Below are 71031 nucleotides of genomic sequence, written 5' to 3' on the forward strand. Positions count from 1 at the left end.
TAAAAATTAAATTTGTGTTTTCAAAATTTTATTTTTAAAAATCAAAAATGTGTTTAATAACTACTTTTATTTTTTAGTTTTAAAAACAGAAAACAAAAGAATATTCTATAATTTTTATTTTTATTTTTATTTTTTGATTTTATTTAAGTCGGGTCCAAGTTTAGATTTGGAGTTGGGACTGTGGTCTGAGCCCGAGAATGGGGTCGGGGCTAGAATTCGAGTCCCAAAATTTAGGTTGGGGTCGAAGTCCAAAATATTGATTAAGAAAAAAAAATTGTTTAAAAAAATTTTGAAAGTGATTTTTTTTTTATTTTCAAAATTTTTTTAAAAAAAATAATTCTCAATTAAAAAATTAAAAAGTGCAAACAATTTTATAAAACATATTTTTAAAAAATATTTTTACTTTTCTAATTAAAAAAATAGAAAACTGATTCAAAAATTGTTACCAAACACACCCTTAGCTTTTTCACCCTATATTTTATAAAAAAGGAAAAATAAAGTAGGTTTTTGGAATTTCAGTTAAGAATAATTTGCGATATAAATACCTAAGTTTATCTTGCAGCTGCAATTTAACACCTAAGTAAAAAAATTGACAGTAAAAATACCTTCCGTTAGGATTTTAGAACTTCCGTAGGTACCTCGATGTTAAGTGACAAATCATTATACACATGGCAATATCTTATTGGTCCACATCATTAATTTTTTTTATTATTTTTTAAAATTTCATATAAAATTATTAAAAAAAATACTAAGAATTTGAAATTAATAAAAACAAAATTTTTAAACAGATAAAAAAAACATTAATTAATAAAATAAAAGATTAAAAACTAAATCAAAATTTGAAAAGTAAATGAAACTAAACCTAAATGACCAAACCCTATCGCTAACCCAAATTCACTAACCCACCCCTGTTTTTCTTCCTTGTTCTTCTTTTCTTCTTCTATAGCCCAGATCAAACCAAAACAAATAAACTAAACCATTCGTCCTTTTCATTCTGTGATGTTGGGCACGAGACTTTCTGAGTTATGTGAGATGGGTTTCTGTTTCGTCTTCAGCGTTGATAGCAAGATCTATTGTTGGTATGGATGACATCGGCGGCGACACCAACAATGCCAGAGGAACCAATTTACTACCTACCTATAATAATGAACTAATTTTCAAGTAAAGTTCATGGCAAAAGTCTAAAACAAAAACAATCCCAATACAAGTAAAACAAATTTGATTCTTACACATAGAACATCAAATTCTTCACATTATCATGGATCGCAGGAAGGCTGCCATCCCTATCAATGCAGTGTTGGGTGCGAAATGCAGCCAAATGAGCATAGTAAGCCGGAGGAGCTTCATCACATGAAGAAAAAACACATACTGGTTTTGCAACTAATAAAGAAAATGAACAAAGATTTATTCAAAAATATATAAGATAAGACACTGATCTGTCGCACCTTGCATACCTGAAAAAGGAAAAAGAAAAAAGAAAAATAAATAAATTCAGGTCAAGAACTAGAACAAGAGTATAACAACAAAAGTGGTTCATAAAAAGATGTATATTGTATACATGTAGCAGAGATTGTTTGTGAGACTTTGTAAGTCATCAACATTGAATTTGTTCTCATCAGTACATGGTAGTGAGTTGGCCTGCTTGTTCCCTATGAAAGTATACAAGAATGAAAGTTCATGATTTGATATTTTTATGTTAAGTAACTCACACCCATAGGCAGCCCTTATGGGGTGCAAGATGTGCTATTGCACAGGGCCCAAAAAAATGAAGGACTTAGGTACCGTTTGGTAACACTTTTTTAATCAGTTTTCTGTTTTTAAAATTGAAAAAGTGAAAATATTTTTCAAAAACATGTTCTATAAAACTGTTTTTACTTTTCAATTTTATAATTAGAAATCAAAATTTTAAAAACAAAAAAAAAATCACTTTCAATATTTTTTTAAACAGTTTTTTTTCATAATCAATCTTTTGGATTACAACCACACCCGGACCCAAATCCCCTTCTCACGGCCTTGGTGATGAACCCGACTTCTGACTCGAACCCGAATCCAACCCCGGATCTTGACCCGATTTAAATCAAATCAAAAAATGAAAATGAAAATGAACTTTACAGAACACACTTTTGTTTTCTGTTTTTAAAATTGAAAAACAAAAGTGGTTACATAACGCATTTTTGTTTTTTAAAAATAAATTTTTTAAAAATAAAAATTTTACTTTCATTTTGTGATTAAAAAATTAAAAAACAAAAATGTTACCAAACGACACCTTAATATATATATTTTTTAATGGCCTTCAATTCTCTTTAATGAAGTAAACCAAATAAAGAAAACTTTCAAAATGTACACAATAATAGATAATCATCAATAGTTGTAAACCTCCATTTCCATCATGTTTTTCTCTACTCTTGTGGCCACTTTTTTTACATTGACTAAAAATATCAGCATTTACCCATTTACTACCTACCTATAAAAAAAAACCCCAAGTAATAATGAACCAATTTTCAAGTAAAGTTCATAGCAACAGTTTAAAACAAAAACAATCCTAATAGAAGTAAAACATGTCTGATTCTTACACATAGACATCAAATTCTTCACATTGTCGTGGATCGCCGGAATATTTCCGTCCCTATCAATGTAGTCTCAAGCGCGAAATGCAACCAAATGAGCATAGTAAGCTAGAGGAACTTCATCACATGAAGAAAAAACACATATTGGTTTTGCAACTAATACAGAAAATGAACAAAGATTTATTCAACGATATATAAGATACTAGGCATACCAATTGACACTGATCTGTCACACCTTGCATACCTAAAAAAGAAAAAAGAAGAAAGAAATAAAAACAAATTCAGGTCAAGAACTAGAACAAGAGTAATAACAACTAAAGTAGTTCATAAAAAGATGTATATTGTATACGTGTAGCAGAGATTGTTTGTGAGAATTTGTAAGTTATCAGCATTGAATTTGTTCTCATCATACAGTACATGGTAGTGAGTTGGTCTGCTTGTTCCCTGTGAAAGTATACAAGAATGAAAGTTCATAATTTGATATTTTTCTGTTAAGTAACTCACACCCATAGGCGACCCTTATGGGGTGCAAGATGTGCTATTGCACAGGGCCCCAAAAAATAAAGGGCCTAATATATATTTCTTTTAATGCCCTTCAATTTTTTTCAATGAACCCAACTTTTTAAAGGGCTAACAACTTATCATTGATCATTTCTATGTCAATTTCTAAAATCTATTTTCAATTCTATAATTGCTTTTAAGCAAAAAAAAAAATAAAAATTCATTGTTGCTATTTATTATTTTTTTTGTCCTATCATTTTTTTGTTGTATTGCAATCAATAACAATTTTTATAAATTAATGAGAGTTTTTTGGTGTTTTGTAAAATATATACCGTATATAATAATATTTAAAAATATTATTTATAAATTGTATTTTTTTTTTGTAGGGGCCCAATTTTCAAAATTAGAACAGGGCCTCCAAAATGTTTAAGACGGACTCATGCTTAGTGAACACGTCTGCGGTCTGCCAAGTCTTTAAATATTTCTAGAGGCAGGAAAGATTGCCCTGGCCAGAGGAGCTGGAGCTAGGTGTGTATTGTTGAAGAACGAATTCCTACAAAACAAAAATAAAAGTTGAGGTCAACAAGTCACCAAAGAAAATCTAATAACAATAATAATAAACACTAACCCATGTGCTATAGTTGAGGGTCGCCTCATGGAGTTCCTCCGTTGAATACTGGAAAACCCAAGACCAATCATGGGGGTGTATTCTCCCAAGTGTTCATTGTATTCACCAAAACTTTTGCCCATCTGGGACTAAGACCAAGATAACTTGTCTGGAACAAAGGATGGTTGAGAAACTTAACATCAGGACCATAGGAGGGTTGAAAGAGGTGTTGGGAGTTAAAAGACTCAAAAGATACATTAGAGGCATAACTTGAGCCTCTTGATCCATCTTGTCTCGAGGTTAACCCCTGGTCATGAGAATAAACACCCTGGAACAGAACATGATCTCCTAGGCCCTACAACTCGACGCCTTCCATTGGATCATTTGGAATGACTAACTCTAGTTCCTCCACATGGATCTCTTCCTTAGGATGGGTGATGAGGGAAATTGGAGGAGAGATGTCTTTAAAAGAGAATCTAGTGGGAATATGAAGGGTAGATGGCCAGACAACTCCAGGTGAGTTGTAACCTCTTTATGCTTACACTTGTAGCTTTCAAATAGCATACATGCCTTAGACAATGCTTTCTTAGATCTAGCAACCAATGACAAGCATGCTCCCTGGTTTTGGTCAATAAGAGAAGAAGAAACGCTCTTCCATGCCTCAGTAGAATGGCTCCAGCTTGAACTGGCTGTGTGAACGGTACCCTCACACAAAACTTCAACAATCGTAGTAGGAGTCACTGCCTCAACCTCATCATCATCCTAAACTTGGCCCTCAGAAAGCCCACTAAATTTTGGGTCAGATGTCAGGGTGTAGGTTGGGTCCCTATCAGCCTAGGATAATGTATTTAGGATTACGGTAAGAGCAGTTTTTAAAAGTAAGACGTTGCTTAGCCCATAATTCTTCAAGCTACTCGATGTAATAAGTCTCGAAGCAGACCTTGCCACATCAAGAAGGTTGTCGAATCTCTACAAGGTAGCCACAGAGTCCCTGCTAAGTACAAGAATATCTTTGGTCGTTGAAAGAAAAAGATCAAGTATGAGACCACGTCAAAAGTAATGGAACACGGCGAGAAGGGTAAATGAAATAATAATCATACTAGGAGCATTGGATTTGCAAAGGATGTCAGCGAGCATCTTTCTCAACCATGAAAATTTTATAATCTTGGAAGCGGAGTTTAGTAGACATCCTAGAGACACCCTTAACTTTGTTTGAGCCACACTTATTTAGGTTATAGGTCCCAAGTACCACAATGTTATGGCTAATATTGTAAACAATGTGGAATTCCTTAGCTATAGGAAAACGGGTGTTCACCTCCTTAAAGGCAATGGCAAAACACGTTAGGATGGCATAGCTAGTTGGGGGAACTGAAGTGGAGCGATTCTGAAATAGGCAAGGACTTTGACGAAGAATGGATGAAGAGGCAAGGTGGAACTGGCCCTCATGATATGCTCGTTAAAGGCTACTCTGCCCTTGCGAGGCTGAGTGGCCCACTAATCCGACTTAGCCAGGAACACCCGCAATTTCCCATCAAAAGGAATGTTGTAGGTTTCTAACACACTACAAATCTTCTCAATGGTCATGGAACTCGCAATGTCCCCATACGCAAACGAAGTCTCAGTGCTAGGAAAAGGCAGAATAATTCTTTGAGGAAGAGCCATACCTACAGACACGCAAAAGTGATGATAAGCACAAGTCTCACATACTTTTTGTTTTTTCCAAGATTCCTACATGCCTGAGCTTTGATCCTAGGAAGTCCAGGAAGAAGTAAAGGAAAAGTGGGTACAACTTTGGGCCTTTCATCAAAAGCAGGGTCATAAACCTCAAGAGATGAAGGAAGAGTAGGTTCTAGAGGAAAAGTGCTCTCCATGTACAATAGCTAACTCTGAATTTGGTCAAGTGATATCCTAAGCCAAAAAAAGTATAGGTAAGAATCGACAATCATGTCATCTTGTTATCCACTCAAGACTGAATGGATCTAAGTTTGAATCCTCTACCAGCACTCTTTGCAGTTAATAATGTGCTCTAGGTAAGCCCTCCTCTCAGACAACAACGTAACGTACTTCTCACGGGGATTCTCTTGAGGACCCCTAGAGTTTGAAGATGATATGCCAATAATTTCGACCTTAAAAGGTGCTTTGGCAGGCTCTCCCATAGAAATAAAGTAGAGTAGACAATGTCAATGAGACACAACGATACAACACCCTCACCTATGAGGAAAAAGAGATGTACTAAGTTCACTAAATAAGATGCATGGTGAAGCATGTCCTAAGGAGAATACAGACAACTCACCAATGATAAGGAAAATAGAGGCGACATTCAAGGAATCACACCAAAAGAATTTGTAAGCACAATGCAGGAACATCGATAACAAAGGAAAAGATGGCAAACTCCTTACCTCAAAGTGATGATGAAATCTTTCGTAAAACGATGAATTCTGCTAATGGCGAGTAAGGTGCATGTCATAAGAAACAAATAACGCACATGAAGAAATAGTTATGGATGTGGTCATAGCCAAACGGCACCACAAAGTGACCCACTTAGCACCCACAAGTGAGCCACTACACACCCGCGAGTGAGCCACTCAACACCCACGAGTAACCCACTCAGCAAAGGCCACTCGATACGCACCCCAAAAACAGGGAATTGACAAAACAAAGGAGAATAAATTAAAATTGAAAGATGACTTTGCCAAGAATCGAACTCGCCATCTCTTGATGGAATCAGGTAAAGTTCTCCACTAAGCTAGAAAGGTTTATGTGAAATGGATGGAAAGCTCATGAGGACCTCCTTATATACTAGGCACTTTTTTAAAGTGTGTGCCAAGGGTTGGGTTTATAACTCAACAAGATGCAACAAGGTGAGACACCAACTCTTTCAGTCAACAAGAACACTTAAAAGAATTCTCATGGACTAGGGGCAAGTGTTAATCCCAATAATTAACAAGGCTAACCCTCGAGATTAGTCAACATTAATTCAAAAGATTAGAGGGATTACCTTTCAAAGTTAGTCATAAGCGACCCACTCAATGTGTGTGCCATCAGGCTACTCAGTATGCATGATTAAGGAGCCACTCATCATGCATGCCCAAGCAGCCTCTCGATAACCAGGTTGTGTGCAGCCTCTTGGCAGTCTGGTTCTGTGCAGCCTCTCGACATGCACACTCACGTCCCTCTCAGCATGCGCACTCGCATGCCTCTCGACATGCATGCTCGGGTACGTCTCAGCATGCGCCTCAAGACGTGCTCACGAAAAACTCAACATTGTGACACATTTGGTCATTGCAACAAGTCGACGCATCTCTTAGTGAGACAATCACCACTTAGTGAATTGTAAGGAAAGGAATCAAAAGGACAACGCATGTGGGTACAACCATGCTACCTGCAAAGCCTGGACATGGAGAGACGACCAGTAGTGGAAGCGCCTCACCTGCAAGGCCTAACATCCCGACAAAGAGTACGTTGCAGCCACTACTCCTACCCCTGGGGACCACCTGACACGTGACATCAATACATAGCGCAAAACCACCTCCTGCAACTTGTACTTGTAAGGGCAAGACGTCCTTCCTCTGTCACTTGGGGACCACTAGCGAATCATCTTGTAAACGAGCCAATAGAGCCCACTAATAAATAGCCCCATTCTCATATTTGAGGGGAATTGGAAAATTATGTAACTCTACACTTATTCAAGTAATATAAAAACACATTTTTGAAGCTCTGAGATTCATGTATAGATAGTTTGCCTTTATGTTCATTATGTTTGATTTCATCTTGAATATTTTTTAGTTGACAAGCTCTCTGTTCCCAAATTGGTACATTAGTTTGTAAGAAAGTCACGTGCCTATCTCGTGAGAGAGGTCTCGAAGACATGTCACGAAAACAAACTTAGTGAATTATCTAATCCAAATTTCTTCGAACGAAAAACATACATAACATATCCAAGTCCAACTATGACTGACACTAAAGCCAAACTCCAATCTTCCCAATTCTGAAATCCACCATATATTCATATTCCTACTGTAATCATCAAATCAACTCAACCATGGCAGTTTCATCACTCTCATTGACCTGGGTCTCCACTCCTCTCTATAACAAGGTACATAGATTATTCACCCTATTTCTTTATCATTACCACACCATCAACTCAAGTATGTATTCTCAAAACTTATCAATATCAATTTAACGCTGCTTGTAGTTGAATTCCGCCCATTACAACGAGTTACCACGGCCTAATTCTTCATTATTTTCGTGTAACAACATTTCATGCTCAAAAGACCCAACTTCCAATGAAGAAGGTAACAAGAAAGTAACTTAATTTCCTTGCAGATTTTCTAGGTTTATTAAAATAAAACCAATATGGCATAAACCCAGACCAGATTCTTGAGAATTCGGTTCTAGAATCACCCATTATGTTAGAAATGGGTTTTGTCTCAAAATGCAATTATTAATGGCAAATTTATAGGTGCATAAGCATGCTTGCTTTAAATTCATGGGTTTTGTAATGTTTCTAATGCTTATGACTTGAATCAAATTTAGACCGTACCAAGAGGAGGACTCTACTGTTGGGAGTAGGAGCACTAACCTCAAGTCTTTTTCAAGCAAGTCCACTCTTTGCCCAAGGTATTGATCATTGTTGATATAGCTATCATTAAGGGAAAACAATCTACTTGCTTATGTTAAAAACATCTTAGATAGCATTTTTTATAAAACAAAATTTTCAAAAGTCTAAACATTGGTTTATTCTTTTGCAGAGATACCAGCAAATTATCGAGCTTTTGTTGACTCTTCAGATGGGTATTCTTATTATTACCCTTCGGATTGGAGGGTAAGACAATAAATTCAAAATGGTAAAAATTTGGATTAAATGGATTTTATAATACATTTTCTATCATAAGATGATAACCATCTCTAGTTTCTTGATTGTTCAGGACTTTGACTTCATGGCACATGATTCTGCTTTTAAGGACAGATATCTACAGCTCCAGAATGTTAGAGTAAGATTCCTACCAACAGATAAGAAAGATATCCATGACATGGGTCCAATGGAAGAGGTAAGTAGTTACTAATTCTCTAGTTGGGGGAAAATGGAATTTCAAAGAACTTTAGTATCTTAATGTCTAGAACAACTATAAATTTATTCATAAAGATGAGACATTAAAAAAAACATTATTTCTTTTGTTAAGCGATCTGCAAACAAGGCCGCACACTGTGTTGCGAGAAAGTCTTGTTTTCTGTCAGGTTGTATCTTTAGTCAGGTTGTATCTTTAGTGAGCTTAATGCTCCTTCAGATTTATTATTTATTGTATGGATAAACGTTCTTTTTAAATAAAATCTTTCTCCATTCAAAAAAAAAAAACAAACATGATCTAGAATTTTAAGAAAATGCTTTCCTTCATCTTTTTTACACAAAATTTTTGTTTTATAAAATCTAAAATCCAAACAAAGATTAATAATATGGCTTGTTCAATGTTTTTCTCAAACAAGTATAGTTATGTCACTGACTAGCTTTCTTTCTCTCCATTGAATCAAGTAGATCATTCCTGATTTGGTGAAACATAGATATGCTGCACCTAGTCAAGTAGCCACAATATTTGACATGCAGGAGGTAATTTATCAATTTTCATTATTTTCAAATGGAAATATTTCACCTTTCGGTTTTATTTTTGGTTACAAAATATTGAAAACTCTTTACAAACTGAGCCTAAATTTTATACATGCAGAAAAGCGTAGACGGGAAGAACTACTACACCGTTGAGTTTCAACTTACATCTCGAATCTTTGCAACAACTTCATTTGCTACCATAGCCATAGGAAATGGTGATTAACAAACATACCCTATAAAGTGTAGTCCACAGACTTTTTAACTGTTATATTACAAAAGAATCACTTCATAATAGGCCTTTTCTTTTCTTCAGAGAGTAAGATAGGTTGAAACTTTAGTTGTCTAGTTTCATAGGATTATCATAACTTGGGTTGTAATTATTTTGACAGGAAGATACTACACACTAATTGTTGGAGCCAATGAAAGACGCTGGAAAAGAGTCCGAAACAAGCTCAAAGTGGTTGCAGACTCATTCAGGGTGTTGGATATTTAAGACCATAATTCTCCATCTGTGTTATCATTTATTCTTCATGCTAATTAATCACCATTCATGTATATAACATATGTAATTGTACTGATCGTCTTTTTATGATTGCATTAATCAAATGCAAAAATTCAGACAAAGGAGTAATAATAATTAAAATCACCCATGAAAATTATTGTCACTTCTGTATAAAAACGGCCAAGAAGGTTGAACAAATCTTTTTCCCCTACTAAAGGGCATTTTACTTTCAATTAATGAAAAGATTAATGTTACTAAACATGTGTCTAACATAACAGTGATGTGAAATTTTATAGTACACAATTAGAATTAAAATCAGATCCAACATATTATAATTTAATAAATGGAAGTACCTTATAGCAACACATTCTAAAAAAAGAATAGAGAATAGGCATTAAATTATCTGTATATTTACAAAGTTACAAGAGTTCTATTTTCCTCCTAACTTTTAACAGTTTTCACAAATGGAAGAAAATTTTACACAAAATAATAAATTCATCCAAACTGTAGAGGAGCCATGTCAAAAACGTTCACTAGAAATTTAAGGGAAAGAAACCCACACCTCACCAAAAACTATAACTAGCTCCATCCACCTCATTTTCTGATTGAAAAACAAATCAAATATACCACAGGAGACAGCACAACCGATCCGATGATGCCTGCCTCCAAAAGAATAAGAATCCAGCCCTGAGTAGAGAACCCCGGACTGAACCAAACTCCAAAACCCTATCTCTAAAGCCTACATTTCATCAACACTATAACTATGCTGCCGCTTCTGTGCATTCTGCCCACTCATCCTGCCATATAAACATCGCTACACGTGTCATTGTTCTCCTTCTCCCTCTACCCCGTTGCAGGAAATCACCACCAGAGCCAGCAGGTTAAGGCATTTCCACCATTTCAAAATAAGAACGAGGAGAGCACAGATAAAACTGAACATTAGTTCCGTGGATCACAAAATCCTAAATAAGTCGATGAGGACGCAACTTCCCAAAGTGAGGTTGCGTCAATTGTACATATAGGCCATTCTTCGCGATCAATGTATCACGGGTCCCTTCTTCTACAATTCGACCTCCATTAAGAACTACAATATTGTCGACATGCCTCATCATTGCAGCTCTATGAGCTATCAAAATGGTTGTTTTGTTCCCCATGATCAGCGTATCAAGAGCCTCTTGCACGACACGGCTAGATTCAGATTCAATGGACGAGCTTGCTTCATCCAACAATAAGATGGGTGCATTCTTAAGCACAACCCGAGCAATAGCAATTCTCTGTTTCTGTCCAGGAGTCAAGTCTACTCCTCTCATCCCCACATGTGTGTCATAACCATGAGGCAAGCTACTGATGAAATGGTGGGCATTAGCTATTCTTGCAGCCTCCTTCATCTCAGCTTCACTAGCATTATGTCTTGCATAAATGATATTTTCCCTTATGGTTGTTGAGAAAATAATGGGTTCCTGCTGGACAAGACCAAGGTGATTCCGTAACCATCTCAAATTATATTGTTTCAAATCTCTCCCATCTAGTAACACCTGGCCAGCAACTGGATCATAAAATCTCTCAATCAAATTTATTATAGTGCTTTTTCCGGATCCTGAAACACCTACTACAGCTATAGTTTGCCCACCATTGACTTTGAGACTGAAATTGCTAAGCACCAACACCTCTGGGCGAGTTGGATAACAAAAATCAATATTTTTCAGTTCAATGCTTCCATAAACATTAGGTGGCTTCAATGCTAAATTATCATCTGGGTCAATTTTAGGCACTCGATCAATGATTTCAAACACTGAAATCAGAGATTTACGTCTCTTAAGTATGTATGGAGCCAGTCCAAACGGCTCCACCAGCGCAAATGTTGCAAAGGAGAAAACCATGTACTCCTTGAGAGCAGTAGATAGATCCATATATTGTCTTTTCACAGAAAAGGCAGTATACCAGAGGAGAAGTGCATTACTAGCGAAAAGAAGAAACTGTGAAAAGCCGAATGCAAAGCCAATAGCCATTCCTTTGAGGAAACTCTGTGTAAATATTTTTTTTAACTGCAGTCTGTAGAGCTCCATTACCTTGTTACCAGCACAGAATGCTACAACAGTGTATATGTTTCTAACAGCATCCTCAAGAACCAAAGATGCCTTCCGATGCATTTCCTGGATGCCCCTAGAAAATCCAGCAAGCCATAATTTCTGCAATAATTTATATTGGAAAATGTTAAATAATGAAAAAGAAACAACAAAGCAAATGATGGTTGTTCATATAAACAACAGCAACAACAAAGGGTTACCGCAGAACATGTCTTTTTCTTTTTTAATCTCTCTTTTTTCTTTCCAGAAGTTGATAAAAGCACTTTACAATTAGACTAATGATAAGAAAAATAAAACTGTCATAGTTCATCTAACAACAAAAATAGCAATTTTATTTTTATTTTCTTCGATATATATAAAGTACACGTGATAAACCTGTGCAATTGCAGAAATGGTGAGAAATGGAAGAGTAGCCAAAGCCACCAGAGCATATCGCCACTCTAGCAGCATCCCAATTAGAACAGCCACAATAACAGCAGCACTGTCCTGTATAAAAATGGAAAGCCGGTTACTAAAAGCAGCTCGCACAAATGTAGCATCATTTGCCAGGCGCATGGATAAGGTATCAGCACTGTTTTCCTCTTCATCAAACCATCCAACTTCATTGCGAAGCATCGCTGTGACAAGATTAAAACAGATAAGGTAAAGTGCATACAAGTAATCTCAAGAACATTGAAACAAAGTTTAAGAAAAAGAGAATGAAAGAAAGAGACGCACACCTGAGAACATCATTCTTCTAACACGTTCGGTCATTTTCTCACCCATAATTCCAAAATAGAAATGCTGCAAGAAGTTGGCAACAACTGTTACTACACCCATGCAAGCAATGATCAAACACCATTTGTCTACTTCATGCCGCAAGTGATGGCCTTCATTTTTATAGTATGCTGTCACAATCAATGCGATAACATAAGCTAGAAGCGGATTAAAAGAACCAAAGATAGCAGCACCAATGCTTCCCAACACAGCATAAAGCCATTCTGCGAAACTAAGCTCAGCCAGCCTCCAAAATGATGGTGGCTCCTTTTCGGTATCCTTTGCTTCACTTGCTTTTGTTGGAATATCACCTGAGTGACTATGAGGTCGGCTAAAAGTTTGTGAATGGGATCGTTCATTTTTGGGATCAGATGTTAATAGAGGTGAAACTGGGGATTCAGGATCTGAACCATTTGATATTGGCCGTTGTGCAGAGTGAACATCAATTTTGGGCAATTCTGGTAGCCTCATTTCAAAACTATCCTGCCTTATTATTGATGGTTCCTTGTCGGATGCATCCAAGGGCTGGCCATTTTCCATCATTTTCTCTGGCGGTGGACTCCGAATATTTGGTGATTCATGTGAGTTAAAGGCCCCATCAGTGGGCCGGAATACGCCAGGTACTCTCTGAAGTGAGGGTGATTTCATCATTTTTGGAGAAGATGGTTCATGGTAGCTATGACTTGCTGAAGAATCCTTTTCAATTTGGAAGGCTGCCGTCTCCTTGTAGTTTCTCACTGGCATCCTGCATGAAGAACATAGCCAGTATGATGAACTTGCTAACAGCTAGGGAAATTAGTTATTAAAGAAACATTCTTAATCCACAACCCCAAATAGAATAACTAATTTTTGTCAGATAATTATAAACCTTTGATGATGTAAGCAAAAGCATAGTGATAGTATTCTCTTGAATCATACCTCCGAGGAAGTTTTGCAGCTTCTTCACATTTAAGGAGCTCAGCATATAGACCATCAAGGGTTAATAATTCATCATGCGTGCCCATTTCAACAAGTTGTCCCTCTTCCATCACGGCTATGTAATCAGCATTCTTTATAAGACTGAGCCGACGGGCTATTATTATAGTTGAGCGCCCAAGCATGAGGAGATCCAAAGCCTCCTGAACAGACCTTTCAGCTTCAAAATCGAGTCCACCAGTGACCTCATCAAGCAAAAGAATTGAAGGATTTAAAAGCACAGCCCTAGCAATCGAAAGCTTAATCTTCTGTTCTTCTGTCAGAGGTAAACCAGCTCTCCCAACCTGATAATAAACAGAACCTCAAAACATACAAAACAAATGCCAAAAACCAGAAGAAAAAGGGAAAACACAATTTTTCAAAACAAAGTTACTATGACATTTATCTGTCCTCCAGATTATACCTGTGTTTCGTATCCTTTCTCAAGTGAGCTAATAAATGTATGTGCATGTGCTATCTTAGCAGCCTCTTCAATTTGATCACATGTAGCATCCCGCCCATATGCAATATTATCTCTTATGCTCAAACTTAGCAAAGCAGGCTCCTGAGTGACTAGTCCTATCTGGCTTCTAAGCCATTCTAATTTCAAGTTTTTTATATTTTCTCCATCCAAAAGAACTTCCCCTGCACCAACAAACAAAAAGAAGATTGACATGTGCAACAAGAAATTTATCGCTAATGGTCTTGGCAAAACCTTAAATAATTTAAGCCCAAAGTAACAACATACCTAATGTAGGATCATAAAATCGCTCCATAAGTGGGATAATACTGCTTTTTCCAGATCCATTTCTGCCAACAAGTGCCACTGCTTTCTTAGCAGGTACAGTGAGGTAAAAACCACTCAAAATAGGGATCTCGGGACGAGAAAGATAACTGAAATATACATTCCGAAACTCAATGTTTCCTTGAACAGGTGGAAGAGTAGTTCCTTCTTGATTAACAGTAGAAGATGACCGACTAATCATCTCATAAAGTCTATAAGCAGCAATTCTCCCTTGATCAAATGAATAGAAGTTTGTCGCTGCTTGATTCAACCCGCTACAGATAATCAGAAGAGAGTGCATAAAATAACATCAGAGACAGTGGTTGTGCTCGCAAGAAGAAAAATAAAAGTAGGAAAAGAATTAAGAGGCTTACAGGCCACTTAAAATTACAGCAAACAAGGCTGTTACAATTTCACCACCATGAGCTTGTCCTTTCACAACAAGGAACCTCCCAACCCACAGTTGTAGAGCACACGAACAAATTGCAAGCCCATACGTAAATCCAAGTCCAAGTCCTTGGACAAGACTTATAAGTATACCATATCTCAGAGTTGCTTGTAGTGATGTCGCATAAGAATACTTAGCCAGTGTTTCATTTGTAAATGCGTACAATGTCCTAATATACGAGACAGCCTAAATAATGGACAAATCATTCACATTTCAGCAACATAGGATTTCACTACTTTGTCAATTTATCACAGCTAAAATAATAACTCTCTCAATAATTTTGTCCACCGGAATAAAATCTTTATTTCTAAGTAAACATTTATCTGCAAAAGATATAATGCACAAAAACAAACCTGTTCAGCAATGCTAGCTGCTTCAGCATATGCATCTTGAATATTCTCAGCAAGCCTGTGGAGAAATATGTTTGATATTCCTCCGGCCGCAACAATAAATGGACCAGTGGCCAATGTTATGAGTGCAATCTGCCAACAGTTGACAAATCCAATAACAAGACCAGCGAAAAATGTAGCCATGTTGTGAACATAATTTCCAACCTGTAATCAAAGAGAAACACAGACTTTAGACAAGAAATTTGAATCAACAAATCATATAGAAAGCTGAAATTTTTCATAACAAATAAAAATTCCCAAAAGGGAACATGAGCTAGCTAATATAAATTAGCATAAAATTACCTTTTCACTTAAAGCGGACTGAATGAGCAGCACATCACTCAAAACTTGGCTCACAATATCTCCATTGTTGCCATAGGTATCAAAAAAGCTCATATCCTGGTTGAGTAATACTTGCACATATTTTGACCTGATGACAGCAGTCTGTCGTTCTCCAGTCAAAATCCAGCAAGAGACCTCTATAACACAGAAGAAATTAGTACATGTGGATAACGCAAAAATCAACTATGATACACTAGCACAAAGGCAGTAACACAACTGGTCTTTTGACAAAGTTTAAACCTTACCAATCCAACCGGCACAAAAAACAGCCACAGCAATGTGAACAATGGTTAACGCAAGCTGCAAACGAAACAAAATTGAGTTGCGGATATAAGATTCGTACCTTGCAATTCCAGTTCACTCATAAAAAAAAACATTGACTAATAACTAAAATTCCAATAGGACAGAAAGAAAAACATATAAAGAAGGAGAATCTAAAGCTCATGTAAAATTGAAAACACCCATTTCTATTAGTAAACCTATCAGAATCTAAATGATTCTACACGTAATCCTTTATTAATTGCTAGACATCCACTTGCTTTCGTCATAAATTTCTACAAACATACTATTGCAGACTGACATTTTCACAGATTAATAAAGGCCAGCTTTCACAAGCATGAGTTATATGCTTTCTCCCTGCAGCCACCATTACCCTAGCTCCACCCATGAATAATCAACCTAGAAAAGACTAAATAACAAGATAATTACTAAGCTTTAATAATTACAGGGCCCGGACATTACTAAACAAAATGCTTAATAGTTCATACTGATTTCCTGCCCTCCCAGGCTCCCACCCTTAAAAATGCTATTATGTAGAAACAATTTTCTTTTCTAGATATTTGTGGGTATATTCAAACTCCACCGCGATTTCACCACCGAAACGAACACTATTTCGAAATAAGTAATAAAATGTGTATTACACAGTGGCGAGACATTTTTCTCAACCAGTTATGTTTAATTGTTTATTTGAGATGGACCCGTTATTTCAAAAAGAGTAATGATATGTGCACACACAAATTACACAAACTTGACACTCACTTATGAGCAAATTATTTTAACCAATCATATTCATTTTATCAATCGAACCCCCTACATAGCTTAAGTGTGTTTTTAAAGAATAAACTTTCAATTCTTCCAGAGAATATGACAAGCAGAACCATAGAATTCTCTATGCTAACTACTAATGTAAGAAGTTCTAGTCTGAACAAGATCAATATACATTCTTAAAAAGGAAAAAAAAAAATTAATAGAAAGGATGCTTACACAAATGCCACTGTCGCCCAAGCAACATTGCATTTCATTTAATAAAACAATACACGGCATTACCACCAGCAGTAAATGTAATCATCAGAGGGTACCACAATATAAGTTTTTAACTTCAACAACTAACCAAAAAACTCATTTTTGAGCACACAATACTAATTTCTGATGATGCTTCTAGCTAAGTTGAAAAGGGTGAAGTTTCTAATCTGCCAAACAACAAGAACCTAGAAACGTCAAAGTCTTAAAATATATTTCCACTTCATACATTTCCCAGAAATCAAACAAAATAATTATGCAAAACTAATAACTGGAACGGCTAAACAAACTCCATTTAGAATACGATACAGAAATTGAGGATACTAGTAGCTTAGTTAATAAACTTTGAAGTATTTCACGTCTAAGTCCAAAATTATTTCTGCTTAATATACTTTACACGAAAACAATAGAAACCCAAATGCAAAAGCCCAAAAGGATTAAATCCATAAGGTTTCAGCTAAAAAAAAGAAAAAAGAAAAAGAAAAATATGAGCTTACGTCGATGAACTTATCATGCTGTAGTGCAGCGATTTGCTTCTCCGTCAAGTTGGGGTCATCGTGGCCGATCCAAAGGACCTGAATGATCTTAGCGAAGTAGTGCAAGTAAACAACTAAAGCGGCACCATGAGCAGCAGCTGCTAATGATCCAACGAACATAAGCACCCAATCTAGCCGGTCGGCACAGGCAAACAAACGCGAGAAAGGTACAGCAGCTGGCGGAGGCTCCATCTCTTCTGGCTCCTCCATCTCTTCCTCCGGCTCCATCGGCTGACCCGACGTCTCGGCACTTACGTCCAAGTACGGCGACGGAGATTCCGGCGGTTCCGATACCTCCGAGACTGGCGTCAACGGCTGTATATGAGGAGGGGACCATCCAAACAGCCCCCTCGAGATCATCATCTTGCTTGACCAAATAACGAAATTCTCACTCGCTCTTCTTCTTCTTCTTCAAGCTCGGAATCAAAATTCGTACGAATCCCGCCCAAAAGCCCTAATTATAATCCTCTCTGTCTCTATATTTAGCGGATCTGCTACTAAATTTTAGAGGCACACAGAAATCGGAACCCTAAAAAAATTTGAAAAAAAAAAATAAATAAAAAAAAACGCTTTTTGTTCAATGAGTGTATTTTGTGCGCTGCTTTTTTATTTTTCTTTTCATTATTTTTAATTTAATTTTATATTTTAGAGAACAAAAGGTTCGTTTCGTTGCAGGTGGGTGGGGACTGAGTCAAAGAAGGCAGAGAGAGAGAGAGAAAGCTCAAACAGAACAATTGACTCACCTCAGCTCCAGCCACACATAAACAAAAATCACGACCAAATTAAAATAAATAAATAAATGTAATTCTTTAGGAATTCTTGTTCTTCCTTCTACTATTCTATTATTAATTCTCTTTGCTTATTTTATTACAATAACACCTTACTATGTCAATATAAATTATTTGAGAAATGATATGGCCGATCACTATATCTATTCAATTCTTTTTTGTTTCCTTTTTTTATCACATTTATTTAGTAAAATTATTGTTGTTAGAAAAAAAAAAGAGGATTTTTTTTAGTTTTAATCAAAAAAAAAAAAATTACGAAAATACTTTTAGCTGGCCAATTAAACAAATATACCGCCAAAATAAAAAAAAAATTACGCAAATACCACTTAGGCTTCAATCCAGGATCCATGCTTTCTGGGCAAATATCGGCAACCACGCAGTAATCAAACGCAACCGAAACGAAAAATTCAACCAGAAAGAGAATCACCATTAATTCCGACGACTTTACCTGAGAACACGACCAGAATCAATCAAAATAGGAGTTCTTTCGAATTCATGAAAAAAAAAGTGTAGAAAAACTACTACGAAACTAAAACTCAACTGGAAGTCTAGTTTAATTTGCATAAAACTAATGTTGTGACTTTAATTTTCACATCCATGAAATGCAGATCTCAAAAAGTTAGCTAGAGTTCCCAAACAATCCAACTCAAGTATAATAAAAAAAAATTACATCAATACTATAGTAAAATATTTATCCTGGTGTATTTTCGTTGTTTTCCAAATTTCTAATGGTGAATTTGTTCATATTTAATCATGAAGAGACATGTAGATAGAGTTACGTATGTGGGAACACTGTTCTGATTTTTAATATTTCATAACAGTTGCATTAGAGTTGCATGAACATTTTGCTAACAGTTATTTCGTCTAATTGAAACCTTCGTCTAGTGCAACCTTCAGCCAACCACCCAAAAACCTTCGTCTGATTGAAATCTACTTCTAATGCAACATTCGGCCAACCATCCAACAACCTTCCTCTGATTGAAACTTCATTTAATGCAACCTTCGGCCAACCATCCAGCAACCATAGTCTAATTGTGTAAGTGATAGTGTAAGAGGTAATTTTTTTGATAGTGTAAGAGGTATTTTGGTATTTTGGTAATTAAAAACACATAAAAAGTATAAATATTGTTCACACCTTATGGAGGTATTTTTGTAAATAAAGCGTTAATTTATATTTTCCATGTAATAATTCCAAAAAAATATATTATTAATCGAATTTGAAAGGACTATACACTTCATTCCGTGTAGCTAAGGAATGGTGGATTTAAGAGGATTCTCTACTTTCATTTTTCTCATCCACTTTTCTCATCGTTGGGGACTTTGTGAGTGTTTTGTTGATGACTGGTATTTAAAATAGACGAGCTATGTTGTAGGTAACTATTATTGATTAGATTTTGAGCTTTCTTTTTATGCTCTCAATAAAAGTACTAACATATATATCCAATTCTTTTGGTAATTAGGAAAATAAGAGAGATTGAAGATGGAAAATAATAAATAAAAAGAAATGAAGTACATGTACTCAAATTTCGTCTAAGATCTTGTAGAAGCACCTTATGACAGTTATTGGATACAATTAGATTTACAGGAAGAAACAAGACCTTGATGGTAAAGTTTAGTGTTACAAAATGATTATACTTAAATAGAAGGTGTGGATTATGAAAAAACTTTTATCCTACTAGCCATGCTCAAATCAATCTGCATCATCCTATCCATAGTGGCCGCTCTCGACTATGAGATCTGAAAAATGGACGTCAAGATTATTTTCCTTAACAAAAAATTTGATGAAGTCATTTATATGGATTAGCCAAAAGGCTTTGCAATAATCAAACAAGAAAAAAAAAGTTTACAAGTTAAATAGGTCTATCTATGGACTTAAGCATGCTTTTTGTTCTTAGAATATTAAGTTTGAAGAAATAAATAAGCCATATGTTTCAAACAAAATATTAATGAACCTTGTGTTTACCAATTAAAGAAAATTTTAACAGTGGTACTCCTAGCCCTTTATGTAGATGATATCTTACTCATCAAAATCAATATTAAGAAATTATAAAAATGTAAAGGAATGGTTGAGCACTCAATTTCACATGAAGGATTTGGGTAAAGCAAGTTATGTTTTTATCACCAAAATTATAAGAGAGAGAAATAACAAACTCTTAGCTCTCTCAAGCAACTTACATTGATAAGATACTTGAGTGATGAAATCCAAGAAAATACGGTTAGATAAACTGATGTTAGTTAAGTCTTGTTGGTTTTGGTTGTTATACTTTTTGCTATAACAAGTGTTCATTCTTTAGTTTGTTTCTCTTTCTTGAACTGTATATATACTGAGCTAGAGCTCCTTTTCTATTCAATGAAAATCATTTCCTTCAATATGTTTTACACTCATATAATGGTATCAGAGTAAAAAAAAAATTCTCTCTCTCTCTCTCTCTTGGTTTTCGATCTTTTTCTTCTTGCTTCCACATTGTCTTCTTCCCTGGCTTTCCATGGCGTAAGTGAATGCTCTATCTGAACCAGCTACTCCAGCTGTGATTTTTCATCCCGTGTTCTTCTCTCACAAGCTCTCTGTCAAGCTCGATAACAATAACTTTCTTCTCTGGAGACCTCAAGTGCTCTCCGCCATTCAAGGTTATAATCTTTAAGATTACATCTCAGATCAGCCTCCTCTAGCTAAATTCCTCTCATATCAAGATCGAGTTATGGATATTGTTAATCCTCTGTTTACTCAATGGGAGCAACAATATCAGCTTCTCTACTCTTGGCTCCTTTCATCCATGACTGAAAAAGTTCTTACTCATGTTGTTGGAAGTCACACATATGCACAAGTCTAAAACACTCTTCAGGTATACTTCTCTACTCAAATGTATGCATTGCCAATTCACTAATCAATTACAAACTATCAAGAAAGGAGTTCTGCCTATCAAATATAATTTGTTGAGAATCAAGACTGTTGCGAATCGTCTTAGTTCAATTGGTCACCGTGTCATTGTGAAAGAACATATTTTTGCCATCTTCAAAGGTCTTCCTGCAGAGTACGATACCTTTGTAATCTCCGTAAATTCCAGAAATCAACCTTACACTGTAGCTGAAATTGAGTCTCTTCTTCTCTCTCAAGAACACTGTATGGATAGTCATCAACACGATCTTGGCTCTACAAATGTTGCTATGTATCAAAATTCTCGCAATAGACCCTCTTATCTTGTTCCTACAGATTCTCGATCCAACTTTAATCCTCACCCTATGCCTCCTGATTTTGGGTGTGGCCATTCTGTATGGAATCCCTATCCTATTCCTCCCCGTGGAGGTTCCTTCTCTTCTCCTCCTCCTTCAGTTGGTAGGGGTAACACTCAAAATTCTTCCTCAAATGTTGCTACTATCACCACTGGCTCACGTCCCATATGTCAACTTTGTTCGAAACCTAGTCATATGGAAACACACTGTTATCAGCATTTTAATATGGAATTTCCTAGAATTGGAGCTGCCAATATGGATCATCTTACTGCCAACATAGCTACATCATATTATTCTTGATCCATCTTGGTATTCGGATGTATGGAGTATACATTGGAAGGGACAGATATTGAACTTGGATAAGATATCATAAACTTACCGTTATATCTTTCTAAATCAATATCAATGGTTGATCTTGTTGGAAATTATTTTACCAGGATCTTAGATCTACTCACAAGTATGTTAATTAACACACTAAATATGAACTTTCTAAAACGATGAAATAAACACATCTAAAGTTTAGTAAACCTTACATTGGGTGCAGCGGAATAATATGACTCCTTCCGTTCAGATATCTAGCCTTTGATTCCTTTTTGTAGCAGAGCATTATCAATATCTGAACCTGGATCTCTTTCTCTGATTCTTTAGTGCTGAAACTCCTTCTTGCTGAAAGTCTTTCTTCACGATCTTCCTCACTATGATTGAGGTATCACTTTCTGTGTGTGTGCACTATTCTCACACTAAGAATTTCAAAATTGAAGAGGGAAATAAGAGAGCAAGGTGGCGGCTAAAGATAGGGAGAGAGAGAGGCTCAATTTTTCTGAATGAAAAGTCAGAAGGAAAGTGTAATTTTCCTGAAGCCTTCACTATCTATTTATAGCATTCCACTAGGGTTAGGTTTGAATTATTTGGCATTAAAATAATAAAAATATCAGTTTAAATTTCCTACAAAAGTGGCCGGCCATGCAATATGGATTTGGGCCTCACTTTTTGCAATTTTGCAGTTTTATCTTTTCTGCATCTGATTTTCTCAAAAACGCCAATTTTCTAATTCAACCATTTAAATGCCAATTCTAACTATTTAATAACTATAAATAATTATTAAATAATATTGTCATTTATCATATTTATTAATTGAACCATACAAAGTATCATAATTAACAAATATGCCCCTAAAACTCTTATTTACAATTTCGCCCTTACTTAGTGAAAAATTCACAAATAGACATAGTCTAATTTGAGAATTATAATTGATTAATCAAAACCAATTATATGAGTCTTACAAGCAATATTATCTCAACTAGTGCGGGGACCATGGGTCTATATAACCGAGCTTCCAATAAGTAGATCAAGAATTTATTACTAAAATTCACTAACTTATTAATTCTTCGTTGAATCCACGCATAGAACTTAGAATTGCACTCTCAGTATATAGAATGCTCTATATGTTCCACCATATAGACACATCATTAGTTATCCATTGTTATAATCCTAATTTGATCAATGATCCTCTATATGAATGATCTACACTGTAAAGGGATTAGATTACCGTTACACCCTACAATGTATTTAATCCTTAAAACACTTAACCCCGTATAAATGATATTTCAGCTTATGTGAAATGAGATCTCCACCATTTATTTTCGTTTGGTCAAGCTCGAAGGAGATCATCCTTTACTTACTATTCGCTAGATAGAAGCTATAGATTTCATGTTTATGTTAGCGCTCCCACTCAATTGCACTACCGTGTTCCCAAAATGTACGTATCACCCTGACCTGAAAGTAGGCTTAACTAACAAATCAAAGAACACGAATAGCCTCTTGAGATTGAGCCTAATCATAACAGGATTAAGAACATTTGATCTAGGATCAACTAGGCGATATTGACTTGAATAGATTTTACGGTAAGTTTAATAAATCTAAGTCAAAGTTCAATATCGGTCCCTTCCGATGCATACTCCATGCATCCAACCTGAGCTTTACTTTAACCAATGCTCTGGAAAGATCATAGCATTTCTCCAAATGCAAGTAAACTCTGTTGTAGATTATCATATCAGTAAAACCATATGTCTGATAAATCTAGGAAACTTTATTCACATAGTCATGTTTACTTTCCAATGTGTTGACAGCACAATAAACAGGATCAAGTATGTGAAAAGGGTTTCAGATGAATTCATACATTATGTATGTTGTATACCGAAATGGTACGTTTTACATTTATCAACTCGCAAGCGCACGAATCTTTATTGTAGTATGGAGATTGTGAAGAACGAGGTCGAACCCATGGGAATTGCGTGAGATCGAAGAAAATACTTATTTAATCTAAGCTATTACAACTCTAACCTAGTCCCGAAAATGGTGAGGTTTTTGGTAATAAAATAAAATAAAATATTTAAATAGTAAAAATGACAGTAAAATGACAGTAACAGGTATTTTCAGTAATATTTGGGATATTATTAAGGGTTCAGCTTCCACTTAAGTATATATAAAAATATTTATCTTTATATTGATTCTCATCATTTAACCAGTAATCAAACCAATTATTTTCTAATAAAAAATAGATTTTCCTTCGCTTTAAAATTATAACTTCTAAGCATTAAATGTGAAACAATTTAATGTAAATACAAAAAATCAAATAATATTATTTTTAATAAAATATAGAAGCAAGCATTAATAATTTCTAACTATCAAAAATACGTGATATTAAAGATGAAAGAAAATTATTTTAAGAAGCGAAAATCATAAGCATATATTGTAGTGAGAATCAAAATAAAAATAAATACTTAATTAAATACACTAGGTTTCATCGTCCACCTTAATAATAAGGGAACTTAGAAACCCATAAGAAAATTAACTAAGAAAAGCGGTAAACTAACTGAGCGTTTTCTCTGAATTTTTCTGTCTGAAACTCTGAAACTGTAACTGAATTCTAAAAACCTAAGCTTCTATTTATAGAAGGGTAAAAGGACTAATGCGCAATTAAACTTATTACAAATTGCATGTGGGTAAAAATATAAATACGAAAAATTATAACCGGAGTGCCACGTGTCAAGCTCGGATTGGTGGCTTTGGTGTGCAACTTGACACGTGGCGAGAGGAGAGAAAGCCACGTGGAAAGTGGTTGGGCTGCTGAAGGGAGGCGGTCATAGAGGAAGGCCAGCCTCGTGGCTGGCGAGTGCAGCAAACGAAAGGCCCAGAAGGGGCCGTGCGCTCCACGCGCGCGTGAGGAAGAATAGGGGGACAATCCCCCTGGTGCGCCTGTCGTGGGCCTGCGGAGCGAATCCCAGCTCGCCACATGGCAAGCATGTCGGCTGGGAAGGAAAATGGGTTGAATGGGCTGCCTTCTTGGGGTGCTCTTCTTGGACTTCAAAAATGCTATTTTTCATTGTTTTGGACCACATTTTTACTATTTTTCTTTTTCTTTTCCTTTCTTTTCACAAATGTCATTTTCTTAATCAAACACAAACAAAATTAAATCCAAATAAAATATTTTCAACACAAAATATATCACAATAATTTAAATGAAAATATTAAGATCTAATTAATTTGTATTTTTTTTTAAAATAAAAACAATGTATTTTCTTAGATTCTTTTTATTTATTTCTTTCTCTTATTTGTGTCATAAAATGTTATTTTCTTACAAAATTAACTCAACACTATAATATTTTCAAATAGAAATATATTACATTAATTTCATGAAAATATTATATAGAATTAATTTTATTTTGTATTTATACTAATAAATATGCATTTTTGACTACTTAACAATGTACATATAATCATGAAATAAATCATGTGAGCCATGCAACATTAAATGCTATTTCTGATCTATATTAATAAGTAAATCTGATTATATTGAAATGAGTTCTATTTAGGGCATAAAACCCAACAGATCTTAGGTCTATGGATCTTAATCTTGATATGCTTAGGTTCAACTTAGTTGTATTATTTATATTCTTCAAGTTGTTCGTGGATGCTAACCTATGGTTCTGACGAATATTTACATCTTGGGAACATGGTAGTTCAATTGACTGGGAGCGCTTATCATAGATATATAATCGATAGCTTCCATAAGTATTTAGAAGTGAAACGATGACTTCCTTTGAGCTTAGCTTGATAGAAATAAATGATTGAGATCTCATTTCAGTAATTATATTAGTTTACTAAAATATCATTTATAGTTAGCTAAGTGTTTTAAGGATAACATACATTGAAGGGTAGAACGGTAAATTTGTCCCTATTCAGTGTAGATCATCTACAGAGGATCTTTGACTATTAGGATTGTAACAATGGATAATCATAACGTATCTATATCATGGTACATATAGAGAGTTCTATATAATTGAGAGTGCTATTCAATTCCAAATCTATAGTGGCGCAAGGCGAAATTAATAAGTTAAGAAATTTACTTTGTAAATTCTAGAACTACTTATTTAAAGCTCGGTTATATAAGCCCATGATCCCCTTACTAATTGAGATAATACTGCTTGCAGACTCAGTCAATTGATTTTAATTAACCAATTATAATTCTAAAATTAGACTATGTCTTATTTATGAATTTTCACTAAGCAAGGGCTTAATTGTGAAGAAAAAGAGGTTTTGGGATCTATTTATTAATTAAGAGACTTCGTATGGTCTAATTAATAAATAATATAAATGACAATTTTATTTGATAATTAATTATAATTATTAAATAAATAGTTTTGGCATTTATATAATTGAATTGGAAAATATGGTATTATTGAAAGAAGAATAAGTGGTTGAAATAAAGTGGCAAAATTGTAACTAGAAACTGGTCTATTATATGGCCGGCCTTAGTGTTGATTTTTGCCAAATATTTTATTCTTTTTTAATCCATATAATTCAACCCTAAGCCCTAGTTGAAACACTATAAAAGGAACATGATGCTCTCATCTCATCCAACTATTACCTTCAACCAAATCAAACCTAGTTTTCTCTGTCAGACAACTAGTAGATGAGAGACACCTTCTATACAGTTTTCAAGCCTCCTTCATTGTTCTTCGTACTCGAGCCTATAGTGATAGAGTGTCATACCCACACATAGCAAGTCAAGTACTCAATTATAGTGAGTAAGATGGTGGTAACCAACCTGAAGGAGAGAAAGAGATCCAGGCTAAAATCTTGATAATACTCTGCGACAGAAAGGAACAAGGGTTAGAGATCTGAGCGTAATGAGTCATTATATTCCACTGCAACTAATGTAAGGTTTTCTAAAACTCTTATGTGTTTAATTTTATTATTTTAGAGATATTCATATTTAGGATGTTAATCAACATACTTGTTAGTAAATCTATATCCTAGTAAAATATTCACAACACTAAGGAAACTCTCTTTTGCACTCTTTCTATAATTTAGTGACAAATATCATCCTTTAGGATTACTTTATTTGTACTTAATAACTAGATATAATATTATTACCCTATTACAACTATGCCATCACAATAAAATTATCCTACTAATTTTTTAGTTAGGGCAACTCCAATGCTAAAACATAAATATAGTATTAAATTAAAACTAAAAGAGTACTATTTTAGCATTTTTTTTTATTCTAACCACAACACTAAAATCTATATTCTTTATTATAATGTTATTTTATTAATATAATAAAAATATTTACTTTATAAGTAAAATATTTAATTAAAAAAAATAATATTGAAGCATTTTATGGGAAAAATTACATTAAATATAAGTTTTTAAAGTGTTATTGGAGATGGTCTTAAACCTGAATATATATTAGAAAAAAAAAATTCTCTAAAACAAAATCATAACACATATGCTTACAATTATTTAACAAAATAAATAGTCATGATTATTATTTTATTTATTAAAAAAATCATGTCCTACTAATATAGACTAAGAAATAATTATTTATTTTAACTTTTATTTATACATATATATATTATTTTTATATTTTTGTAATATGATCTAAAAAATTTTAGCAAAAAATAAACGGAGAAAAATCTAATAATTTATCTAATCAATCGTTTAATAAAAAATAAATTAATTTTATTTGTTATATATTTTTTTAAATATATAAATACCACATAAAAATTATTACATTTTTCAAAATCTCATTTTTCTCTATTTTGTAGTTTTTAAATTTATTTATCTTTTTGTTTTATTTATTGTCCTCTATTTATATTGTTTTTCCTAAAAAAATCTAAAACATTAACAATTGGATGTTTATCTATTGTCATAATTTTATTATTATATTTTTTTTTCTATTTTTATCTGTTTAGTTTATCTAATAATTATATTTTTCTGTTTCTATCTATTTACTTTATCTAAGTAAATAAAAAAATTTATCAGGTTAAATATTATAAATTTAACAAACAATTAATATTTTTCTCTTTTTTTTTTTGTTTTTTTTTTTTTTGTATTTTCTAATTTATTTAGTGTACAATTTATAATTATATTGATTTATTTCTTTTTACATTGAAACAAAACATAAATAATGTGTTTTAGACTAAACTAATAATAATAATAAAAAAAATATTGTAAAAAAAACATATAAATAAAATAATTTCAATTACCATATATATAATTATTTAAATTGTTAAATAAATTCTAATTATACCTTATAATTTTGTTTTTTTAGCTCTAAGAAAAATGTTTAGAATAATTTTATTGTAATGACATAAATGTACCAATGCAATAATATTATGTCTAATTATTAAGTACAAATATATTAATATCAAAAAATAATATTATGATCAAGAACGGTCAAAAAATTGCTCAAGTGGATCTAGAGGAAGTTGAAGAGCAAGCTAAATCGTGGAATGCTGCTATAATCTGTATGATATTGGGAGTTAACCCTCCCATGACTGTGTTTGAAGGATTCATTAAGATGACTTGGGGACACCTTGGAATCGTCCAAATAGCTAGAATGGCTAGGGGGATGGTTATGGTTCGTTTCAATGATGAAGCTACAAGAAACGAAGTGGAGGCTGGAGTAGTGCAGTTTGATAGGAAGCCGATTATTACTCGACCATGGACAATAGATTTAAACTCTATTAAATTGGTAAGATTCATGCCTCTCTAGATTCGATTATTTGACCTAGGATTGCAATATTGGGGTAATAAAAGCCTCAATGCGTTAGTATTGTTGGAAAACGAATCATTGTAGACCAACACACTAAAGAACGCACTAGGGTTCAATTTGCTCAAATTCTAGCTGAAATGGATATATCGGACAATCCCCCAGAAACCTTTCAATATGTTAACGAATATGGGCAGTTTATAGAGCAGGCAATTGATTATAAATGGCTACCAGTCAAATACAAAAGCTGTGCTAGTTTTGGCCATATTGCAGCTGATTGTAGGAATGACAAAATGAAGGATAAAGTTGAGAACAAGGATAATACAAAACGAGACCAACATGAGACAACAAGCAAGGTTTTGGTTCAGAATGTTGCAGCTGCTACAAAAATTCAGCAATAGATTAAGGCAGTGGAAATGCAAGAGACTGCTGCTATTAAGAACATTTAGCAGCAGGTTAGTGCTACTGGGAAACAGCAGGTTGCTGCATCTAACAGTGGGGAAGTGAAGCATCAGGCTGCAACAATCAAGGATCCAAAAAATGATATTTCAATCAACAAGGGTACTTGGCAAACCCGTAAAAAAGCTGCCCATGGAAGAATGAAAAGCAAAAACAAGGAGCAGCAGGTGGATATTGCTACTGGGAACAGTTTCAAAGCTTCGCAAGGGCAAGTAGAAGGAGGATGCCCAATTCAGATCCTTAAAGATCAGAAAGAAAATGTTCAGGATCCCTCTCTTTTAACTTATGGATAATTGCAATTCATCTAGTTAGAATGTTAGGGGTATTAACAATAAAGATAAGCAAGCTACTGTTGCTGAATTTTGTCAAGTTAATAAGGTTGGTGTTGGTGCTATGTTGGAAACTAAGCTAAGAGGGAATAAGATTCAAGAGATGTTTGATTCTAAAATGTCTAATTGGAACTATTATACAAGTGATGTGATTGAAGGTAGAATTTTGATTTACTGGAGGAAGAATTTTGCTAGAGTAATTGTTACTGCTAAATCTCCCCAATTTGTGCATTGTTTTGTGAAAATGGCTGGCTGTGAGACAGGTTATTGTGTTTATTTTGTGTATGGTTTCAATACCATAGATGAAAGGAAGAAGTTGTGGGAAGATTTTTTAAAGATCAAGCTGAATGTGAAGCCTTGGATAGTCCTAGGAGATTTTAATGCTGTGTTCAATATTGTTGACAGAGTTGGGGGAAACTCAATCACTTTCCATGACACTCAAGATGCTTCAATGTGGCTGGTTGCTGCCAATCTTGAAGTCATTCCTAGAATAGGTTCTACTTATACTTGGACGAACAATCAAGATGGTACAATAGAATCTATTATATGATTGACCATGTTTTTGCTAATGAGGATTGGCCTAACGTGTTCCTTAACACGAAAGCCTTGTTCAAATGGGAAACAATATTGATCATTGCTCTTGCATAATAAAGAGTGGGATATCAGATAAGATAGGCTTCAAACCTTTTAGATACTATAATTTTTGGAGTGATCATCCTGAGTTCAAGGATATTGTGCTAACTAATTGGAGGAAGCCGATCAAAGCTCAGGGCATGCATGCAACTTATCTCAAGATGATGCGATTAAAGCATTGTCTTAGAAAGTTTAATCATGATCTCATTGGCGATATTGTGAAGAAGTATCAAGAGGCTAAGTCTGATTTCTTAGAAGCAAGATTGCAAGCCCAAGCTCACAGTGAACCCGTGTTCCTTGATATTGAAAAGGTAGCTACAGCTAATTTCCTTGTTCAGGAAAAAATGTACTTCAGTTTTCTTCGTCAAAGAAGCAAGGTCACTTGGATCCATAAAGGTGATGAAAACTCTTCTTTTTTTCATGCTTGTTTAAAGAAAAAAAGACTTGAAAATAACATTACTAGTTTTACTAATGAACATGGAGAAATTGTTGAGAATTACCAGGAGGTGGTGAACCATTTCATTTCTCACTTTTATGGGATAATGGGGACTCGAAATCAGATTTTCCATGGCCTAAAGACAGATTGTATGTCTTATGGTCATGTTCCTGATCTTGACGAACAGCTGGGGCTTTTAAAACTGTTCTCCAACAAGGATATAAGGGATGTTTTTTTTTTTTTTTTTTTTTCTTTTCAGCATTCCAGATACAAAATCTCCTAATGTCGGCGATTTTAGTTCAGGTTTTTTAAAGAAACTTTGGCCCAAAATTGGAGCTGAAATATGTTTAGCTATCAAGTATTTTTTTTATTAATGGAAATATGCTTAACGATCTCAATTAAACCCTTATTACTCTTATTCCGAAGACAGAGAATCCTTCAAATGCAAGAGATTACAGACCAATTGTTTGTTGCTCGACGATCTATAAATGTATATCCAAGCTTTTGTGTTCTAGACTAGCCGGGGTGCTCCCTAGTTTGATCAATCAAAACCAGGAAGCATTCATCCAAGGAAGATCGATTGCCCATAATGTCATGATTCTCCAAGATCTGTTGAAGAACTACAACAAGAAAAATGGTTCTCCTAGATACTCCCTCAAAATTGATATAAGCAAAGCTTATGACAATGTTAGTTGGGATTTTTTGGAACAATTGTTGGCAACTTTCAAATTTCCCCAAAGATTTATCAAGTGGATTATGGTTTGCTTAAGGGCAACTTCCTACTCGATTGTTATGAATGGCAGGATTCAAGGCAAATTTGAAGGTGAAAAAAAGTTAAGACAAGAGGATTCTATCTCTCCTTTGCTTTTTGTTCTTATAATGGAATATCTAACGAGAAGTCTTTTTTTGGCTGCTAATAACTCTCCATTTAAATATCTTATTCAACAAAGGTACAAGAGCTTCAATAATGGCGATCAAACATACTCTGGATGAGTTTGGCATGACTTCAGGTTTGTTCTTAAATACCAATAAATCTCACGTGTATTCAGGTGTAACGTCCCCGCTTCAAGTCTCGCCTCACTCACACGCTTCTTGAGAAAACTTCCCAGGAGGTCACCCATTCTCTAGGTTAAGCACGCTTAACTATGGAGTTCTTTCGTGATGGGCTACCAGAAAACAAGATGCACCTTATTGATATAGGTAGTACCAATCAATCCATTTAAGCTCTCTTCAACTGTGTAGTCTCATACCTACACAGTCTCAGAATCATTATACATGACTTTCCTCAGATAATGCGAGATTGCACAGCTTACCCAGTATCAGATTTTGATCTAAGTAAATGTTTATGATAATTTTATTGTAATGACATAATTATGATAATACAATAATATTATGAATATACTAATATAAAAAAAAAATAACATTTATCACTAATTTATGTAATAATGCAATAATATTTCTCTAGTTAATCACTTCGGAGAATTGATATTTTTATTTTATATCCTGCGATTTTGATCACTGAACGTTTGCCACAACGGGTCTTCTATCGACTTTCTACGAACCGCCATTGCTCGCTCTTCACTTGTAACTTGTAAGCCGTACCTTCTTCATCAATGCTCACAAAATTTAGATGTTAGGGTTTTGTTTGGTTGCCGAAGAACTTCTCCAGGAGAATCGTTTTGCTTGAACGTTAATTTTAGCTGATGAATTTTGTATTTTGTGTTTTGTATCATAGCTTAAAGTGGATGCTTGAGGTTGCTGGGCTCATAGTCATAGAGTGAGAATAATGAGCATTGTACCAAAAGAGAATATTGAGGTCATTGCTCAAAGCATTGGGATCAACAATTTGTCTTCCGATGTTGCTCTAGCTCTTGCTCCCGATGTCGAATATCGGTTGCGTGAGATTATGCAGGTCTTTACATTGCTTTATTTCTTGGTTGTTTCTTATGGGTTTTGCTCTCCATTGTACAATTATCGTTATTAGCTACTTGGGTGAAAAGGGTTTTAGTAGGTACTAGTGAAAGCCTGGCCATTTTTTCCTTGTTCTGTTTTTTTTGGTCCCATAGTTTATGTAAAATTAGTGGAGGAAGCAACGAAATCTTATTTCTCACATTGCTACAGGAGGCTATTAAATGCATGCGTCATTCTAGGAGGACTCGATTGTCGGTTGATGATGTTGATGCTGCACTAAATTTAAGAAATGTGGAGGTGAGTCTACAAATCATTACATAGTCTATGTTTTTTTCTTTCTTGGTTGTGTTCTGACTTGTTTTCCTATGTGTACAGTAATTGCTTAGTTTTCTAGCTCAATTGGATTATAATTGAAGTTATATATAGAATTTCTTATGGTTTAGTTTTTGAAAACTTTGGAGTTTCACATTTCATTTGCTATATTAATCTCATTTAGTGTGATCTTCTTGAACCAGCCTATTTATGGATTTTCCTCTGGAGGCCAGTTGCGGTTCAAAAGGGCTGTTGGATATAGAGATTTGTTTTACATTGATGACAGGGATGTGGATTTTAAAGATGTAAGGAATTGCTGGAATATTTCATTCATCATATCACTTGTTAGCTGCAATATTTCTTTTCATGTTCCTTCCATCTTTCAAATCCTCTGAATGTAGGTGATTGAGGCTCCTTTACCAAAAGTGCCTCTTGATACTGCAGTTTTTTGTCATTGGCTGGCTATTGATGGGGTACAACCCGCAATTCCAGAGAATGCTCCTGTGTCAGGTTTGTCATGTATTCATAAGAGTAGGTATTTCCATTAATAGAGATTACTTGCAATAGTTGTCGGATGACAATGTTTTCAAACTTAATCTGTTCAAGTTGGAATAACTCTTTGCTGCATATGCTGTGGTGAAGCTACAGTGAAATGATTGATATGTGTAGCCAGGAGCCACTTCATTCGAGATGTACTTCAATTAGGAACACTATTTATATTGACACAAATTCAATTATTTGTTTCTATTTTTATTTTGTTAGCCCAGTTTAGTATCTGGTCATTGAGCTTTTTTTTTAAAAAAAAAATAGTAATTGCAGCTCCTGATGATGCCAAAAAGTCTGAACAAAAGGATGAAGGAGTTGCTGTTGACATTAAACTACCAGTTAAGCACGTAGTATCTAAAGAGCTTCAGGTAGATTACATACCGTCTACTTTTATGTATAATTTGTTTGATTGTTTTTCTTTTTTTTTTTTGTTTATTCACATGTATTTTTATGTTTGTGTGTTGGCAGCTTTATTTTGATAAAATCACTGAACTTGTTGTAAGTAAGTCGGATTCAGTTTTGTTTAAAGAAGCACTAGTCAGTTTGGCTACAGATTCAGGACTTCATCCTCTAGTTCCTTATTTCACATGCTTTATCGCTGATGAGGTGATGTTTTTTGTCTTTACTACATGCTTAACATAAACATATAAGAGCATCATTTGTGCCAACAGCCACTTATTTCTACTTTCTTATTATTATTATATAGGTTACTCGTGGCTTGAATGATTATCATCTTCTCCTTGCTTTGATGCGAGTTGTTTGGAGTCTGCTCCAGAATCCTCATATACAGATAGAGCCTTATGTAAGTCAACATCTGTTTTGTGCCATGTTTTGCTATGCAATTATTATTATTATTATTATCATCATCATCATCAGATTGGCTGAGAGACTGGAATTTTATTCTTAAAATCCTGCGCTGTATCTTTAGTTACCTATGGATTTTGCATATCTTTGTTTTTCATTTTATGCATGTCAGTAGTCTTGCTGATAGTAACTTAGTAAACTCATGCCCTTTGTTTCAAAGATAGCGTGTCGTCTTTGTATCCAGCCCTTTTGATCTAATGAAAAGTTATGTTTCTTGTTGAAAAATTATATATATGTTCTGTATTCCAATTATGGCTGTGGCTTGTATGGCTTAGGATTCTTGTCTGCAACTCTATGTGAAGAGAAACATTTGTGTACTAGGATATGCATGTGCAACTTTGTGGAGTTTAGTTCAGATCACTGATATTGCTACAATTGTATTTGGACATAAATTTCTGCGTTAATGAACTTGAACTGGTAACTTGTCCTGGTTTGTAATACAGTCTGATATATACGTACAGTCACACACGTACTATGCATGGATTGGGATCTGTATTAAAGCAAAAAGAATGGGTCAAATTCTTAAACAATAATGAACATATCAGAAGCTGCATAAATTTGCTAATAAAAACCCTTATTTGATAGCACATAAAAAACAAATTATATACTCAATCTTTTTCTTAGATATTACCCCCTTCCTTTGTTGAAATTCTCACTTTTGCTCCTTTCAGCTTCATCTCATTTTTTGGGGTTTCAATTTTTCCATAAAATTATCATGTTATTCTGCATTGATTATGACTTGATTATATATTTCAGTAGCAATTTATTAGTTCTTTCATAGACTGTAAGATTGCCTTCAATCAGTTTCTAATTGTGGTTTAAGCACCTAATGAGCATCACAAAATCAAGTTTCTTTAGTTGTTACTTGTCAGTGTAAAGGTTGTACTATCTCTAAATCTGAGAACACATTTTTTTTTCTCCCTGCCAGCTACATCAATTGATGCCACCCGTGGTGACTTGCCTTGTAGCGAAAAGGTTAGGGAACAGGTTTGCAGACAATCACTGGGAACTTAGAGATTTCACAGCTAAACTGGTTGCTTCAATCTGCAAAAGGTAAGCTATTTTTTGTAAAGTTGTATGTGACAAAGGTTTGTGGAATTGAGTCTTAATTATTTTTTTGTTTATGTGTCTTTGTTTTCTGCACTTGAGTCGACATTTCTTATTGATAGTATTAGCATAATAATCTGCAGCAAGAGTTGTATTTCACTTTTGTTTTGTAGATGTTGCATGCTTGTTTGCTAATTTCTTCCCACTAAATTTGTCCCCTGGCAACCTAAACTGACATTTGGCAGGAGCTTCATTCTTTTGATTTTCGTATCAAACCCCAGTTAAATATTTCATCATAATTTTATTTCTAATAAAACGATACCAGTCGGATTGTTACATTTCATGGTTTTACCTTAGTCACTTCTAAAACCATGATTGAATTGTTACAGATTTGATATAATGTAATGATCTAGTAACACATTTCTTCAAAAATTAGGGGATAATTAGGTTGTTTTCTAATTTTAAATATTATTTGAGAGATGCTTAGCTGTTTCATTAATACTGCTGACTTACCAATATTACCAGTCTTCCCTTCAATTTACCAATTGCAACTGTTTTGCATTTGAAGAGTAACACTTGTCTGTGCGTAATGTTTTTTTTTTCCTTTTTAGTACAGAAGAATAAGTTTTTCATTTTTTATTTATTTTTAGATTTGGACATGTTTATAACACTCTCCAGACGCGTCTTACAAAAACTTTGCTCAATGCATTTTTGGACCCAAAACGGGCATTGACTCAGCATTATGGTGCAATTCAAGGGCTAACAGCTATAGGACCCAATGTGGTATTTTCTCACGCTCTTTGCAACTTCGAAAGAAAAGTTCATTTGTTTGGTGTATAATTATGTATATATTTAATCTCTTCTTGGTTAAAATTGCTCTGTATGTTTAAATATTCATCTTGATGCATTTTGAAGCCCCAATTAAACTGCTACTATTTCGTAACTTTGGCCAGTAACTGCTTATCTGAGATAAATTAGGAGAATGAAGAAAACTAAGGGAGATTATAGGTGGTTTTTTGAAAGATAGACAAATATGATTCCGATTGTTTCTTCCTAGCAAGAATAGGTTTTTGGAATGTGAAAGTTTTTTTAAAGACAGCGTTTGGTTGAAAGGAATGAGAATATAGGATTATGAATGAGAATGGAATAGAATTAAATGTAAAACGCAAAAAAATTATTAATATTTTTTTTCATCTTGTATTAGAATGATCTTTCCTTACATCATTCCACTAAAATGATGGAAAAGTTATTCCATTGTAATGCTACTTTAAAATGCAACCAATCAAAGGAATGGAATAATTAATTTTTTTTCCTTTCTATTCCATTTTATTTCATTATCTCCAACCAAACGCCACCTAAGTAAGTAGCTTGAATTAAATACCACCAATCTGTCCTTGCAGACCTGGTTCCTTCACTTTAAATTGTTATTGAAGTCAGAAAGATGGGAATTAAAGAATGAGGAGAAATAATATTTTTATTATATTTCTTTTCTGTGTACTTTGTACAACCTAGAGCTCATCTTATATAGAGTATTTACAAATCAAATAAAGACAATATATTTAATACAGAATAAGGAAAAATCCCTTAAAATATGAAACAACACAAAATTAGGAAACTAATTGATGTGATTTTATTTCCCATCTGTCAACACTCCCCCTCAAGCTGGACTATAGATATTGATGAGTCCAAGCTTGTTAACTAGGAAATCAAAGACTCGTTCAGATAACCCTTTTGTGAGAATATCAGCTAGTTGTTGATTTGTATGGACATATCTAATGCTGATAATCTCTTGATCAATTTTTTCTTTAATGAAGTGACGATCCACCTCTACATGCTTAGTTCGGTCATGATGTACAGGGTTATGAGCAATGCTGATGGTGGATTGATTATCACAATAAAGTTGAATAGGGGCCTCATACTCAATCTTCAACTCCTCTAGTAGGCGTTTGATCCATATTGCTTCACACACTCCATGGGCCATGGCTCTATACTCTGCTTCAGCGCTACTTCTTGCAACTACCGTTTGTTTTTTACTTCGCCATGTTACTACATTACCCCATACAAGAGTACAATACCCAGATGTAGACTTTCTATCATCAATTGACCCAGCCCAGTCTGCATCTGTGAAGACTTCAACCTTCCTCTCAATTGTCTTCTTGAAGAAAAGACCTTTTCCCGGTGTTTGCTTGAGGTACCTCAGAATTCTATATACAGCATTGAGATGTCCTTGACATGGATTATGCATATATTGACTGACTAGACTTACCGCAAAGGCAATGTCGGGTCTTGTATGGGAGAGGTAGATAAGTTTCCCTACTAGTTGTTGGTACCTCTCTTTGTCAACTGGGCTTCCTTCAAACATTTTCCTCTTGTCTCCGAGCTCAATTGGAGTCTTGCTGGGCTTGCTACCAAGCATTCCTGTTTCCTCCAAGAGATCAAGAGTATATTTCCTTTGGGACACAGAAATCCCTTTTTTGCTTCTAGCGAATTCCATTCCCAAAAAATATCTGAGTGCACCAAGATCCTTGACTTCGAACTCCTTTGCCAACATTTCCTTGATTAGAATAATCTCTTCAATATGGTTTCCAGTGACAATTATGTCATCCACATATACAATCGATCGCCATTTTCCCTTTTCCTGAGTGTTTGATAAAAAGAGTATGATCAGTCTGACCTTGCATGTATCCAAGCCCCTTGACTACTTTTAGAAAGCGATTGAACCATGCTCGAGGAGACTGTTTTAGACCGTATAGAGATTTGTTTAACTTGCAGACTTTAGTTGTATTGGGAGATTCTTCAAAACCGGGAGGTTGACTCATGTACACTTCTTCTTCCAGCTCACCATTTAAGAATGCATTTTTTACATCAAGTTGATGCAATTCCCAATCCAAGTTAGCTACTTGGACAACAATACTCTGATAGTATTGAGTTTGGCAACTGGAGCGAATGTTTCAGTGTAGTCAATTCCATAAGTTTGAGTAAAACCCTTGGCAACTAACCGAGCTTTATATCTTTCGATAGATCCATCTGCATTATATTTTACTGAAAACACCCATTTGCACCCTACTACTTTCTTGTTTAGTGGTAACTCCACTAATATCCAGGTTCCATTATGTTTAAGTGCTCTTATCTCTTCGAGAACAGCTGTCCTCCAGTGAGGAATGCTAAGTGCCTCGTTGATGTTCCCCGGGAATCACAACATACGAAAGACTAGGAGGTAAAAGCTTTAAATGGAGATGATAATTGTGAATACGAAATGAAATTTGAAATAAAGGGTGTTTTGTACAAGATCTAATTCCTTTCCTTAATGCGATAGGAATGTCCAGATCTCGATCGACTTTTTGTGGGAAGAGTACTCGGATCACTGAGGGACCGGTGGTTCTATCATGGGATTGGACTCTTGACCGTGAGGATTCGTGACTTGTTTACTTTCTGTAGAATACACTCGAATTTCCTTCGCATGTTTTCGATCTTGAGGAGGAAGACTTTCATTAGGAGATGGACGTTGATTGATTTCGGAAGAGGATGGAGGATTTTCTAGTTCTGAAGGGAATGGAATGTCAGGGGGTAATTCTAAACCCCACGACCACTGAGTTTCTTGCTTGTGATGATTGTTCTCCCCCTAAAGCGAGGTGGGAGTGAAGTACGAAGAATTTTCAAAAAAAATAACATCACTTGAAATGTATGATTTCTTGGTGAGTGGACAATAGCAACGATAGCCTTTCTTGGTAGGAGAATAACCCAAGAAAATTGTTTTGGTAGCTCGAGGATCAAGTTTACTCCGATGTTGGGAGTGAACATGTACAAATGCAGTGCAACCAAAAACTTTTACTGGCAAAGTGTTTGTAGAAATGTGGGGATAGAGAGACTGAATAACAGAATATGGTGTCTTGAACTGGAGAGGTCGACTAGGAAGACGGTTTATTAGATAAGTAGCAGTAAGAACAGCATCGCCCCAAAGATATTTTGGAACATGCATTTTGAACATGATTGCACGGCTACTTTAAGAGATGACGATTTTTTCTCTCAGCTACCCCATTTTGTTGTGGAGTATCCACACACGAGCTTTGATGAACAATTCCATTTTGGAGAAAATAATTACCGAGGATGGTATTGAAGTATTCAGTACCATTGTCGGTACGGAGTATTTGAATAGGTGTTCGAAATTGTGTTTGGATCATTTTGTGAAAGTTTTGGAAGACCTGACAAGTTTCAGATTTATGCTTAAGTAGATAGACCCAAGTGACTCGTGTGTGGTCGTCAATGAATGTAATAAACCATCGCTTACCAGAAGAGGTAGTGATTTTTGAAGGTCCCCATAGATCACTATGAACAAGAGAGAAAGGGCTAGATGGTGTATACATTCTTTGAGGGTATGAAACACGAGTATGCTTAGCAAATTGACAAACATCACATTGAAAATCAGATACGTTTTTATTAATAAACAAAGAAGGAAACAAATGTTTTAAATATAAAAAACTAGGATGCCCAAGTCGACAATGCCATAACATAATAGTTTGAAAATTTGAATCAGAAACAGAAATCGAACTCGAAGTCAAACAATGCAAGGAAAGTTGCTTCTCTTTTATTGGATGTTGAAAGAAATAAAGGCCATCACGAATCCTAGCACTGCCAATCATCCTCCCCGATGATAGATCCTGAAATTGACACGAATTGGACACAAATTTAGCAAGACATCTATTATCAGAAGTTAATTTGTGAACAGAGATTAGATTGCATTTTAATGATGGAACATAAAGTACTGATTTAAGAATTAAATCAGTAGATAATTTAATGGTGCCAACTCCAACAATAGGTGAATAAGAACCATATCCGCAATCTTGACACTAGATGTAGTAGAACATGGACAATAAGAATCAAACAAATGAGGTAAACTCGTCATGTGACCGCCTGTTGCTCCGGAATCTACATGACCCATGGTGTTTGGCAAGCAGAAAAGAAATACCAGAGTGTGCAACTGAGGCACTATGAGACTCTGAACCAGAGTTGGATGTCATAGAAGATTGACGGAGTGTGTATAAATGTTCAAGTTGTTCCTTACCGAATGAAGTGGGCATTAGCATCGCTTTCGATGCGAGTGTGGTAGACTTTTTTGTCATGTTGGCGACGAGGAGTCCAGTTTGGTGGTTTACCATGAATTTCCCAACAAGTGGATCGAGTATGTCCGTGACGCTGGCAATGATCACACCAAGGTCGATCACCCTTACGATTAGGCCGCGGATCAGGGTTCGATTTGCCAGATGGTAGTGGTCCAGACTTTGAGACAAGAGCAGAACTTTCAATGGGTGACACATCAGGATTTGTGAGCATAATACGACGACGTGCTTCTTCACGTCTAACCTCAGAGAATGCTTCTTCAGTGTCGGGAAATGGAGAACGACCAACCAAACGACCTCTTACTTCATCAAGATTGTTGTTTAACCCAGTAAGAAACTCAAAGACCCGCTCTTTTTCCAATTGTTGTCGCTGAATGGTGGTACAGTTCGCACACAGTGGTGTAGTATCCAGATACAAATCCAGCTCACATACAGATCTTGTAAGTCCGAAAAATATTGAGTAACAGTTTGATTACCTTGCTTAATCTCTTTAAGCTTGGTGCGAATTTCGAAAATCTGAGAAGCATTACCAAGATCAGAGTACATTTTTCTGGCAGCATCCCAAACCTCCTTAGCAGTCTTAAAGAATAGATATTTGCGGCTAATTTTTGGTTCCATCGAATTAATTAGCCATGCAAGAACAATAGAATTTTCAGCTTGCCATACCTTGTGTGTGGTGTCTGTTGGAGATGGTGCAGGGAGATCACCAGTGATGTACCCAAGTTTCCCACGTCCACAAATGACAAGTTTGACTGATTGTGCCCATTGCAGATAATTTTTTCCATCAAGTTTATGGGCTGTGATATGAAGAGAGTTGCTGTCATAGTTTATGGACTGAGTTGTAGTTTCTGTGGTGGTCTGAGAATTAATTTCCTCACTGGTTGACATTTCTAGAGAAAAGGAGGGCAGAGATAGATCTGGACTTTGACTAGTTGTTTGTTTTTTTTTTTTTTTTTTTTTTAAAGAGAGGGCAGAGGGAATAATGAGGTGGCTTCTTTGGCTGGTTTTAGTATTTTTTTCCCGGTCCATTTCCACTCTTCGATTCTCAACAATTCTATCAAATTGTTGTAGTTTTTGGGGAATTTTGACCCCCTTTTTCAATTTTATTATTAATTGGACCCGATTCACTTTATTTTTCTATCCCTGTTTCTAGATTGGCTATTGGTCAATTATATTTTATTTGAAATTCTGATGCATTTCATGTCTACCCTTTTATGTGATTTTGAGCTGTTTGAGTTACTCTACAATCAGGTTCGACTTCTTATGCTGCCAAATCTTGAGCCATATCTTCGGCTTCTTGAACCAGAGTTACTTCTAGAGAAACAAAAGAATGAGATGAAGAGATATGAAGCATGGCGTGTTTATGGAGCCTTGCTGGTGAGATCTCCTCTGTAGCTGTGATTTAGCATGCAAAATTTCCAAAAGGGAAAACTAACAAGAAATACACTTTTTCAGCATGCAGCAGGTCATTGTATTTATGATCGCCTTAAGATATTTCCGTCGTTGCATTCTCCTGCTGCCCGTGCTGTCTGGAGAGCAAATGCAAGAGTTGTTACCATCACGCCAACGCCAAGTAAGGTTTCTTTGACTTTATGTTCTTGGAGATTTCATATATATTTTTATAGGGATATTTACAGTATAAAATACCTTATTAAATAACTAAAACTAAAATGAAAACTTTTTTTTTTTTTGCTTTTATTTCTTAATCCAATTCAATTGTATTTCTCAAATACAATATGACCAGTCAGTACATGTTAAAAATGTTTCTCAATACTCGTGATTTCATATATAGACCAGAATCTAACTGCTACTTTTTTAATCATCAAGATAAACGGAAGGCAATCATGGATGTTGTGGAGCAGCCGCCGCCTAAGAAAATGGCTACCGATGGCCTTATTTGTTCACCGTCGTTGAATTCGTCCCCATCTCACCTGCAGGGTGAAACAGCTGTTATAGCTAATTCAGGAGAATCCAATGAAGGTCCATCGTCCTCAGTGCCTAATGAGATTGTTTCAGACAAAAAAGGTGGAAAGAATGAGGTCAACGGGCGACATTTAAAAACATCAGCCATGCTTGCACAGGTCTGGAAGGATGACTTGGACTCTGGATCTCTCCTGGTAAAATTGTTTGAGCTCTTTGGGGAAAGCATCCTTTCCTTCATCCCAGCTCCCGAAATGTCTTTGTTTCTGTAACCATACATGGTTTTATATTTTTAGGCTTAGCTATACAGATTCTTTTGTAGATAAGAGTTATGGAGATTTCAAGGACCTACATTTCTGTCTGTAACTCTAAATTTTTGTTACAACTTTTTCAATGAAAATCATATTTTCCATAGGAATCACTTTTAACAATTACACCCAGGAAAGACAGCCAGTTGTTCACTTCTATCAATCTTCCCCAACTAAATCACTTGGTGGAGATGCCCAATAATGATAAAATTTGGCTATGGTATTACGATTCGGGCAATGGAATATGAACAATAAAGTAAAATACTTAATCGATTTGTATATGAATTTCATTACTTCATTTTGTTATGCTGTATCCTGTATGTGAAGACTGAAGAGGCTTGATTCATTGACTCATTTTTTTTTTATTTATTTTGGGAAATGATAGAAAATAATCAATGGAGGCCAAGTTGAATCTTGGACATGTGTAAACTTCTCTCGCTACAATCCAGACATTCATGATCGCTTTTGTGCAGAATTAGTCAAAACGTGCCTTACCAGATTTTTGTTCTCATTTCTTTTACTGTGAACTTGCATTACTGATTGTTTGTATTTGACATTCTTTTACCATTTTGGATACTTGGAAGGCCTTTCAAACTAGACCAGTAATTCCCTGCTGCTCTTGGCCAGCTAATTAAATTGAGAATGCATTGAGATCTGTTAATGAGCAATGCAAGAAGATACTTGGCAACAAACAACTGCAGTTGTTAATAGTTATCTTGCCTGATTTTTCTGGTGCATATGGTGAGCAACACAACCATGACTTGTAACTATGATGTTTGAAATGCAATTTTTTTAACATTTAGTTTTAGCTAAATAAATGTTACTTGCCTCTTCTTGCAGGGATGATAAAACGAGTTTGTGAAACTGATCTTGGAATTGTTTCACAATATTGTGAGCCTAAACAAGTTGTAAAGCTCAATAGGCAGTATTTGGAGAATTTATCCCTCAAGATTAATAATAAGGTTTAGGTAATTTGAGCCTATTCTGACATTTACCTATAGTTTAAGTTTTCCTAACCAATTAACCTTTAAATCATGCATAAAAAATCAAAATTTTCAAAAAAATAAGGGATAAGTTGAGAAATACCTTTTTATTGTATCCATTAATAAAAAATACACTTATATTAATATACTCTCACCATCCACTTAAGTCTAGCACCTAATTTTCATTAACTTAAATGTATAATGAGGACATCATCTATAAAATAGGTATATTTCAAAGAATATAAAAATAAAAGTAAAAATTAAAACATGTAAAGTAAAGTGGATATACAATATAATTTCTTAAAAAAGTATTAATAATAATAATTTTTTTCTTAGAACAAATTAATGTATATATTCTTAGTGTAAATATAATTATATATATTTTTTCTATTACATATAATATATAAGTTAAAAAATAATTTGTAGCATAAATATTTAGCTATTAAGTGTCAAGTAAATTATGATGTGGTAATCTTTAATTAGTTCACATCATTAAATTTTTATTTTTTATTTAAGAATTAATTTAAATATACCAATAAAAAAATAAGACGTGGATAATGACTTGACGGTAAGTACGAAAGTTCTAAAAATATAACTTAGATATTATTATCGTCAAAAATTAAATTTAAGTATTTATCTGCAAGCTAAAATTAAAATTAAATATTTACACCACAAACTATTCTTAATTAAATTACTTATAACTATTATTTTAAACTTGAAAATATAAAACTATATTGAATTATAATTTCATTCTTACATTATTTTTCTTTCCTTTCATCACACCAAATAAAACAAGATAAATAAAAAATCTACATTTAATTTTAATATTTTTTACCAGTAATTTTCCTAATTTTTCTTCCTTTGAGGTCTTTCATTGAGAATTTTTCTTTTTTACCTTTTTTTTCTCTTTCTTCAATTGAAGTTCTTGTCAACGCAGATTTTCGTTAACCAAATATGAGCCTAAATGGTGATAAACTTGCACAGAAAATAAAAACAGTAAAGAAAAAAACAAGAACATGAAGGTTTTTAACGTGGTTTTGCAGTTAAAATTCTGCACAGTCCACGAGTCAATCTTATTAGATTTCTGATACAGTTCTGGGGCCTTTTCTCTTATGAATCTTTTGTCCCTTTTTCAGTATAACATGCCTCTATTTATAATTACATCATAGGGCAGTTAATTACAGTGTTGACTAATATTTTACAACAAATATCTCCTAAAATCATGGGATTTGATCACATTCCAAGTAAAATAAGTGTGGTTAATATCTAAAAATCACACGGGTGTGATTAGTCCACCTTTAATGGGTCAATATAAACGTGTATTAAATACGTTGTAACGTGTATTGTCTTGGGATCATCTTGTTGCGAACATAGCAACAATGACTTTAATAGCGAGCTAGAGATCTTCCTATGTTTAATCGAGGTTGACAGTATGAGCCTCGCCATTTATGCTAGTGAAGTCATAACGCTCCATCTGGCAATTGTAATTCTCGGCGACAAGGTGAACTTCAGCAGCTAACATCATTTGAATGTCAGTTTCTGACGAGACTATGAACCTTATTGAAAGATGTCTGAAGCTAATTAATGAAGGTACTAGGAGTGTGCCTTCCTGTGGCGAGATGGACGCCTCGCTAGTAATTGTTTGGGTTCGTCCGGATATTATATTTAGTGTGTATTATACACTAAGTGCCTTTCCAGCCACCATGTCTCGTCTTCTAATGTGTAGGGAGATTGACGCCTCGCCTTGTACATCTGAAATAGTATGGTTTCTCACTAATGCACGAGGCAACAGTTTGCATATCTTTATCTCGCTTGAGATTTTTCAGTCAATTGAGTTGTAAATATACCCTGTCAATTTCGCACTTAACGAGTTATTCCATTTCAAATATAATTATCTTTACGTGTGTTGATTCGTATTCTCCCCAGTTTAACACGTGTCCTCCTTTGATGTGCTAGCCGAATTTCGGGTATAACAGTTCTCAAATGGGAGAATATATCGACTAATTAAGATTTTTATCATTTTAACTTTGAAATGTATTAAATCATGTCTTTTAAACTTTTAAAATTGTTAAAATGCCCCCGAACTATTGAAATTATTAAATTTAAAGATTTTTGTCTAAATTTAGTAAGAAAAGCCTAACATAGATGGAAGTTTAAGGGGTATCATTTGGTGCATGTTAAAGTTCAAACATAATTTGATATCAAAATTTGGGTAGCATGATTTAGTATATGGATAGTCACTGAATTAATAAAATTAGATAAAAAAATTTAAATCTAACAATTTTAATAATTAAAGAAGAATTTTTAGAGGCCAGAAAATTTTAAAAGAATATAATATGTTACAAGTTAATATTAGTGTAAATTTTTTAATTAGCCTAATACATAAGAGGAATATTAAAGGATATCTTATAGTTCTAAATATTACAAGAAATAGCATGTTGTTATTAGTATAAATTAATATCAAATTCAAATTCATGATTTAATACAAAATATTGATACGAAGTAAACAACCCATATGGTAGAGCAATGCTCAATATATATGGCCTATTGCACGTTGTAGTAAATGGGATCCACTAACACACAATATCACATCACATCATAATATATTTTAAGTTTTTGTAAAGAAAAAAAGGTCTCATTTTAAATTTTGCCCTAAGTCTCTCAACACTTTGAGATGGTCTTATTTTAGACCTTGTGTTTTGCAAAAGTTATCAATTAGATAATCAGTTTAGTTAAATAACAAAATAGACTCTATATTTTCTAAAATGCTAAAAATAGAACCATGAGCTCAATTTTTAACAATTTTATTTTTTTAATATAACCAATTTTAAGACAATTTCTAACATGAACATATATATAAAATGTAATCAGTTTTGTCATGATATCTTTAGATCAGATTATTATTCAGTATTATTTTGACAAAAAATCAATTCAGAGTCCTATTTGTACAATTTTATAAAATATAAAATTTATTTTATCATTTAATAGAACAGAAAGTCTAATTAATAACTTTTACAAAATACAAAATCTAAAATTGTATTTATCCTAAAAAGAAAGAAACAAAATACCACATGACTATTATCCATATTAAGCAACGTCTTGAAAGTTAGACCACATTGTAGATGTGGCAAGTAAGGGTGTTCATAAAATAATGGATCCAATTCAATCCGCACAATTGACGATTTCAATCTAATCCAATCCGCAAAGTGCGAATATCCACACTTGAGCGGATTGGATTGGATTGGAAAATTCAAAATCTACATTTGTACGAATTGGATGTTGATTAGCAGTATGTAAAAATAACCGATCCAATTCAATCCACACATATTTATAAAAAATTATATATACAATTAAAATTTTAATGTAAAGAAAATAGTAATTTAAAAATCTAATATCTTTATATATTAAAAGTGTCTATCTAACGACAATTCTTGGTTTAACAGAATATACTTAAAAATAAAAGAATATTCTGTTAAATTTAACGATTAGGTTTAATCTCCCGTTAACAAATAAACCCAATAATTAAACCCAAAAAATTAAACAATCTTTTAAATATTAATAATCTCTTTTTAAATTAAAAAAATCATCTTAGCCACATATCTCTCTAACAAACCTATCTTGAGAGAATATTAATATTTTTTTTTATTTATTTTTTAAAAAAGAAAAATCTTTATATATTAAAGTTAACCTCACGTTATCTAATGTTTTCTCTGGATAAACATAGGAAGCAGAAATACCACTTCTATCTTTGTGTGATTGCAGATATACCACTTCTGTCATTGACCCACTTTTTAGCTTTATAAATGGAGATGTTCATATAATATTAACACTTTACAGAATATTTATAGATATAAACTTACATTACAATGCTATGTTAAAAAAAGAAGTAAATAGAATAATCTACTACTCCAATAATAAATTTATTTACAATTTTATAATTACACTAATATTATTTTTAATACATTATTAAATAATATTTCAAATATAAATATTTAATTTTTTCAAACAAAAAATTTGTAATCTTTAAAAATAAAATACATTCAAAATCTTAAAAATACCAAAATCTTAAATAAAACTAGCAATACGTGCCTCGGCACGTACATTCACCTAGTATATATATATACTAGTAAAAAGTTACGTGCAAGACACGTATACTAAATTTTATATGCTAGGTATTTTCTATTATATTAAAAGGTAATACACTTAAAAATGTTTATCTCATCTTGGTTCAACCCAACTTTATGTTGTTCCCATAGGATTGTGTGTTAGATATGAGCTTAGAAGAATAGTATTCGTTAGAATGGGTGCCAGTAATGGCGGTGCTGATGTGAGTTTTATCTTCTGGGAAAAATCTAGCTACTCCGACATTACAATTACACCTAGCCTTTCAAAATGAGCATCATCAAAAATTCAAGGATTATAAATTGAAAATGATATCTTGTTACTTTTGGTGTGCCCAACAAACTCTCTAACGGATGACATTATATTTCGCATATCCCAAAGCTGTTTAAAAGTAAAGCAAATAGCAAGGGAATAGAAGACTTACTCAAATAAATAATTACTTGAGCAACAAAGGATGACTCGCTAATAGAACACTGAATATTACACCCAAATCAACAAAAAGTGAGGAATCGCAGCAGAGAGGCCATGAATCACGGCATAGAAGCTGAAAGATTAAAGAGAATAGATGAGGCAATAATTCAATAGCAATATAGGGTTTGAGGGTTTGAGATTTAGAAAAAGAAATTATAAATGATTATCCTAAATAATCACGATTGGTTGCTAATCCTCTTGGGGTTAGTTATTTTATTGAGAATTTTCAGAGATTGTGTTTCCGGTTAAGTTTATACGATTAAAATTTAAAAGTAATATTAATTTATTTAAAAATTAATATTAAAATACATCTTCATAAAAAAAATTATTATTTTTGAATAGAAAATTATTTAAAAAAAAATTACTCATAAATTTCTCATAAACCCGATTAAAATTTAAAAGTAACATTAATTTATTTAAAAATTAATATTAAAATACATCTTAATAAAAAAAAATTATTATTTTTGAATAGAAAAATTATTTTAAAAAAAAGTTACCCATGAATTTCTCATAAACCAATAATTCAGTTATATAGGCACACTTTATATAGAATAGATACAATACACATATATTTCAAATCTTAATAGATTAAATATTCTACTCTTATATATAATTTTTTTCTACATATAATTTAAAATAAAATTAAACATTTTTTATATATACAATTTTTTTTTCTTTCTTTAAATTTGTTATTTATTATTTTATTTATTTTAATTTGTTGTTGGAGATATAAAATAACAATGTAGTTATGTGAAAAAAATATATTTTTATATATATTAAATAATTTAATATTAAAAAATAATTAATTCAAAATAACTTATGCAATCCGCACTTTTATAAATTAGATTGAATTCAAAATATGAACTACGCACTTAGTGCAGATGGAATGTAGCAAAATAATGCGGATTGAATTCAAAATATGAAATCCGCACTTAGTGGAGATTGATGCACTATGAGTAAAATAGTGCGTATTGAATTGAATAAACACGGGTAGTGGCAAGACCATGATGGGCAACCCCTATTGCCACCTGTCCGGTCGTCGTGGAGAGTCGAGTAGGATAACAAAGCCCAAGTGGTTTTAGCGATCTAGGGTTTAGATTTGAGTGAGGTCTCTCCCGCTTTCACTTTCAGTCTCACCAGTTCACCCCAAACCTAACCTAAAACCCTATATACCATTTTCTTCATTCCCACAACAATGGAGATGAATTTCTTTTAAATCTCCAACTTGGTTCTCTCCTGCTACTTCGAAATCTTCTTCTTCATCTTCGCCGTTTTTAAAAACCCTATTATTCAGCTGTCTTTCAAATCAATTTATCTGAGCTATGTACCTTTACAGTCTCACCCTCCAGCGGCCGACGGGCATCGTATCCGCCATTAATGGAAATTTCTCCGGCGGGAAGGCACAAGAAATCGTCGTTGGCAGAGGCAAAGTTCTCGATCTTCTTCGACCCGATGACAGTGGTAAGATCCAGACTGTTCTCTCTGTTGAAATTTTCGGTGCCATTAGGTCTTTAGCTCAATTTAGACTCACTGGTGCCCAAAAGGACTATATCGTTGTTGGTTCAGATTCAGGTAGAATTGTAATTCTTGAGTACAATAAAGAGAAAAATGTTTTTGATAAAATTCACCAAGAGACTTTTGGAAAATCGGGCTGTCGTAGGATAGTTCCGGGCCAGTATTTGGCCATTGATCCAAAGGGTAGAGCTGTTATGATAGGAGCTTGCGAGAAGCAGAAGCTGGTTTATGTTTTGAATAGAGATACAGCGGCAAGATTGACGATATCATCACCTTTGGAAGCTCATAAATCACATACTATAGTTTATTCCATTTGTGGAGTTGATTGCGGGTTTGATAACCCAATATTTGCTGCCATCGAGTTGGACTACTCGGAGGCGGATCAGGATTCTACTGGGCAGGCAGCTAGTGAGGCACAGAAACATTTGACCTTTTATGAACTTGATCTTGGGCTAAATCATGTGTCGAGAAAGTGGTCGGAGCAGGTTGATAATGGGGCAAATATGCTGGTCACGGTTCCTGGAGGTGGTGATGGCCCAAGTGGTGTCTTAGTATGTGCTGAAAATTTTGTCATTTATAAGAATCAGGGACAGTCTGATGTCAGGGCTGTGATTCCTAGACGTGCTGATTTGCCTGCTGAGCGTGGAGTTTTGATAGTTTCAGCTGCTATGCACAAGCAAAAATCGATGTTCTTTTTTCTTTTGCAGACTGAGTATGGTGATATATTTAAGGTTACTTTAGAGCATGACAATGACCGTGTCACAGAATTAAAAATTAAGTATTTTGATACAATTCCTGTTACAACTTCGATGTGTGTTCTTAAGTCAGGGTTTTTATTTGCTGCGTCTGAATTTGGGAATCACTCATTATATCAGTTCCAGGCTATAGGTGATGATGCCGATGTAGAGTCTTCCTCTGCTACATTGATGGAAACTGATGAAGGTTTTCAGCCTGTGTTTTTCCAACCTAGACGACTTAAGAACCTTGTTAGGATTGACCAGGTTGAGAGTTTGATGCCAATGATGGACATGAAAGTCCTTAATCTATTTGAGGAAGAAACACCTCAAATATTCACACTTTGTGGACGGGGTCCACGTTCCTCTCTTAGGATACTAAGGCCAGGTTTGGCTATTAGTGAGATGGCTGTGTCGGAGCTTCCTGGTGTGCCAAGTGCAGTTTGGACAGTGAAAAAGAATATTAATGATGAGTTTGATGCATACATTGTTGTGTCATTTGCAAATGCTACTCTTGTGCTTTCAATTGGAGAGACTGTTGAAGAAGTTAGTGATAGTGGGTTTCTTGATACCACCCCTTCACTTGCTGTTTCTTTGATAGGGGATGATTCTCTTATGCAAGTTCACCCAAATGGCATAAGGCATATCAGGGAAGATGGACGTATCAATGAGTGGAGGACACCAGGAAAAAGAACGATTGTTAAGGTTGGTTCTAATCGACTTCAGGTTGTTATTGCTCTGAGTGGCGGAGAGCTTATATATTTTGAGGTGGATATGACTGGTCAATTGATGGAGGTGGAGAAATATGAAATGTCTGGAGATGTTGCTTGCTTGGACATTGCCCAAGTACCCGAAGGGAGACAGAGATCTCGATTTCTTGCTGTTGGTTCTTATGACAATACAATTCGTATATTGTCACTGGATCCTGATGATTGTATGCAGATTCTGAGTGTGCAAAGTGTGTCTTCAACTCCAGAATCTCTTCTTTTTCTTGAGGTTCAGGCATCAGTTGGTGGAGAGGACGGTGCTGATCATCCTGCTAGCCTTTTCCTCAATGCTGGTTTACGCACTGGTGTTTTGTTCAGAACAGTGGTAGATATGGTGACCGGTCAACTTTCTGATTCTCGGTCACGCTTCTTAGGTTTGAGAGCTCCAAAACTATTTTCCATTATCGTTAGAGGCAAACGGGCAATGCTTTGTTTGTCGAGTCGGCCTTGGCTTGGTTATATTCATCAAGGGCATTTTCTCTTAACACCCCTGTCCTATGAAACCCTCGAATATGCTGCCTCATTTTCATCTGATCAGTGTGCTGAAGGTGTGGTTGCTGTTGCGGGTGATGCTCTGAGGGTTTTTACTATTGAGAGGTTAGGAGAAACATTCAATGAAACTGTAATTCCACTAAGGTACACTCCCAGAAAGTTTGTGGTTCAACCCAAGCGTAAGTTGCTGGTAATCATTGAGAGTGATCAAGGAGCTTTTAGTGCAGAAGAGCGTGAAGCTGCAAAAAAGGAGTGTTTTGAGGCTGCTGGAGCTGGGGAAAATGGAAATGGTAATGTAGAGCAGATGGAAAATGGTGATGATGAGGACAAGGATGATCCTCTTTCTGATGAACATTATGGTTATCCCAAGGCAGAGTCTGATAGATGGGTTTCTTGCATCAGAGTTCTTGATCCAAAGACATCAAGCACAACTTGCCTATTGGAACTTCAGGAGAATGAAGCTGCATTCAGCATATGTACTGTGAATTTTCATGATAAGGAGTATGGTACTCTTTTAGCAGTTGGCACAGCAAAGGGACTGCAATTTTTCCCAAAAAGAAATGTAACTGCTGGGTTCATTCACATTTATAGGTTTTTAGAGGATGGAAAATCCCTTGAACTTCTGCACAAGACACAGGTGGAAGGTGTTCCGCTTGCTTTGTGCCAATTCCAGGGAAGATTACTTGCTGGAATAGGATCAGTTCTCAGACTATATGATTTGGGGAAGAAGAGGTTGCTTAGAAAGTGCGAGAATAAGCTGTTTCCAAACACAATTGTATCAATTCAAACATATCGAGATCGACTTTATGTTGGTGACATTCAGGAGGTATGTTGATTCTTTAATCCTTTCTTAGGTGCATAATTCCTGAGAATTTTGAGATTGAAATTGCTCACTGTTTTCTGCCTATTTTCTTTCACACTAACCAACCAACTACATCTTGTCTCTTTTCTTGCAGTCGTTCCATTATTGCAAGTATAGGCGGGATGAGAATCAACTGTATATATTCGCTGATGATTGTGTCCCAAGATGGCTGACTGCATCGCACCACATAGACTTCGATACAATGGCAGGTGCAGATAAGTTCGGTAATGTCTATTTTGTGCGATTATCGCAAGATGTTTCAGATGAGATTGAAGAAGATCCAACTGGTGGGAGGATAAAGTGGGAGCAAGGGAAGTTGAATGGAGCACCCAACAAGGTAGAGGAGATAGTGCAGTACCACATTGGTGATGTGGTTACTTGCTTGCAGAAGGCTTCTCTGATTCCAGGTGGTGGGGAGTGCCTCATTTATGGGACAGTAATGGGGAGTTTGGGGGCACTGCTTACGTTCACCTCTCGTGATGATGTTGACTTCTTTTCTCATTTGGAGATGCATATGAGGCAGGAACATCCGCCCTTATGTGGAAGGGATCACATGGCTTACAGATCTGCTTATTTTCCGGTTAAGGTAAATAATCTTTTCCTTAAAAGTTGACTGATATGCAATCCCCTTCATGTGGGTTAGCTGCAGTGCTCTAAGTCAAGCTATAATAATTTTGCAGGATGTGATTGATGGTGATTTATGCGAGCAGTTTCCGACATTACCCATGGACTTGCAAAGAAAAATTGCAGATGAGCTGGACAGAACTCCTGGGGAGATTCTTAAGAAGCTTGAAGAAATCAGGAATAAGATCATATGAGAAGCTGTCATAAAACAGGTGTGAATTTAAATGGCTTTCATAGAATCGAAATTTTAAATGGCTAATCAGATGATGCTCGACAATGGTATATCGATTTTGGTCTGTATTTGCAGTTTATGTTAGCACTGAGTAGGAAGGCAAAATATGGTAGTGAGTGGTGAATGATTTGGTGCGGAATAATAGCTTCATTGAAAGAGAAATTATGTGTTACAAATCCCAAGTGTATTCAGAAATCTTATGGCTTCCTCGCACTTTGTAGGTTGCATTTATTACATTGTTGTAATTAATTAGAATAGATTTTTGCTGGTTTTCCTTACAAACTTATTGAATGATTCTCGACTAATCTCTTATTGAATGTACTTTTGTTTATCAAGGATATTGTATCCATGAAGCATGATTTTGTCAATCTTCTTGTGCAGTTATTTGGTGTTTTATAGAATATTTTTTTTTATTAATATATTGGTAAAATTCAGAAGGGATATTGGCGGTAAATTTTTTTGAAATTTATATTTTTTAATACTTAATTAAAAAAATTAATTTTTTTAATGGCAAAAGTACTTAAATTGCACTTCTATTTTGGTTTTGTATTGTTGATGTGTACATCAATGTATAAGGTAAAATTTAAGTGGTTGATATTATTTTAAAATATAAAAATAAATAAATAATAAAATTACAGAAAAAGTAAATATTTATAATTCAAAAAAGCTCTAATAACTTTCTCTTGTTCTCTCGATATCTCTCTTTGGTTTTCACTATGCCTGTGTCGCAGTCGGACTGAAGCCACCATCTTCGGTCACCCCTCTCACCTTAGGCAAACCTTGCTCTCTCCATCTCCCTTTCACTTTCTTTCTTTCGCTCGGCTTTTGTTGAGATAGGCCATTTTTGATCTCATTGAAGGCTTTTGGACGGAAGTGTAAAGAACAAAATGGAATATAAGTTCAGTAGGTTTTGCCGTCGAAAAATTAATTTATGTGGTTAAATGTTAAAAATATAAAATTTAGATAGTTTTGCCGTCAATATCCCAATCTAAGCTAAACTATTTTCTTTTTCTTTATGGTGGGAGAGGAGAATTGAATTTGTTATCTTGTGAAAGAGATCTAAGAGAAGTATTAATTATAATTTTTAATTTTCTCAACCTCCACCAAACTTTTATATACATATATATTATAGTAATTATTGTAGTTACATTTTTTTTTAATTTAGAATGGTAAATTATATTGTCAAAAAATAAGGAAAATTTACAAAATACATTTAAAATTGGATATTTATTCTTCAAATTTTTTTATGATTTATTTATTTATTTTTTCACATTTTTACGGATTTTATTTTCTTACAAGTTTTTCACTTATTTTTTTTCTTCTAGAAAAATATTGTTTTCACGTTGTTTTCCCGTAGTAGCAACGTAAAAATAATGTTTGTTTTTTGAGTAAACTTAAAAATAATGTTGATTTAAAAAAGAATGGAAAAATATCATTTCTTATATTTGTAAAAAAAAAAAAAATTCGTAAAAGTGTAAAAATAAATTATAAATCCGTAAAAATATAATTTTTTTTATCATTTTTAAGTATTTATAAAATAGTCCCAAAAATAAGTTTCATTTTTGAGCTAAATTATAATATAAGAAATATGATATTAGTACCAAAAGCTAATATATATATAATAAGATTTTATGTCAAATATTATTCAACATTAAATAAATAAATAAATAAATAAAATCTATTTTTGTAAGGAAATAAAAAATTGACATATTTTTTTTGATAACTGTTAGGACATCGAACACTATGAATCTTCACATTGCTATGATATTGTTTGCTTTGGGCCTAAGCCCTCATTGATTTGTTTTTGGGCACCTTCCCAAAAGGCCTTAACCAATGGAGTTATTGTCCATCCTTATATACCCATGATTTTTTTAAATTCTAGCCAATGTGGGACTTTGGTTGCACACCCAATAATTTTTCCCTCAAACAAAGGACCACATTGCCTCCCTCAAACGATCTTTCATCCGTGCACTCTATCTTGAGAGTTCTTACACTTTTCTCAGGCCAACTCCTCCATACACACCGTCTGTCTACTAGAGCGCATCCACGGATCCCATTGTGAGATTATTGAGGCTCATCTCCTTTGTTTGGCATTCCGAGAATTCATTCACATAGTTAATTTTGGGATCCAACTCTGATGTCAAATGAAAGACCTAACTTCTTTAGTTACTAAGTTCAAGACTAATTATTACTCGATTCATTCATTCAATTTGCTTCAAATGTTATAACTATAAACTTATGAAGCTAAAACAAAGATCACAATCAATTTAAAAGCTTCCCTTGACACTAGAACAACAACCAGGTTTGGCCTCCGGTACTATGCAGGAGAGACGAGACCAGGAATTAACGAGCCTTGCTTGGGCTTGGAAGAAGACCTTGAGTTGGCCAGATTCAAGGAAGCTGTAGATCGTGAATGCCTAATTGAAGAACCATGCGCTGTTTACTGCGATATATTTGCTCAACAAAGATGCGAATTCCTTGAAGAACCACGCGCTACTGACTGTGATATATTCCCCCAGTAGAGATGCGAATCCCTTAAAGAACCACGCGCTACTGATTGTGATGTACTTGCTCAGCAAAGACGCAAATTCTTGAGATAGATGGATGACCAAGGGCACATCCTTCGATCTCACCAGGCAGAGTTAGATCGCCGTAACAGAGAAGCCAACGATCTAATGAGGCAGTTCAACCAGAGAATCGATAGAAGAGGCAAGGATCTCATCAGAGATCCACTTCAAGGAAGACTTGTTGATAAATCAGGGAGGGTCTATCGATAAGCTGATCAACCCAATTCCTCATGAACTAGGACAGATCTTCCCTTGCCAGAGGGAGGACAGACTTTTCCGTAAAGGTAAAAAACCAGCAGCATCGGGGGCCGACCAGGGATCTCAGGCTCAACAAGAGCCCCCTCTATCCATCTTATGGTCGACCAACCTCTAGTAGGAGTCCCTATGACCAGCTAAACTCCTCTAGCAGTCCCCATGGTCGGCCAGATAAGAGCACTCCCTTGCCAAGGGGAGCGAGTCACCCAAAGATAAATTTTCAACCAAAGAGGACTAGGAGCGGGTGGAAACACCCAAAACAACAATTTGAAAAGTGAAGTTAATCACTTTAGACAGTTGGATCCACCAAACTCCAGCAATTTGTGTGATCTACTCCATGTCAACGCACAAGCTCCACCAGCTTGGTAGAGAAGTGTGGGTGGTTAGGCCCTGCCTAGCTTAGGGCTGGCCAACCATGTACTAGCACCAAAATCAGAGCTAGTCAACCTTGAATATACCTTCTCCTAAGGTATGGCTGGCCAGGCTTTGGCCAATCCGAGGCTTCAGCTCAATCAAAGAAGGTCAATCAACCAGGCCCCTGCAGCAACAGATCCTTCTGTGCAAGCACAGTTGGATCAAATACGAGACATGCTCAAGGGCCTAGCTGATCCAAAACCTTCAGAAGTCGAGCTAGATAGGGCGAAGGGATCGCCATTCTTAGCTTGGAAGATGTACACGGGAAAAGAAGACCCTCTAGTGCACCTGAAGTACTTTAAGATCCAAACAGATCTCCTACAAGTATCTGGAGATGTGCGATGCCGAATATTTTCGGTAACTCTAGGTGAAAGCCTAACAATGGTATTTCAAGCTGGCCACAGGAAGATTTAATTCTTGGAAAGAGCTCTCCTGAGAGTTCTATTTTCAGTTCTCTACTTCAAGACAAACACCTGGCTGACTGGAGGATGTTGTCGAAATAAAGCAAAGACAAGATGAACCCTTGAAGGACTACATTAAACGGTTCATGGATGAGGCCACCAAGGTCACAGGCCTAACAGAAGAAGGTCGATATACGACCATACTCGGAGGTATCCTACTGTTGAGTGACTTCTAGAAAGATATCAGGAGGATCTCAATGAACATCATGGAGGAGTTCCTTGAGAAAGCTGATGGCTTTATAAAGCGGGAAGAAGCTGTCCAGAAGGCCCAGACAAAATGGCAGGACAATGACGAATAAACACAGGGTCTCATAGCGCCCCAAACACTGTCTAGCATGCTGACTAGCGTAGACAATCTCTATTAATTCTCAAGCAACGAGATTGGTGGAGGCAAGCGCAACAACGATGGCCCTGACCCACATAATGGCAAAAGAGGGAATTCAACTATCCCTTTATGCCATGAAGTCCAAGGAAGAAGGAGGAGAAGTGTGTATGCTTAACTCTTCTATCAAAACTCCCAAAGCAAGGCATGACTAGACGTCTCAACAGGGTGGGTCAGCAATAGGCAGTCAAAAAGCTAGCCTCCATCCCAGAAGGCTGGTGTCCATCACCAAAGTCTGGCCCCTACCTCTGAAGGCTGGCTTCCATCCCAGAAGGCTTGCTTCCATCCCAGAAGACTGGCCTCCATCTCTGAAGTCTGGCCCCTGCCTCTTAAGGCTATCCTCCATCTCCGAAGTCTGGCCCCTACCTCCGAAGGTTGGCCTCCATCTTTAAAGTCTGATCTCTTCCTCTGAAGGTTGGCCTCCATCTTTGGTCAGGCGTATAGGCAGGTACCACCAATCCTGCCAAAACCTCCAATGGTAGGACACTCAGGGGTCGTTATTGATGGACCCCATATTGCAGGCAAGACCAATAAAGCCAGAGAGCCCTACGCTCAAACACTCAGTCACGAGCCCAAAAGAGACTTCGTGGCAGGACAAGAACAAGGCTCTAAGCAACTAAAGCTTGGAGCGCCCACGATCTCTTTCTTAAAAAGGAGATCCTATCCAAGACAGTTTCTCGCACAACGACCCCCTGGTCGTTACCGCACAAATCGAGAATATAACTGCAGCAAGATATATGGTGGACAATAGAGCCTCCCTCAATAGCCTTTTCAAAATCAACACATGAAAAAATGAGGCTCCAACTTGTTGACTGGGCACCCTTTAATCAAGTGACGTGTGGCCTCTTTGGCCGAAGCATCACACTCATCAGGTATATCAGATTACCCCTCACTATTGGAGAAAGTCCAACCACTAGAACTCTGATGGTGCAGTTTGTCTTAATCGACGTTCCCTCAGCTTTTAATGCCATGATAGGCTAACCAGCCCTCTACAACTTGAATGCGTAACATCCATCTACCACCTCTGCCTGAAATTCCCAACAAGACATGAAGTAAGATGTCAAGAGGATATCAGTAATCTGCCCGTCACTGTTACAACTTAGCCTTGTCCAAAGCCAAGAAATAGAAGATGCATCCATCAAATCAAAAGCATACAAGCTTCATAATGTTCAATGATCCTATTAGCTGCAACATGAGGTGCGCGTGGACGACATGCTTGTAAAGTCCAAAAGGGTTGGGGCATATGGAGGACCTAGACAAAAAATTTCAAAAATCCCCCACTACTACAACATGAAAAAGCTCAAACCTAAACAAGATCCAAGCCCTTTTGAAGATGAAGTTGCCCACAACAATTAAGGAAGTACAAAGCCAAACAGGATGCACTGCTCACTAAGCAGACTTGTGTCCAAGTATACAGACACATGTGTACCCTTCTTCAACATGAAGCGAAAGCAACAACAAATTCGAGTGGACAAAGGAATGTGAAACCACATTCTAGGAGCTAAAAGAAACAGATTGGCTCAACCACCTGTGTTGCCCAAATCCAAGACAAAGAAGAGCTAGACGTGCACCTAGTAGTCACAGAACATGCTATGAGTGCTGCCCTCACAAGAGACGAAGACATGTATAGCACCCTGTATACTACAATAGCAAGAGACTGATCGACACTAAAAGTTGGTTCCCACTCATGAAGAAGCTGACCCACAGCTTGCTCTTGGCTTCCAGAAAGCTAAGGCTATACTTCCAGATATGCCCTATAAAAGTGTACACCGATCAACAGTTGCGGCAGGTTCTATAGAAACTTAGAGCATCAGACCAACTACTCAAGTGAATCATTGAGATTCGACCAATATAAAAGCACCTCACAACCATGCATGGACACCAAAGGCCATTGTAAAGACCGCTTAGTTTAATTTGGAAATTAGCAGTTAATCACGTTTAATTATGAAATTATTTATAGGTATTTAAATAATTATTTATACTGTTATTATTGAATTCTGAGATGCATTTTATGTCATTCAGTAGTTTTCATAATTTTGCATTTCCGGTGCCTGGTATTTTGGAACTCGGTGTTTGGCTCAGTAAAAATCACAACTTAGTATGTTAGTAGTTTGAGACGGTTTATTAGACATTGGGAATGTCAGGAATGGCCGGGAATTTAGAATTTCCCAAAAATACTCCTTTAGTGTTAATTATGTTATTTTAGTGTGGAGGGGCAAAATGGTCTTTTTGCCCCAATGATATTTTTGTCCTTTAGTGGACTTAGTAAATGAATTTTATGTGTTTATTTTAATTATGTTTTGGCTGAAATAGATTATTGTTTAAGTATTCCTTTTATTCATTTTCATTCAAAACTTAGAAAATAGAAAAAAATTTCAAAAAGGCTCTCTCTTTTCCTCTCTTTCTCTCTCGGCTGGAAGGGTGTTTCTAGGGCTGGGATTTCTGATTTTCAAGCTATTTTTCTTTCATTCTAAGTGTTCTTCAAGCCTTGGTAAAGTTTCTAACTCTTTTCCTTTTGTAATTTTTAGAAAATGTTTAAAAAGATGATGATGCATGCTTGATTTTTAATATGTTCTTGCTGCTGTGAATTGTTGTTATTTTCAGTGGATTAATCTTGTTATTTTAAGTAGTTTAGAGTTAGTGAATGTATGTTATTTTCTTTGATTTCAAGCTTGGTAGTTTTTAGCTCAAAACTATGGTTTTCAAAGAGAAATGGTTAAAATCTGTTGCTGTGATGTTGTTGAAGTTTGTAGTTGTTTTCAGAGGCTAGTTTATGCATGATTATGTAGGTTTGAGCTAGTTTGGATGCATGTTATCTAGGTTTAACCAAGTTTGAGTTTAGAACTCAAAGCTTGGGCTTCAATGGTGATTTTTGTTTATGTGCAATCTGGGTGAGTTTGATGCTTTAGAAATGTTCTAGGGGAGGTATAGAACAGGTCTGAAAGTTTTGGTTTGATTTGAGCATTGTGTGATTTTTTGAAGTTCTGCCTGCGAGGAACCGGAATTCCGGTTGTGCATCCGGAATTCCGGATGGGGTTCTGAAATTTCCCAGAACCGGAATTCCGGTTGGGCAACCGGTCTACCGGTTGGGGAAAATTCAGGAACCCTAGTTTTCCTCGATTTTGTGTTTTTGGGGGTATTGCCATGCTTTTTATCGATAGGGAAACTTTTAGTTCCTAGTTTAAGTCCCCGGGAAGTGATTTAGCGTATCACTTATAGTGTTGTGATTTTTATGGTTTAGGAGCCTGTAATCCGCCGCGCAGATAGTTCCAGTCAGGTTGACCGGCACACTTGAATTCGGAATCCAGGTAAGATTAGTATAACAGTATGCATATGTAGATTACATGTTTAGCGTGCATGTAGGAAGCCTGTTAGATTACATTAGTTATGTATGTTGGCTTCGAACCATCCAACTGTGTCACGTCGGTACAGGCTGGAGTATGACCAGCAGCCGGAGTATGACCGGTTCGACCGATCAGGCTGACACTTAGGTTGGTGGTTCCGTACTATTTGACGTATCACGTCGGTACAGGCTGGAGTATGACCAGCAGCCGGAGTATGACCGGTTCGACCGATCAGGCTGATACTGTAACACGTCGGTACAGGCTGGAGTATGACCAGCAGCCGGAGTATGACCGGTTCGACCGATCAGGCTGTTACTTGTCAATAGTACCGTCCCTATGAACGTTCGTAACTCGCATCGTGTTGGACACGACAGTTAGGGGGACTCAGTATCGTGTTGGACACGGCAGTTAGGGTTATGATCAGTGGTATGGGCGTCTGATCATGACCGGGATTTATGTATGAGTATTATTATGCTTTTCTTACTAAGTCTGTCGATTCACAGTGCTATGTTTATGTGTAGGTAAAGGCAAGGCTAGAGCTGATGGACCGTGAGCGAGCCGGTGAAGATTGTACATGTCGGGGCGGTTAGGCCTGGAGCGTACGATCCTCGGGACAGCAAGGCTATTTTTGTAACTAGTCGCTAGGCGACAATTATTTTGTATGAACAGTAAACTTTTGTAAATGATTTTGTAATCGGGATCCCGAGTCTTTTGTATAAATATTTTACAAGTTTAATTTAAAAGAAAAAATTTTAATTAATCACGTTTTCCATAAACCTCGTTGAGTAGCAACGAGCTGCACAGCATGTTTAAAAATCACGTAATACGCCTATGTTAGTTAGGGTGTTACAATTTGGTATCAGAGCCGCCAGGTTGTCTTCCGAAGATCGTCACGACATGTACAATCATCATCAGCAGTTAGCTCGTTCCACGGTTCAGTAAGCCTTTATTGCTTTAGTAGTTTATTTATTTATTTACGAATAAGAAAAGCCTGATAGGAAGCATGTTAGTAGCCTGATAGTAGAATAGGCGCATGTTTCGTTTTTAATTTCCAAATTAAGCGGCATTAGTAAGCTCTCCTTGAATACGACCTGATATGCCAACTATTGGTTTCGCAGGCGGTTCTGACTAGATGGACGCCAGGCGGACTACCAGGAGCCAGGGCAATTCAGTGGGGTCGAATCAAGGACAGGGAGCTCAGTTTCCCCCGCCAGTTAGGGGCCGAGGTAGAGGTCCCCGGGGCAGGGCTCGTGGTCGGGGTGATGAGTGTTGGAAGTTATTTTACTAGGAACTTAGATCTACTCACAAGTATGTTGATTTAACAACCTAAATATGAACTTCTAAAACGATAGAAAATTAAACACATAAGAGTATTAGAAATCTTACATTGGGTGCAGCGGAATATATGTCTCCTCCCACTCAGATCTCTAACCCTTGATTCCTTTCTGTAGCAGAGTATAATCAAGATCTGAGCCCGATAGTCCTTCTTTGTTGTTTCTGAATTCTACACAGCATTCCTCACTATGATTGAGGTATTACTTGATGTGTGTGGGCACTACTCTAGCACTTATACATTTCGAAACGGTGAAGGAAGAGAGAGAGAGAGGGTGGCGGCTCAGAGAGAATTTTCAGAGAGAAAATTCTGTCAGAATAATGTTGTGAATCAGTTGTACAGTTCTGTTCAACTCTGAAGCCTTTGCCTTCTATTTATAGAAGACCACCTAGGGCTATGATTGAATTAATTGACATTTAATATTGAAAAAATCAAATGGAAAAGGGAAGCTAAGTGGCCGGCCTAGGCATTGTGGAAACAAGGCTTGCCACTTTTCCAACTTTCCTTTTCCTACACTGATAGTTTCCTGTTTTGTCAAAAACTGCCAATTCCTTTGTTCAACCACATAAATGTCAAATCTAATTATTTAATAATTAAAATTAATCATCAAATAATATATTGTCATTTATTTTATTAATAATGAAACTAATTAAAGTTTCCTAATTAATAAATATGCCCTTCAAAATCTCTATTTACTGTTTTGCCCTTAATAAGTGATAAATTCTCAAATAGACAAGTCTATCTTGAGAATTTTTAATTGATTAATTAAAATCAATTAAATGAGTCTTACAAGTAATATTATCTCAACTAGGCATGGCAAATTGAAGCTTTTTCGCGGATCGGGTCGGGGCCCCGACCCGACGGGGCAGTCCCGCCCCGACACAATCGGGTCTCTAATCGGGTCTTTGCCCCGCCCCGCCCCGCCCCGGTTAAATTTTTTCGGGTCGGGGCTGACCCGATTCGATAATTTAAAAAAAAAAAAAACCAAATTTTACTAAAACCCTAAATCCTTAAACGTTATTTCTCTGCCACGAACTACTTCAAGCTCTCCCTCTCACTGGATCATCAAATTCACGTCAAGTAATAAAACTTTAAGAAAATAAAATCCTTTCATAACTCGCGCTGCTAAAGAATGCACATAGGTAGTATTTCTTAATTGACGTCATTTTAACTTTATTTACTTTTGTCCTTCTTTATCTATACATATAGTAGTCCACTAGTCCTTTAAATTGAGTACGTGGCTGATAGTAACCTTTTATTTATTTTTTTTTTGATGAAAATAGTAATCTTTTATTATATGCTATTAATCTATCTATTTATATGTATACTAGATAGATGTTAGGTGTTAATTTTATCTAAGTTTTTAGTTTTTTTAATATCATAATTTTAAAATTAATAATATTCAATGTAGTAATAATCATTGAAATTTGAAAGCATAATAGTGATTTAAATAAAAACAAAAATTACTACTATACTTTGTAATAGTAATTAAAAAAAATATTATTTGTCCTAAATAAATCTTCACAATTAATGAAAATGCTCCTCAGGTTAAACTATCAAAACATTCAAATTTAATTTAAAATAATATTTAAAATTTAACTAACTCTAAATATCAAACTTTGAAAATAATTTTTGGATTTACTCGGTTAGTAAAAAATGTTTATTAAGGAATATATAAAAAAAAAAGAGAATATAAATTTTTTATTAAAAAAACTCCTAATGTTAAATTTGATAAATTTTAAAATAACTATAAAATATAATTAAATACTTTAATTGATTCAATAAAACTTCTTATAAAATTTTAGGAAAATATTTTTCTCTTAACTTATAAAGTCACTTATAAAATAAAATTTGAAGAAGTAAATTTGCAAAAAAAAAAAAAAAACAAAAAACAAAAAATCGGGTCAAACCCGACCCAGTTGGGTCGGGTCGGGTCAGACCCAATTAAATTTTCAAGGTAATCGGGGCGGGGCGGGGCGGGGCAATAGCTTGTCGGGGCGGGGCAATAACTAGTGAGGGGACCATGGGTCTATATATCCGAGCTTCCAATAAGCAGATCTAGAATTTACCACTTAAATTCACTGACTTATTAATTCTTCGTTGAATCCACACATAGAAGTCAGAATTGCACTCTCAGTATATAGAATGCTCTATATGTTCTACCATATAGACACATCATTAGTTATCCATTGTTATAATCCAAATGTGATCAATGATCCTCTATATGGATGATTTACATTGTAAAGGGACTAAATTACCGTAACACCCTACAATGTATTTTATCCTTAAAACACTTAACCCTGTATAAATGATATTTCAACTAAGTGAAATGAGTACTCAATCATTTATCTCGTTTGGTTAAGCTCGAAGGAAATCACCCTTTGCTTACTATTCGCCAGATAGAAGCTATAGATTCCATATTTATGTTAGCGCTCCCACTCAATCGCACTACCGTGTTCCCAAAATATATGTATTGCCCAGACTAAAGATTAGGCTTAACTAACAAATCAAAGAACACGAATAATACTCTTGAAATTGAGCCTAACCATATCAGGATTTCGATCATGTGATCTAGGATCAACTTATGATATTGAATTGAATAGATATTTACGGTAAGTTTCAAAAATCTAATTCAAAGTTCAATATCGGTCCATTCCAATGCATACTCCATGCATCCAACCTGAGCTTTACTTTAACCTATGTTCTGGAAAGAACATAACATTTCTCCAAATGCAAGTAAACTCTGTTGTAGATTGTCATATCAGTAAAACCCAGTGTTCTGATAAATCTAGGAATACTTTATTCACATAGTCATGTTTACTTTCCACTGTGTTGACAACACAATAAACATGATCAAGTATGTGAAAAGGGGTTTGGATGAATTTATAAATCAAATAGACAAGCAATTGATTAAGTGAACTAAAACATACACAAATGAATGAAAAAATACTTCTGTTACTTTATTGATATCGAATAATCTGGATTACATTGAAACAGAGTTTTATTTAGGGCATAAAACCCAACAAACTCCCACTTGCACTAATATAAAACAAATCAGTACATTTCAATTAATCCTAAATTCTGACGGTGCTTTTCGAATGAAGTTACTGCCAAGACTTTGGTGAATGGATCAGCTAAGTTATCCTGCGTATCCACTTTCTCCACCAGTACATCCCCTCTTGCCACATATTCTCTGATAATATGATACTTTCTTTCTATATGCTTACTTCTCTTGTGGCTCCGAGGTTCCTTACTGTTGGCTATAGCTCCAGTGTTATCACAAAGCAGGACTAGAGGCCTTTCCATTCCAGGAACTACACCGAGACTGGTGAAGAACTTCCTAAGCCAGACAACCTCTTTAGCTGCTTCAGCCGCAGCTATGTATTCTGCCTCCATGGTAGAATCCGAAATCGCAGTTTGTTTAACACTTCTCCAAACCACTGCTCCACCCCCAAGAGTAAACACCATCCCAGATGTAGATTTCCTGTCTTCAAGACATCCCTGGAAATCTGAGTCTGTATAGCCTAAGGGATTTAAAGCACCACCCTTGTAGACTAATACATAATCTCTTGTACTCTTTAAGTATTTCAAAATATACTTAACAGCATTCCAATGTACCCGTCCTGGATTTGACTGATACCTGCTCACGATTCCAACTGCATAGCAGATGTCAGGTCTAGTGCATAGCATAGCATACATTAGACTTCCAACTGCAGAAGCATAAGGAATTTTTGCCATGTCTTCTATCTCGAGGATCGCAGGACACTGTTCCTTAGATAGACGGATACCATGTCTAGAGGGCATGTTTGCCCCATTGGTATTGGTCATGGAAAATCTCTCTAGAACTTTGTCAATGTAAGCTGTTTGAGAGAGAGCAAGGTATCTATTCTTTCGGTTTCTGACAATCTGAATACCGAGAACATAGGCTGCCTCACCCAAGTCTTTCATGTCGAATTGAGTGTCAAGCCATTCCTTGATGTGAGTCATTTTCTTGACATTGTTGCCAATGATCAAAATGTCATCAACATAAAGGACCAGGAATACTACTACTTGGTTTTCCTTGAGTTGGTAAACACAAGGTTCATCTTCATTCTGATGAAAGCCGTAGGTTTTGATGATCTCATCAAACCTTTTATTCCATGAGCGAGAAGCTTGCTTAAGTCCATATATGGACCTATTTAATTTGCAAACTTTATTCTCCTGCCCAGGAAGAACATAACCTTCTGGTTGCTCCATATAGATGGTTTCTTCAAGAAGCCCATTAAGAAAAGCTGTCTTGACATCCATTTGCCAAATTTCATAATCTAAAGCGGCAGCTATGGAGAGAAGAATTCGGATGGATTTGAGCATGGCAACCGGACTAAAAGTTTCCTCATAGTCCACACCTTCTCTTTGGGTATAACCCTTGGCGACCAGTCTAGCTTTGAAAGTTTCAACTTCGCCTCCAGCACCTCTTTTCTTCTTGTAGACCCATTTACATCCAATTGGACGAAAATCATCAGGTGGTTCTACATATTCCCAGATTTTGTTCTTTTTCATGGAATCCATTTCTGAATCCATACCGGCTGACCATTGCTTCCGTTGCGGACTTGCCATTGCCTGTTTATAGGTTAATGGGTCGTCATCAATACCGTCATCAACGACCATATTGATTTCACCATCCAAGCCATAACGAGATGGTTTTGTAGAAACCCTCGCACTACGACGAGGAGCGGTGACCTTCTGAACAGGAGCTTTGGTAGTAGTTTTCTCAGTTGCTACAACTGAGGGAGTGGGATGTTCCTCTTCTTGAGTAGAAGAGGATGGTACATTTGAAGGAACAGTATCTGTGAGCATTTCCTCTAATACAATTTCACTTTTCGGTTTGTTGTCTTTCATATAGTTATCTTCAAGGAAAGTAGCATTTGTAGAAACAAACACTTTGTTATCCTTGTGACTATAGAATAGTCCACCCCTAGTCTCTTTAGAATTTCCGACAAACATGCAAACTTCAGTTCGCGATTCCAGTTTGCCTTCTTTCTTTCTTAAGACGTGAGCAGGGCACCCCCAAATCCTATAATGGCGCAAACTAGGTGTACGACCATTCCATAGTTCGACGGGTGTCTTAGGGACTGCTTTAGATGGAACAACATTTAAAATGTCGTTTGCCATTTGAATAGCATATCCCCAGAAGGACGTAGACAGAGTTGAATAACTCAGCATAGACCTAACCATTTCTAAGAGAGTGCGATTTCTTCTTTCTGCAACTCCATTCGCTCGTGGAGTGCTTGGGGCAGTATATTGGGATTCAATTCCAAGTTCAGTTAAATGATCTTTGAACTGCATATCCATATATTCTCCACCCCTATCAGTTCGCAAGATCTTTAATGTTTTACCTAATTGGTTTTGAGCCAAAGCATGAAATTCCTGAAACTTTTCAAACGTTTCAGATTTCTTTTGCATTAGGTAAAGAAAACTATATCTAGAGAAATCGTCAATGAAAGTGACGAAATACTCATAACCTCCTCTGGCTTTTACATTCAGCGGTCCGCAAACATCTGAATGTACTAACCCTAGGGGTTCTTTGGCACGCTCTCCCTTCGCAGAGAAAGAACGTTTGGTCATTTTTCCTTCTAGGCAAGACTCGCAGACTGGCAGTTCTCCTAAGATGACATTTTTCAATGGACCGTCTTTGGTTAGCCTATTGAGTCTATCAAAACCTATATGACCTAAACGTAAATGCCATAGATAAGTTTGATCATCATTATCAATCTCTTTTCTCTTAAGGCTTCTAGGTTTAGCTACATTGAAAAGTTCAGTATTTAGTGAGATTTGAGTATCAGGTCTTAAAACATAAAGCCCTCGTTCCATGTTTGCAACACATATATGAAATCCATTACGAGAAATTGAACAATTTGAACTCAAAAAATTCAATATATAATAAAGTGTTTGTAAACATGAAACGCTAATCAAGTTTCTACTAAAATTAGGAATATATAAAACATTCTCTAAAAGTAAAAACTTCTTAGAATTAAACTTGATTCGGGCTGTTCCTCTTGCTTTAACTGATACCAACTCGCCATTTCCAACTTTAAGATTTAACTCATCTGGGTGAAGATTCTCCCAAGTTTCAAGCAGCTGCAATGAAGAACATACATGGTTAGTAGATCCAGAATCAACAATCCAGGTGGATTTGTCGTTCTCTAAAACACACGATTCAAATACAAAAGCATCACCTTCGTTTGAATTGTCTAGAAGCCTGGGACATTGTTCTTCTTTATGTCCCTTTCCATTACAATTCGCACATAGAACATGATGTCTGATAATTGTACTTGAAGAAGCAGCTTTGTTAGAGCCCTCATGCTTAATCTTCTTCCTCTGATTAAAGTTTGCAATACCAGGAGGTCCCATTGCAATCAGATTCCGCTCATGGGCCCTCAACTCAGTCTCGAGTTTGTCCATGTCGGAGGAGTGAGGATTGTTTAATAAGTAATATAGAACAAAACTTTCATACTCCTGAGGAAGACTATAAAGTATGAGTCTTACCCATTGTTCCTTTGATAAATCAATTCCTAGTAGATTTGCCTTTTGGAATTTCAGATTCATCAACAATAGGTGCGAGTTAATGCAACTATCAGGATGCATTTTTCACACTATTGAGTTCTTTTGCAAAGATACTAAGTATGAGTGGATCGGGATGAGGGTTATTCATATTGGCACTACAACATATCTATAAACAGAAGTAAGGTTTTTGGTTCTATAAATTCATACACAGGTTCAGAAAACAAATAATCACATATGTTATAAAAATACTAAATCTAACATAGTTTATTTTCCAAGGTTTCCAACGAACTGATACAGTGTCCCGTTTAGGCGAGAGTCAAAGCATCATCCATTGAATAGAGTTGTCAATTCATCTAAAATGTCAAACATTCTAGCAACCTTTTATTCGATCAAGATTGGAATTCAGCGTTGTCCCGTTTAGGCGAGAGTCAAGGCAATTCTATCTTATGAGCTTCTACCATTGTTTCGCATTCTTGTAAGTCTTATACAGTCGCCACCATTAGGGTGGTCATGAACCATATAAAAAAAAATTATAAGAATACTTATCTTTCGAGATTAAACGGCGCTAACTTGCTAATGAACGTTCCTCCATTAGGGAGGATTACTCACTAAAACAATAGCTATGTAAAACCAACAATGGAGATCGAATCTCTCTTGATTAAAGCTCATTATTTAAAAATGTATTTTGTTTAATCATTTATATTCCATATCTCAATAATGAAATATTACAAATTAAAGTAAAAACTTTAATTAAATTTCAAAAATGGAATAATTTTGAAAAATATCTTATTTAAGTTGTTTAGAAAAAAAAATCTAAATACCCAACTTAAAATATTTTTCAATCAATGACTTAATTAAATATTACCAATTAAGTAGTAACCACTTAATTTAGAAGATATTCCATTTTAAGTTCCCATATTTATAAAATATCAACTTAAAAAATATCTAAAGAATCTTAATAACCAATTCCCAAAATTCCTCAACTTAATTTATAATAGGAAATTCAAAAATATTCAAATCTAAGTTGATTTGATAGATTTAACTACATCTCAATTTAAATAGAAATATTTAATGAAATTATAAAATTAAGATTCAGAAAGAATTTATATAGTTATAATTCCATATTTAATTAAAAATAAGAAAAATACATATAGCTTTCCAGAATATAACTATTCAAACTATGTTTTTCTTAAATTAATTTCAAGGAAGAATGAAATTAATTATATTGCTAATCAATTTTTATTAGGTCAAACTAATATAATTAACCTAGCCCAGTTATCCAAATCATGCAAATGGGCCTTCACAATTGGGGTTGTTCATGTGAGGGGGGGCTGGGTCCAGTATGTCGTACCCACTTCTAAGGCTCCCAACTCTCACACAAGGCCCAAAAGAGAGGAATTTAACCTTAAAATGAACAACTGTTATTAATTGAATAGGCTCACTACTAAATGAGCCTAAATAAAATCTATCAGTTATGATATTTTATTTAGCAACAACAACCTATATGTATCTATAACATAAATTAAACATATAGGCTCACACAGGCATACACACTTGGATGGATCCTATCATGTTGCTAGGTCATACACAGATGAAAGAAGTTTGTAAAAATTACCTGTTACAAATTATTTACTTGATCTATCATCAATTGAACCTTTTGTTAAAATTAGATCATAGGATCTATCATCAAGTTAACCAAGGCAATTTAGATCAAGCAATAATAGGTTTTAGAAAACTTATAAAAAATCTAAAACACATACTCCTACAACAAGGTTAGATTTGGATAGTTGGATGTAGGATTTATTTAATTTTAAACATTTATTTCGAAAATAAAATTAAAATTAAACCTACCATTTTGAAAAATTAGGTTTTGGGTAACCTAAATGTCATTTCAAAATTAAATTGCTAACTTTCCTTTTAAATTTCATGTCATTTAATAAATTAAATAATAAAATAGAAAATGGTAAATACATACCCTTTTCTTGTTTTATAATTTAATTTAATTAAAAAAAATAACAAAATTTAAAAGTTAACAAAAAATACCTTATTTCCTCTTTTAAAATTATCATGATTATTTTGATCTTATTTTAATTAAGGTCAAGTTACAAAAAAAAATTAATATCTGACCTTAAAAAAAAATAAAATAATCAAATTTTAAAGGAAATAAGAAAAGAGGTAAGCAAAACTTGATTTTTCCTATTTTCAAAATCAAATTACACTAATATCTAAAATTAATTTTAAAAATTAAAATTAATTTATTTCTGATAATTAGATTTGAAATTTGAAAAACAAAAATCAACATACAAAACTACACAAAAAATCAGAATTTAATTCCATGAAATAGCATGAAAAATCGAAAAAATTGAAAAATTGGATGAACTGTACGGATGGCATGCCATGCATGCTCATCCGCGCGCGTTCTAGGGGGAATGGCCGAGCTCACACGGCGTAGGGAGGCTGCATGCAGCCATTCCGCGAGCGTGTGATGAGGTTCATCATCCCGATTTTTCCAATTTTCAAAAATTCATAACTAATTCAAATTAAATCGAAATCGAGTTCTGTAAAAAAGTAAATTGCTTAGAATGTTCCAAACTA

General features: G+C 35.1%; 6 protein-coding genes across 8 annotated transcripts; 5 read left to right on the forward strand and 1 right to left on the reverse strand.

Moving 5' to 3' along the window:
• Positions 1-7340: 7340 nt before the first annotated feature.
• Positions 7341-9933, forward strand: LOC115706369 (photosynthetic NDH subunit of lumenal location 1, chloroplastic). Of its 2 annotated transcripts, none has more exons than XM_030633988.2 (8): positions 7341-7771; positions 7871-7970; positions 8212-8295; positions 8427-8500; positions 8604-8726; positions 9209-9280; positions 9396-9492; positions 9667-9933. In XM_030633988.2, the coding sequence occupies exons 1-8, from the start codon at positions 7718-7720 to the stop codon at positions 9768-9770; spliced, it is 708 nt and encodes a 235-aa protein (XP_030489848.2). In that variant the 5' UTR covers positions 7341-7717; the 3' UTR covers positions 9771-9933. The 2 variants fall into 2 exon arrangements, 1 of the variants encoding a protein (XP_030489848.2); XR_009684568.1 differs by having other exon boundaries at positions 7571-7771; positions 9396-9593; positions 9667-9901.
• Positions 9934-10146: 213 nt separating this feature from the next.
• On the reverse strand, positions 10147-18185 carry LOC115706368 (ABC transporter B family member 6). Its single transcript, XM_030633987.2, has 11 exons — positions 17336-18185; positions 15785-15839; positions 15501-15676; positions 15162-15362; positions 14735-14994; positions 14325-14635; positions 14001-14221; positions 13541-13881; positions 12586-13367; positions 12242-12483; positions 10147-11968 (listed from the first exon to the last, which is right to left on the reverse strand). Exons 1-11 carry the CDS (start codon positions 17735-17737, stop codon positions 10742-10744), a joined length of 4218 nt encoding a protein of 1405 aa, XP_030489847.1. The 5' UTR covers positions 17738-18185; the 3' UTR covers positions 10147-10741.
• A 9938-nt stretch (positions 18186-28123) lies between these two features.
• Positions 28124-29791, forward strand: LOC133037781 (uncharacterized). The gene is made up of 4 exons (XM_061115323.1): positions 28124-28435; positions 28651-28809; positions 28909-29124; positions 29225-29791. The coding sequence occupies exons 1-4, from the start codon at positions 28124-28126 to the stop codon at positions 29789-29791; spliced, it is 1254 nt and encodes a 417-aa protein (XP_060971306.1).
• A 64-nt stretch (positions 29792-29855) lies between these two features.
• On the forward strand, positions 29856-31303 carry LOC115703860 (uncharacterized). Its single transcript, XM_061115374.1, has 2 exons — positions 29856-30539; positions 30737-31303. Exons 1-2 carry the CDS (start codon positions 29856-29858, stop codon positions 31301-31303), a joined length of 1251 nt encoding a protein of 416 aa, XP_060971357.1.
• A 415-nt stretch (positions 31304-31718) lies between these two features.
• On the forward strand, positions 31719-42445 carry LOC115707202 (transcription initiation factor TFIID subunit 6). Of its 2 annotated transcripts, none has more exons than XM_030635084.2 (13): positions 31719-31901; positions 32046-32222; positions 32432-32518; positions 32737-32838; positions 32935-33043; positions 33344-33447; positions 33548-33685; positions 33786-33881; positions 34872-34996; positions 35641-35773; positions 41359-41484; positions 41563-41680; positions 41935-42445. In XM_030635084.2, exons 2-13 carry the CDS (start codon positions 32097-32099, stop codon positions 42297-42299), a joined length of 1629 nt encoding a protein of 542 aa, XP_030490944.2. In that variant the 5' UTR covers positions 31719-31901; positions 32046-32096; the 3' UTR covers positions 42300-42445. The 2 variants fall into 2 exon arrangements, with proteins under 2 accessions (XP_030490944.2, XP_030490947.2); XM_030635087.2 differs by having other exon boundaries at positions 31743-31901; positions 33353-33447.
• A 6495-nt stretch (positions 42446-48940) lies between these two features.
• On the forward strand, positions 48941-53505 carry LOC115707264 (spliceosome-associated protein 130 A). The gene is made up of 4 exons (XM_030635173.2): positions 48941-52245; positions 52376-52867; positions 52962-53117; positions 53213-53505. Exons 1-3 carry the CDS (start codon positions 49234-49236, stop codon positions 53097-53099), a joined length of 3642 nt encoding a protein of 1213 aa, XP_030491033.1. The 5' UTR covers positions 48941-49233; the 3' UTR covers positions 53100-53117; positions 53213-53505.
• Positions 53506-71031: the final 17526 nt, after the last annotated feature.

Source organism: Cannabis sativa, chromosome 1 (assembly GCF_029168945.1).
Source record: "Cannabis sativa cultivar Pink pepper isolate KNU-18-1 chromosome 1, ASM2916894v1, whole genome shotgun sequence".
In the NCBI taxonomy this organism is placed as follows: domain Eukaryota; kingdom Viridiplantae; phylum Streptophyta; class Magnoliopsida; order Rosales; family Cannabaceae; genus Cannabis; species Cannabis sativa.

What these genes read in the sequence shown, in the direction of transcription:
- LOC115706369 (XM_030633988.2), top strand. Translation starts at nt 7,718, where the DNA reads ATGGCAGTTTCATCACTCTCATTGACCTGGGTCTCCACTCCTCTCTAT. An exon ending in ATTACCCTTCGGATTGGAGG is followed by an intron (nt 8,501 to 8,603) that starts GTAAGACAATAA and finishes TTGATTGTTCAG; the next exon opens with GACTTTGACTTCATGGCACA. An exon ending in TACCATAGCCATAGGAAATG is followed by an intron (nt 9,493 to 9,666) that starts GTGATTAACAAA and finishes TTATTTTGACAG; the next exon opens with GAAGATACTACACACTAATT.
- LOC115707202 (XM_030635084.2), top strand. Translation starts at nt 32,097, where the DNA reads ATGAGCATTGTACCAAAAGAGAATATTGAGGTCATTGCTCAAAGCATT. An exon ending in TAGTATCTAAAGAGCTTCAG is followed by an intron (nt 33,448 to 33,547) that starts GTAGATTACATA and finishes GTGTGTTGGCAG; the next exon opens with CTTTATTTTGATAAAATCAC. An exon ending in ATATACAGATAGAGCCTTAT is followed by an intron (nt 33,882 to 34,871) that starts GTAAGTCAACAT and finishes TCTCCCTGCCAG; the next exon opens with CTACATCAATTGATGCCACC.
- LOC133037781 (XM_061115323.1), top strand. Translation starts at nt 28,124, where the DNA reads ATGATCAAGAACGGTCAAAAAATTGCTCAAGTGGATCTAGAGGAAGTT. An exon ending in AACATGAGACAACAAGCAAG is followed by an intron (nt 28,810 to 28,908) that starts GTTTTGGTTCAG and finishes ATTTAGCAGCAG; the next exon opens with GTTAGTGCTACTGGGAAACA. An exon ending in TCAAAGCTTCGCAAGGGCAA is followed by an intron (nt 29,125 to 29,224) that starts GTAGAAGGAGGA and finishes TCATCTAGTTAG; the next exon opens with AATGTTAGGGGTATTAACAA.
- LOC115707264 (XM_030635173.2), top strand. Translation starts at nt 49,234, where the DNA reads ATGTACCTTTACAGTCTCACCCTCCAGCGGCCGACGGGCATCGTATCC. An exon ending in ATGTTGGTGACATTCAGGAG is followed by an intron (nt 52,246 to 52,375) that starts GTATGTTGATTC and finishes CTTTTCTTGCAG; the next exon opens with TCGTTCCATTATTGCAAGTA. An exon ending in CTGCTTATTTTCCGGTTAAG is followed by an intron (nt 52,868 to 52,961) that starts GTAAATAATCTT and finishes ATAATTTTGCAG; the next exon opens with GATGTGATTGATGGTGATTT.
- LOC115703860 (XM_061115374.1), top strand. Translation starts at nt 29,856, where the DNA reads ATGGGAAACAATATTGATCATTGCTCTTGCATAATAAAGAGTGGGATA. An exon ending in CCAACAAGGATATAAGGGAT is followed by an intron (nt 30,540 to 30,736) that starts GTTTTTTTTTTT and finishes CTTATTCCGAAG; the next exon opens with ACAGAGAATCCTTCAAATGC.
- LOC115706368 (XM_030633987.2), bottom strand. Translation starts at nt 17,737, where the DNA reads ATGATGATCTCGAGGGGGCTGTTTGGATGGTCCCCTCCTCATATACAG. An exon ending in TTTTTGTGCCGGTTGGATTG is followed by an intron (nt 15,677 to 15,784) that starts GTAAGGTTTAAA and finishes TCTGTGTTATAG; the next exon opens with AGGTCTCTTGCTGGATTTTG. An exon ending in TAGAAGAATGATGTTCTCAG is followed by an intron (nt 12,484 to 12,585) that starts GTGTGCGTCTCT and finishes ATCTTGTCACAG; the next exon opens with CGATGCTTCGCAATGAAGTT.